The sequence below is a fragment of the Hylobates moloch genome, unplaced genomic scaffold (assembly GCF_009828535.3).
Source record: "Hylobates moloch isolate HMO894 unplaced genomic scaffold, HMol_V3 SCAFFOLD_9, whole genome shotgun sequence".
In the NCBI taxonomy this organism is placed as follows: domain Eukaryota; kingdom Metazoa; phylum Chordata; class Mammalia; order Primates; family Hylobatidae; genus Hylobates; species Hylobates moloch.
Genome location: NW_026652284.1, coordinates 111,733,822 through 111,805,910, shown reverse-complemented (window position 1 = coordinate 111,805,910; position 72,089 = coordinate 111,733,822).

Here is a 72,089-nt window from a genome sequence, read left to right as displayed (position 1 = left end):
TGGAGACATCTTTATTATATTACATTTTATGTTAATATTATATATATTTATATATGTTTATATATAATATAATATATTGTAATTAATACATTATGTTACTATAATTATATATTAATTATGCATAATTAATAGATTTAATCATATTAATTATGATAGCATTAATGATACAGCTAACAATTATATATTGATATATTCAATTAATATATAATCCAGCCCTTGGCAGAAAACCTTGCCAAACTTGTTAAATATTCATGACAAAATTATGAAATTTTTCTCTGTACGTTTTTCCACTTCTTAAGTGGGGATAATTGCAGTGCATATCCCATAAGGTTAAATAACTTAATAAACATAAATACTTTGGAACCATATTTGGCATTTTTACTAACATAATAAATATTAGCTATTGTGATGATAAGTAATCACACCCTTCTCCTTTATGGAATCTGAAATAATTGAGAAAAAAATGCTGAAGTGTTTTGTACATTTAGCTTATTTAAATATACTGCATAGAACATACCTTGTGTTTAGCACTCTTCTAAGCAGTTTACAAATGTTAATTTACTTCATCTTCATAATGACTCTTTGATAATAGTAGTAGTAGTAATAGTTACTATTACTACTGCAATTTTATAGATGGAGAAACCGAGGCACAGCAAGATTTTTTTTTTTTTTTTTATTGTTGTTGTTGCTTTTGTTGTAACTTGCCTGAGGTCACATAGCTAGTCGGTGAAGGAGTCACTAGAAGCCTCCTGATGCTTGAATGGGACTCCCCTGAGCATTTGACCATGCCCCTATTGAATTAGTCTAATTTTCCCACTAGGTGGCAGATGAAGAAACTTCATCTGGTGGGCAGAGACTTGAGATCTGCGGAGGGGAACTCAAGATCCTGCAGGAGCAGAACCTTTGTCCCAGGCACCACAATCAGGTACCTACTCCCCCTCTCCAAGGGCTGAGTGTGTCAGATTGGTGAGAATACAGCGTCAATTCATATTGTTCTGTCCTACAGGGAGGAATGGGAGTCTTCTCCCCTCACTCCAAGCTGGAGGCATTTGAGTAAGGGCTTCCCTCTATGGGAAGCAGTACTTGCTTCTAGAGGAGGCTTCCCTGCACTCACTCACGACATGCTGAAAATGCTTTATTTCCATAAAGTGGCAGATTCTAGCAATCTCTTGTTTAGGGAGGATTGGTGGTGAGTCACTGCTGATAACTACAGAGAGAGGCAGAACTGCTGTCTTGAATCAGAAAGCAATAAAAGTAACAAGATCTAACATGTATTGAGCAAATGCTACATTACCTCTAACCATCACAGTCGCCCTGTGTGGGGGTGTCTTTATGCCTATTTTATAGATAATTTAGAGTCACAGAGAGTCAGTAATTTCCCCAAAGTCACATGGTAGATAAATGACCGTGACATAATTTGAACCAAGATAGGTCTGAATGCAAAACCAACCCTCTTAACACCTGGCCTAGATGCTAGACAATGTCTTAAGCTGATTATTACACACATCTCCCAGTGCCTGAGAGTGGGAAGGAGTTTATGCCATGACCTCCTGGAGGGATGGGACAGGTCTTATTAATATTGGTGGCCCCAAGCCTATCGCAGTGCTTACCATATGATAAGTGTTCCCCCCAGGAGGGCTGACATTTGGACCCTACATTCCCACAATTCAACTTGGAGATTCTGACTATTTGGGAAGGCTATAGGTGCCAAAATTAAATGCACAGAATGTGCAATGAGCAGATTGTGGTCCAATCCCTAGGACCTCCCCTTACATTTTCCTTACTTAGTAGATGGCCATGTCTCCTGGGTGTGCTGTGAGAATTTCCTGAGCACTGGTAAGTGAAATTCCCACTTCAAAATGCAAGCCCAAATAAGTCATGCCTATTCACCATCCCTACTACTACTGCTACTACTACTGGGACCCCAGTGTCTTCTCTCGTAATATGGTATGTTTGTGCAAATAGTCTTTAAGGCATCCTTCAACTTTCAGTTTCTAGGATCCCGAGACCCTGCTTATTTACTGAGCAGGACCTCTCGAACTCTCAGAGACTTTAGTAATTCATTTGAAAATGACTACTGACCAAAGCTTTACTCCAGATTTTTTCTTCTATAAGGATTTTTTAAAATTCTTACATTTAAAGTTTAGAGTTGTCTGCTATAAGGTTCCAACAGTTAACCTAACCTGTACTGGAGCCTAATGTGGCTAATGACTGTTTTGTGTATGTGGTAGCAATTTTCTTCCTTTCTGTCATGACTTGCATTGCCCCTCTCCCTGGAATAATGCCCCCAAACTCAAACATACACATGTTTGCATTCTTTCATGATTAGATCAATGCCATACTTTTTATGTCCTCCTAGTATTTTTATCTGTACTATCCATAGCACTCCATATCATTTATGATGATTACTTATAGCTATGTCCTAAACTTATATTCTAAATGAGAGATACTTGAGGGCAGAAGTTATGTCCTATTCATTCTTTCCTCTTTGCGTAATGTCTTGCACTCAGTAATTATAGAGCAATATTTTTGGAATGAAGAAAAAAAGAGGAAGGAAGACAGAAAGAATTTGTTTGGTCGTATTAATTTTCTATTAATAAACTAATAATTGGGTAGTGTTTTAATCCATGGCATTTGTGGCGATTGTTGCACAGATTACCACAAATGCAGTGGATCGAAATACTACCCAATTATTAGTTTACAGTTCTGTAGTTCAGAAGTCCATCATGGAATGACTAGGCCATCTTCATGAACCTGAAATCAAGGTATCAAAATGCTGAGTTCTCTTCTGGACACACTGGGGAAAAGTCTGCTTCCAAGCTTCTTTTGTTTGATGGCAAAATTTAGCTCCTTGTGCTTATAGGACTTGAGGTCACCGCTTTCCTGCTGGATGTAAGGTGGGGGCTACTTTCAGCAAGTAGAGGCCACCCACATTCCTCTATTTTCCATCTTCAAGCTAGGGTCAAGAGGTCTAAATCTCTGATTTTGTCTCTGACCTCTAGACCCAGACTTAAAAGGCTTCTGTGATTAGGTCAGATTCACCCAGATAATCTCCGTATTTTAAGGATATGATAATCTCCATATCAGCTGATTTGAGACCTTAAATGCATCTTCAAAATCCCTTTACAATAGCACCCACATCAGTGTTTGCTTATATAACTGGGAGATGTGTGTACATCAAGAAGTCAAGGATTTGGGAAACAACTTAAAATGTCCGCCTGATACACTGATCAGTTACTTCGTTGAGTTAAATTATTTTGGACTTTTATTACTAGGAGAACCTTTATGAGTAAAAAATCTGGGATCCACATACATAATTTACATCTTAGCCTGCTCAATTATGATAATATAATAAAATGGAAATGCTTCTAGGTTCGGAGTCACTAGACCCTATCAGGATCCTGTTTTACCACTTACACCATCTGACTTCCACTCAGGTCTCTTAAATGTTGAATGAAGACATTGTAATTAACTCATGGAATTTCTGGGCCATTAACTTCATTTAAGAGCTTCCCAGCACCTAAGAACAGGTGTGTCTGGCAGCTTGTATTTAGGTTCAGACACAGGTCTTCTGGCCTCACTTGTCTCCAGGGCCCTTGCCACTTCTTCCACATCATGCACCTCTTTGGGCACAGGATCTGCATGTGCTACCAGCTCTTATACTCTGTGGCTTTCAAATAGGCACTGCAGCATCCACCTCATCTCACAGGCTGACCTGGCCCACATGTGGCTATTGCCCCCTGCTCTCTAGTTCCGTGGCATGACTTGAATCAGCGTCACCCAGAGGGTGACCCTTTGGGCTTCCTCAGAATCTGCTGAAGGGGCCAGGTAATAATCTGGAAGTGCAAAAGTGTTAAGTCCTCTGGGATGAAAGTTGGCCAGTAGCAGACAAGAGGAAATAATCTGAAAATTTTCCTATCTCTCCAATTCCCTAAAACCAAGACTGTTCCAATGAACAACAGCCTCATATTCTCTGAGTTTGTCTCAGAAGAATAGTAAGCAGCTTATTAGTAATATGTATTCAGCTGTACTATGGTGTAGACAAGAAGGCTAAATACAAACAATTGATGTTTAACTGGTGCGAAGCAATCAATTTTATTGCATTTTAAAACTACCTGGGTACTGGAACCCATGGCTTAGAAGGCCTCTCTCTGGCTCTTCTCTAGCTACTTTTTGCCCATGTAATATGTTTTCAGTGCCAATGGATTTCCCCACCTGGGTCGCACTGTAGTTGAAATTTCTGCATGTGACACTCTCTTCCTCTTGCTTTATTTTTCCCTATCTCCTACCCCATATTTGCATGCAAATTATTCATAAATATGTTTGTCTATATTCACTGTCAGATATGAAATTCTGAGCTCATGACTGCTCTTATATATATATAGTTAATTACACATGTAATACTTCATATACATTCTCCCAACAAACTTGAAAGAACATGCTATTTTTATCTCTATTTCATAAGTGAGAAAACTGAGAAGCAGTGTACTAAAGACATTAACTATCTAGATTCCATAGCTAGGCAATAGTGCAATGAGGGTTTTTAACCACTGTATTGTGCAAAAGCAACATCATAGAGGGTCATGTAAGCCATGGGAAGGAACAAGATAACTGGGAAGGTTCATAAAGTAGGAATTTACCCAATCTGGGACTGGGCCTGAGAAGCCCCATTACATAGATGAGTTAGGATAAGGTGGTTGCAGAGGTCACTGAGAAAGAATGGCCTCAGAGGCAGGAGGAAAACCAAGTATTTGTGTCACAGATGTCAAGGGAAGACTGTGTTTCCTTTAGCTTTCCCTGGACTGATTCCATGTGTTCTCGTTGTCATTTCTATGGATGATAATAGGTTCTGCTTTCACAAATGATCCAAGAAGGGTCCAGAGTCACTATCACTGGAAGTCAATGGCCTCCTCTCCACTCACCTTGGCCTGATCTGCAATCAGACCCATGCATACCCTACAAGGGTACCTCTCTCTGCAGCTTTTCAAAGGACGAAAAAATCAGAGAGCTGTTTTTCACAAGTTATATGTACCTATGCATTCATTTCCTAGGGCTGCCATAACAAAACAAAACAAAACAAAACAAAACAAAAAACACAAACTGAGTGACCCAAATGATAGAAATTTATTCTGGAGTTTAGAAGTCTGAGAGCAAGGTGTCTTCAGGGCCATGTTCATGCTGAAGTTTCAAAGGAAGACCCTATCCCAGGCCTTTCTCTTACATTCTAGTAGTTCCTTGGCTTATGGCACCATAATCCTTGTATTTACACATCATTCTTTCCATGTATGTGTCTGTCCCCAAATTTCCCCTTTTTATAAGAACACTAGTCGTATTGGATTAGGGGCCCATGCTACTCTCGTATGACCTTGTCTTAACTAATTACATTTGCAATGACGTCATTTTGAAATAAGGTTACATTCTGAGGTAATTGTGGTTAAAACTTCAACATATATTTTTTTGTAGGGGGACACAATTCAACCCATAACAGCATATATACTATTTCTGTTTCGGCATCCTTATTTCCTTCTGATCACTGATGTCAGCCTTGGAAGCCATATGACATCACAGCTAAGATGAAGGGCTCTGGGTTCTGTTTGCTATTTACCAGCTGTGTGATTTTGAGCAAGCTATTTTGCCTCTCTATTTTCAGCTTCCTTATTTGTAAACTTGGAATAACAATGGTTCCTATTCTTCTGAGTTGTTATGAGGAGCCAAAGAATTAGAATGCATGAAGCATTTATCATGGCACCTGGAATCTAGTGTGTACGAGACACATTTACTTGTTTATTACTATAAATCTATGACATTGCATTTAGGTGGAGTTTGAATTCATAAAGCAGGTTTCCACATCTAACATCATTTGATCAACATAGAACCTTGTAGATTATGCCAGAATTTTGATCTTCATGTCCAAGACATGAAGATGTAGAGGTACAGAGAATGAGTCACTCATTACACAAGGAGGTAATGAAAAATAGAATTAGAACCCAAGGGATGGGATTACCAGGCCCATTGTCTTTAATCTACACCAGGCTGTGTGGCTGATAAGATTAAATTCAAACATAAAGATTTGATTTTCAAAAATCTTTCAATCGACCATGACATGAAGGAAATGCTTAAGTATGGTCAAACTTTAAGCAAAGAGAATACCATGACAGTATTATGATTTATAGATGTGTACCATTTCATTTTTTCTTTGGAAATCCAATTTGCTGTTTTAGGTTCTGTGGCAGTTCTATTACATTTGTCTCTAATATGTTATTCCTGAAATCTTTAGAAAGGGAATGATTGGAAATCATGTAGATTGCTCAGGCCTTCTGAAAATTATGGGAGGAAAGAGTGATGGCATTATGTTAGCCGCTGAAAATCACCCAGAAATGAAATGACTCCTCATTTTAAAACCTTTCTAAGGCTTTCAACATGGACCACAGGAGTAACTAATTTTGAAATTGCTTTGCATTTACAATTAGAACTCCTGTGGTGTCCAAGGAATCCAATTATGGCTGGGAAGTCACATAATAGTATGGGAACCTATTCTGATCAAAATGAGATTTTACTAAGTTCGTTGAAGATTAAGACTGAATAATGCTGAAGTGTGAAATCCTCAATTATGCATCCAGCTCCAAAGAAAGAGGTGCCTTTTTACCAGATATTTGTGATTTTTCTTACCCTAGAAATATTGATTATGAACTTTCTCAGATTTTTTGAAAATGCCATTCTAAACATGAATAAACAAGGCAGAATAAAAAGTGATGTAGGGCAGTGGAGGAGAATGACTGACCCAGGAAACCTGGCTTTAGTCCTTGCTCTGCTTCTCTTTTATTACCATCTAACTCTGAGCATAAAACTCCACCTCTCCGTGCCTCAGTTCCCCTCTCTGTTAATGGCATGATAGCACTATGAGATCATCAACAGTTCCTTAGCTTCATGATTGAATTGTTCTGTAGTTCTTGGCATGAAATAGTAATATTATTACTCAGGGATTTTCCATATGGGATTTCTTAATCAATACAAATTAAACAATAAACATACAAAAAGTCTAACAAACGACTTTCAGCTTTTGCTTTTTCAAAGTAAAGTAACTTTTTAAAATAATTTCATCTTAAAAAAATCCCATAATTATATTATATATATAATTATAAAAGAAACAACAATTTAGCATCAAAACTAAAAAAGCAGGAAAGATCATCTCTAATACAAATAAGACCACTGACAAATTTGTAGCAACTATAGGGCATGCACATTCATCCACATACACACCCACAATGGTTCAGTTTCTTTTTGCATGGTCTAATGAGAATTTTATTATGCACTAGAATTTGTAAACCTTTGAGGGTAAAATGAATATAAGTAAAATAGACAATTTATTAGAAAGTTCATATTTTAATAGTATTTCAGAAAAATGTTGACAACAAATTTGTTTTGTACACACAACTAGAAAAGAACAAAATACATGGGCAGGAATAAATTAGATGAGCAGTTCAACATCCGTGGGTGTCTATATTATAGAACACTAAGTAGCACCTGGATATATGCAAAATTTTAATTATAGAAAAGTTATAATTTTAGAAAATTTTGGAAGGAAGTCAACCAGGAAGGAAAGATAATGCAGTTGCAAAATGAAACAATGAGTCTATGATGCTCAGTCCTTGATACGGTTTGGCTGTGTCCCCACCCAAATCTTGAATTGTAGCTCCCATAATTCCCGTGTGTCATGAGAGAGACTCAGCGGGAGGTAACTGAACCATGAGGGTGGGTCTTTTCTATGCTGTTCTTGTGATAGTGAATAAGTCTAACGCGATCTGATGGTTTTATAAACGGAAGTTCCCCTGCACATGCTCTCTCTTGCCTGCCACCATGTCAGATTTACCTTTGCTCTTCCTTTGCCTTCCACTGTGATTGTGAGGCCTCCCCAGCCACGTGGAACTGTGATTCCATTGAGCCTCTTTCCTTTATAAATCACCCAGTCTTGGCTATGTCTTTATTAGCAGTGTGAGAACAAACTAATACAGTCTGCATTCTTCCAATATGATCTTTTATTTGTCAGCAAGACTGGGCTAAAAAATGCCCAGATAGCTGGTAAAAAACTATTTTTTGGTATGTCTGCGAAAGTGTTTCCAGAATAAATTAGCATTTGAACTTGTAGCCTGAGTAAAGAAGTTTTCCTTCAGCAATGTGGTTGGGCGTCATCCAGTAAGTTGAGTCTCTGAATACGATAAAATAGCAGAGGAAGGGCAAATTTGCTCTCTTTACTTGAGCTGGGACATCCATCTTCTTCTGTCCTGGGACATCAGCACTCCTGGTTCTCAGGCCTTTGGACTCAGACTGGGACTTATGCAAGCAGGCTCCCTGACTCTCAGGCATTTGGGCTTGAATTGGAACACACCACTGGCTTTCCAGGACCTCTTCTAGCTTGTATATGGCAGATTATGGGACACACAAAATGTTCAAACAATCAGAATAGCCAATACCATTATGTTTAGGAAGAGGCAAATCTTTGAAATGTTTACAGTAGAATTCTATAATTATGTACTAAAGCTCTACTGAAGTATATAGGAATCCTTATTTCTACATTCAATGATTTCAGAACGCTACTCTTTTTCAATTGGTCCATCTGTTTCTTTCCCTGTTTGGAATTTCTCTGTTTCCTGATTTTAGTGTGCTTCTTTAGGGGCAATTTCTTCATTTGTTTCACTTTCTTTAATCTATTAAAGAAATAGTGACCTATTTGCAAAATAAGCAAATAAGAGTCAGTAGGCTCAGAGTGATGCTGGCCAATAGAATAGGAAAGGCAGCTGGTGATGAGCTGCACCTTTGAACTTTTAAAAGCTAGTTTTCAATTCCAACATCTTATTAATTATGCTCTGTCATCACTCACATGGCCTTTATTTCATTAAATGTAATTATGTTTAAAGCAATGTCTTCAATGAAACAGGAAGTTGCAAATGCTTTGAGAATCGCAGAGGCCCTGTTTCAGCAATTAGGTCAAGTAATTGTCCCTCTTCAACGATTCTGAGTGCCTTTTGGTAGTTTTTTAAATTCCCCCTGCTTGTTTACTGCCTATAATATCTTATGAGCTCACTATGTGTAGTGTGAAATTTCTAAATATCCCATTGAGTCTGACTCTGTGCCAGTCACTTCCTGTTTTAATGCGTGAAGAATATCATCTAGTTATTATACTTGGTTTTACTTACTGGGGGACTAGGAACTCCTTTGAGAATATCATGCTAGTAGTAAACCCTTTCTTTCTCCAGCAAAACTGCTTGTTGTATTGCTATCCATGGGTCCATAGATCTCTGAGACCCAATCATGACATTCTTAACACCTGTGGATTCCAATTAACTATCCTGATTTAAAAGAATCCTTTGTTCCTCATATCAGCAATCTGGTTCCATGCTGGAAAGGACCATTTTGCTGACACCTGGTTCCCCCAAACGGCCTGAGGCCTCTCTCCCAGCTCTGATCAGGTGCCTTCCCCAAGGATATCCCTCTAGCTGCTATGTGAGGTCCTGCTCCTAGTGCCCTTATTCCTGGAATCAAGAATCCAGGCTGATTCTCAAGGTAATGCTGTGAGACAGAATATTTCATGTGTATTTGAGTGTATGGAACTTCTGTGCCAGACCTTCCAGAATAACATATCTATCATAAATAGAGTAACACTAGCTCCTGACCCCTTTAATACTGTTCTCCACAAGAATATAAATTCTGCCATAATGAGGATACTTTCTGTCTTGGTTCAGCCACCATCAAACGGGGTGAGCTAAAATTCTTACTTTGCACAGGAGAAGGAAGAGACGAGAGTTAGAGTAAAGTCAGGCAACAAATAGCAGAGAAAATGCAAGAAAAGACAAATAAGATCTTCACATCCCTAATACCTCTAATAGCCCCCTGGTGGTTCATGTCTTTCTGGATTGGATCAATCTCCCTGTCTCCAGCCAGGAGATTTTTGGAATAAGATTTTTTTTGTCCTTCAAGATCCGGTGGGCCACAGAAGCATAATCACAATAATCCCCTCAACAGTCAAGCTGAAGTAGACCACATCCTGTTGGCCCCAAACTAAACAGAAACACAGAAATAATTGGAGGGCACAGAAGGCCATGCAGAACTCCTGACTAGCTGTCTGCCCACGCTTGCCTCGATCCTTGCCTTAACATCTCCATAATACAACCATATGTTAAGTTTAAATTTTGATATCTGTATTTTGCCTTGTGATAGGGTTTCCTTATATTGCTGCTACCAGTGAATACCCCTTTGACAATGATGATTCCATGGTATTTACAAGGCTCTTAACTGGTTCATCCATTTGTTTCAGATTTCACCATCCTCATTTCTTGGTCTAGAATCTAGATGAATAAGCTGAGACTTTGAAGGTTGTCCAAGGCTACAGAGTCAGGTAGTAGCAGATCTGTGATTTGAACAGAGATTGGTCTTTTTTCCAAACTCCATAACCCACTGGTCTTTTCTATTCTCAAAATTATGTGCATTTCACCAGCTATAATTTTTTGCTTTTTGTTTTGTTTTTAAGGCAAGAAATAACCCTCTCTCAGAGTCCTCATTCCTCACCCTGTAGTATGTACTCAATAAACATTGCTTGAACTAAATTTGAGTTTTAAAATTAGAACACTAGCTTCTTAAATGGGCTGCAGGCAAAAACCTCACACCTGGAAATAGTAGCTACGTACACTTTATTTCTCTCCCTTAATAAATGCTCAGAGAGTTTCCTCCCAGGCTTTCTAGGAGACTGATCTCAGGAAAAGCCTAGAGCATGGTCACTTTTACAAGGGCTCTGCAGCCTTCAAAATCCTGGAAAAACTGTGCAGGGCTAAATTTTGCCATTGAAGGAGGTAATCTTGAGCTCTGAGGGACTAATTACTTATGCAAAAACAAAAGAGCAGTTTAATAGGATAATTGCCAATGAAAGAAAATTAAATAAAATCAAAAGAAAAATTGAATCCACAATATTCTTTTGCCTGCTGGAGGAACAAAGCTAATTGTTTTCCATCTGAAGTTCCCTTTTGGATGTTTCCTCCCAGCTAATTTTTCATGTTATTTGTATTTCACTGAAGATTCTCATTTTAACTTGTAGGAAGTGAGGATTCTTTAATTCTAGTTTTTGGAATTGATTTGTTTAACTTGAGTGCAGTGCTTTGGATTGTAAAAGTTGACATCAGAAGTTATACGATAAAATAAAGGGACTCTATGAATGACGGTAATGAGCTCAACTCCTTTGTAATAAACCAGTTTGATAGTGCTGCCAGAAACCTTTGTAATCATAGTTTTATTTAGGGAAATTGTATTTAGAACAAGGAAGGCATAAATCAGTCCTACTCTGCATCAGCCATTTTGCACTTACTACCATAATTAGTTACAAACAGCCAACATTTTGAGAAACACTAGCAAATTGGAATGGCTCCCCAGGACAAATAGGTGACAGTTTTCGCACTGTTTCAAAAGAGAAAATTATAATACCCAGTGTTAGTGTGGTTGTAGGGGAAAGTCCTTCTTATGCACTGTTGAAATGAAAATTGACTGCTACAGTATTTCTAGATGTATCTTGGAAGCACACACAAGAACTTTAAAAACTGTATGTGCTGATGTGCTGTAACACAACTCTCACACTCCTAGAAATTTATTCAAAATAAGAACAAGTGCAGCAAAGACAGCATTGAAAAATTGCTGGGTTTTTTTTTTGTTTTGTTTTGTTTTTGCATTTTGAGCTATTGGAAATTCAATAAATTCTTAAAATGGCGATTAGTTGAATACATTATAGTGTTCACAAGGGTATAATATGTAGCCATAAAATGAAATTTTAAATTGCTATTTACTGATGCAGGAAGTTTATAATATAGAGTGTATTGTATAAACTTGAACGAATATTTGTTTAGAAATTATCACATGTATACACATAAGCATAAGAAAAAGTATGGGAGATTATATCATATGTTAATATTGGTTATATATAAAATTGTTTTCTCCAGAAGTTTATTTCCTATGATTTCTATAGTTTTATTTCTATGAGTTTTTAAACTATAAAATAAAAATAAAAGAATAGCTAAAATTCAGGGATGATTTAGCTGGGTTAATATTTGATACTGTAAAGATTTATGCTGCTCTTGAAAAGTGAAATAAATGAATAGAATAAAATTGTACACTTATTCACGATAACTTCAAACAGATGCCAGAATGAAAGAGAGGATGCTTTAGAGGGCATGTGGACCACATATGAGGAAAATCTACACAGCAATGGAATGAGTGACTTTAGGGGTAGCAGGCACTCTAAATAGAAATATAGGTCAATGCTGGATAATTATTTATTATGTAAATGCTAACTAAATATGTTTTGAGTGAATGAATAATTCATAATATTTTTGTATATTTTGAAGCAACACAGAGATTCTATGTAAGAAAATAACATAATAAAATCAAATAATCTATTTATTGAACAATATTCAACTGGCACAGGCAACCAAAACAAAAATGGACACTTAGGATCACAACAAGTTAAAAAGCTTCTACATAGCAAAGGAAACAATCAACAAAGTGGAGAGACAACCCACAGAATGGGAGAAAATATTTGCCACTTACCTATCTGACAGGGGATTAATAACCAAAATATATAAGGAGCTCAAACAACTTTGTAGAAAAAAATCTAATAATCTGATTAAAAAATGGACAAAAGATCAGAATAGACATTTCTCAAAAGAAGACATACAAGTGACAAACAGTTATATGAAAAGGTGCTCAACATCACTGATCATAGGGGAAATGCAAATCAAATCCACAATATTATCTTACACCAATTAAAATGGCTTTCATCCAAAAGACAGGCAATAATGAACGCTGGCAAGCATGCAGAGGAAAGGGAACCCTCATACAGTATTTGTGGGAATGTAACTTAGAACAACAACTATGGAGAACAGTTTGAAGGTTTCTCAAAAACACTAAAAATAGAGCTACTATGTGATCCAGCAATCCCACTACTGGGTATAAACCCAAAAGACAGGGAATCAGTATATTGAAGATACATCTGCACTCTTTGTTGCAGCACTGTTCACAATAGCTAAGCTTTGGAAGCAATGTAAGTGTCCATCAACAGATGACTAGATAGAGAAAATATGGTGTATATACACAATGGAGTACTATTCAGCCATTAAAAAGAATGAGATCTGTCATTTGCAAAAACAGGAATGGAACTGGAGACCATTATGTTCACTGAAATAGGCACAGAAATACAAACATCACATGATCTCACTTATTTGTGTGATGTAAAAATCAGAACAATTGAACTTATGGACATAGAAAGAAGGTGGATTACCAGAGGGTGAAAAAGGGTAGTGGGGGAATGGGGAGAGGAGGGGATGGTTAATGATTATAAAAAAATAGAAAGAATGAATAAGTCCTACTATTTGATAGCACAACAGGGTAACTATAGTCAATAACTTAATTGTTCATTTTTAAATAATGAAAAGAGTGTAATTGGATTGTTTGTAACACAAAGGATAAAGGCTGAGGAGATGGAAACCCCATTCTCCATGACATAAGTATTTCACATTATAGGCCTGCATCAAAACATCACATGTGCCCCATAAATACATACACTTACAATGTAGCACAAAAATTAAAAATTAAAAAATATTAGAAATCAAATAATCTTGTCTAGCCTGCTCGCTAATGAGAATATGTACTTCTTATTCCAAGCAAAAATAGAATATTGACTCTACATCTCAGAAGTTATATAAGACTTTGCTTGGTTTTGGTAGAAATATTTTTTATAGATGTAATTCAAATTTTTAAAATATTTTCCTAGATCTGTAGAAAATCTAGATGAATTAGAACAGGGCACTCAACAGTTCAAAGAATAATTTCTGTTTCTGTTAATCAGTTAACAAATTAGAGAATATTAATGTGAAAATTCTTTTTCTACCCTGAAACTGTAGTTTATTCAGCTCATTAAAAAGACAGGGTGGTGCAGTAAGCTCCAGGAGCAGAGAAACTCTGTGTCTTGTTCACAATCTATACCAGTTGTAAGTCTGGAGAGTAACACATAGTAGGCAGTCAGTAAAATTATGTTGAGTGAATAAAATGAATGTGAATTAAGCTTAGAAATTAATTGTTGGGCAAATGACTTTTTAAGCTTCCATTTATTTATTGATAAAAGAATGCTATCTTTCTGGAGGGCTGCTTGGAGAATTAAACATAATATATACAACTGTCATATTGCAGTGCCTAACACTCAGTAAAAGGTATTTGTTATTATCATAATATTGTTGCTAATTTGTGATTACTATTTTCCCATTTCGATCTAGGCAAAATAACATGTATGTACTGTTTTCTCTTTCTTAGCTTACCTCAACTGCCAGTGGGCTTTTGACTTTGTATAATAAGGGACTCCAAATCATTGAGTTTATGAAAGTCAATATAGGCACAAGCTATTAATATGTTAGGCATCAATATATAAGTGACTATACCTGTGGTTAAAATTGTTTTGCCAAAAGTAGAATTTTCTTGTTTTCTCCACAAATCCAAATTCTACTCATTCTTTCTTTTGCTTCAGTCTTCTTTTTCTCATAAAGCCTTTCCTCCTTTCAACGCTTCTGCCTACTGTGCTATATTTTCCTTCGTGCAATAGATCCTTTTCTTTGAAAAAGGGTCTAGGTATCTGACCAGACCTATTAGTCCATGGATGAGCATGTGATGCAAGTTGAGCCAATCAGAATTATCTTGACTGATTTAAGAAAATTTCTCCCTTTATTCAATGTGCTAAGCTGAACTTATTTACGTCTGGAGTTGCTTTAGGCGATGTTCTCTTCCAGTCAGTGGAGGAAAGCCCACATCCAGGAAAGAGGGGACTATAACTGAGAAAGGAAGCTTTGAAAAAATTGGTTCCTAGATCTGGCCTGCCAGTAGAATCACCGTTGTATTTCACTAGTTTTCATATGCTTAAAATAGAATGAGTTTGATTTCTGTCTTGCAACCAAGTGAGTCTGTTACATATTGAAATGTAACCTAAATTCAATTTGTCACTGAAATTTAATGGACTCATTGATGAATTTTCAACCAGAAACAATCTTCTTTCTGATCATCCATTGTGCCAGGGTCTATGTTTCCAAGAAAAAAACCAACTTCCACTTACAGAGCGCCAAATAATGCGCTCAGCTTTGTGTTCAGTGTGCTATGTCTATCATCTCAATTACTCTCCCAGTAATCCTGTGAGGTAGATGCTGTGATCACTCTGATTTTATACATGAGAAAAATTGGCCCCAAGAAGCTAACCGGGCTGACTAGGTGGAAGATTAGCTCTACACTTCATTCTCTAGAGATTATGGCACTACTGCATTACTTCCAGATTTGGTAAGCTTGGCACAAAGGAGGGCTGAAGATATTGTTATTAAGACCAATGCCTGGGCAACTCTTCAGTGACCCACTGGTTATTAATCTCAAGCCCGGTTCAAATAAACCAGAAATTATTATAATATGGATACCAGGCAGTGAACATCTGATATATATTAAGACTTCATATGCATTAGCTGTAGTCCTGATAAAATTCTATAGAGAAAACATGACAAATAAGTTCACATCTGGCATGGATTCTGGTCTGGTTATGGCCACCTTGAGCGTGTTTTAAAAAGAAATATTGGGCTTCAGTTGGGTTCAGTTAAAAAAAATTATGCCTGTAACATAAACCAAGAGCAGAAAACGGAAGAAAGTACATGGTAAATTCTCTACTCCTTCTTCAGGATTATCTTAATTATTCTCATCTTGTAGATGAATTAACTGATGTTTGAGAAGTTAACTAACTTGTCCTCAGTCATGCTGTTACGGAACTGTGATTTGAACCTGGGTTTATCTGAATCCAAACCCCCTACTCTTTCTATTTTATGTGATTCTCTCTTACTGTGGCAACTTATGCTGTTAGTTCTTTAGTGACATTCGACTGAAATAAAAGGTAAGTCTTCAGTTTTGTTTCTAAGGATCTATTGTGACACTCAATGTAGATGGTAATTGACATAAAATGTAAATACGTGAAGATGATCTGAAGATTTAATTGTTCCCGTATACCTAAAAGCCATGTGTGCATTTCAGCCTAGTATTGAAAATTACATACCCGTAAGGGAGATATATTTGCTAGTAGACACTGATTTATGTCATAAATTAGATGCATGTAAAGAAGGTAAAATAGGAGTTTATACAAAGAAAATCATGTCTTTTACCCATCAATTTATTCATTTATTCATTCCTCATGAATGCACTCATCAAACAGTAATACTATTCTACAGGCACTGGACTGATTTAGGAACACAAATTTGTGGGGAGTTAACTCAATTCTTGTCTTCATAGGTTTAAAACCATGTGAGAGATTACTGAGGTATACCATGATAATGTTGAATTTAACCCTAACTCTGTGACCCTAGATAAAAGTGACAAATAAATCCACACCCCCACCCCTTTGTGTTTCACAGATGACCTTCTGCAAGGCACTGTCCTCTCTCTGTGGTTTGAATAAGATTCACCGATGCGTCCTTGTTTACTGGTGACAAATCCTATCATGGTCATGGTTTATTTGGAATATCAGGAAATAAATTTCCTTGTTATGATATATGATGAGTAAGGATTTTGCACAAAGGGCAAAACCTTGATAAGAATGTTAGAATCTCTTAATGACTCCCTCATAGAGTTATTAAGTTATGAGAGAAATTAACTTAAGTGGAGATTATGGAAATTTGGCTTATAAAATAAGTGTGTATGCACCTTTTTCTAAATTGTACTTGGGCCACAATGTTGCTTAACTAGTGCTAATGCTGGATACCACCTGCCAAGATATTTCTCTTAGAATTATGTTGGTTGTGATGCAGGCACACACCAAATTTGGGCTTAGTCCAAAAGTGTTCTTGGCTTCACTCAGGAAAGAATTCAAGGGTAACTGAGCAGTGAAAATAAGCAAGCTTATTAGAGTAAGAGTGGACAGCAAAATGTCTGCTCCCACAGCATGGGAGCAGCAGCCACAGCATGGATTGCTGGCTGGCTATAGTTATATCCACTTTTGATTATATGCTAATTAAAGGGAGGATTATTCAGAATTTTCTAGAAAAGAAGCGAGGAGTTCCTGGAACCATATGAGGTAACTTCTAGGTGGTTGCCATGGCATTTGTAAACTGTCATAGTACCAGTGGGAGTGTCTTTAATAATGATCGGTGAGGACGGCCTGGTGCAGTAGCTCACTGCCTGTAATCCCAGCACTTTGGGAGGCCGAGGAGGGCGGATCACAAGGTCAGGAGATAGAGACCATCCTGTCTAACAAGGTGAAACCCTGTCTCTACTAAAAAATACAGAAAATTAGCTGGGCTTGGTGGCGGGCATCTGTAGTCCCAGCTACTTGGGAGGCTGAGGCAGGAGAATGGCGTGAACCCGGGAGGTGGAGCTTGCAGTGAGCCGAGATCGCACCACTGAGCTCTACCCTGGGAGACACAGCAAGACTCTGTCTCAAATAAATAAATAAATATTTAAAAAAATAAAAAATAAAAAATAATTATCAGTGAGGGCAACCAGAGGTTGCTTTCGTCACCATCTGCTGGTTTCAGCCAATTTCCTTACTGCATCCTGTTTTTGATCAGCAGTCTCCTTACTGGTGCTCAGCTGATCTCCTCCCTCAGCTGGTCTTTAAATTATCCAAGATAATTTCCTGCCCAAAGGGCCCCAACGACTTAGAGAATGTATCATAGTATCAATAACAATTTTTACATATTTGTTTTAGGGGATTGTAAGTTTTCCAAATGAGGTAAAATTCAGAATGCTAAATGAAATTCAAAAGAGAATTTGGGAATTGATAAATAGGTAATAAAATAGAGCTGTGAGTGTGGATGAGATAGCATAAGAAGTACACAGAGTGAGAAAGGGAGAGGGCCTGGAACAGAAGCCCAAGGTCACTTATGTGAAGGGTAGACATTGGAATAACAGCCAGCAAAGTCTACTGAATAGAACACATTTGTGATGTGCAAAGGCACAAAGCTAGAACTAAGAAAAGAGACATTTCAAGTAGGAAGAGAGGAGCGAAACTCTTGAGAGCTTGAGAATTCAGGTAAGAGGAGGACTAAAAAGCACTTGTTATCCCTAACCACTGAGACTACAGATAACCTAGGTAAGGACATTTCAGGGCAGCATGAAGGAGGAGGCCAAATTAAAATGAATTCAGAATAATAATGTGAGATGATCCAGTCGGTGTAAACAATTCTCTCAAGAAGTTGATCCTGCAGAAAAGGGGATAAAGAAGTAGCTGAAGGGAAAAGAGGAGCTGCTGGATGTTGTTCGCCCCACCCCTTTTTTCCTTGTTTAACAAAAGGAGATTTTAAGATGATTAAATGCTGTTGGAAAAAGCCAGTTTATAAGGGGAAAGGGGTATAATGGAGTGTGTCCCTAGCAGTGGGAGGGTATGAACCATGATGTACAAGTGCAACGACCACCCTTAGGGGAAAGAAAAGACTTGCTTTCCTCCGTATACAAATGGGGGATTCGGAAAGAATGTGCCACTGTAGGGCAGTGCAGAAGGTTTGGTGCCATGGAAGAAATGAGACAATTGAATTAGGGAAGGACAGTGGCTGAAGGATAATGCCGATGGCACAGGAAAGACTACGCACTATGATTTCTAAAGGCACTAGTCTGAGAGGTTGTATAATTTTCCTGTAATCATTCAGTGTACTAGGTGGAGAGAACAAGAACACAGATTCATTCTCTGCCCAGTGAAGTTAAATAGTTAAGCCAGTATCACACAGTGAGTTACTTCCATACATTTATTCCCCTGGATGTGGATATCCAGTTTTCCCAACACCATTTATTGAAGAAATTGTCCTTTCCCCACATGTGTTCTCATATTCTTCAACAAATATTTATCACACATTATGAGTCAGGCAAAGTATTTTAAGCACTTGTGAACAAATAGACTTTTTAGTCTATTAAAGTTTTAGTTATGGAGCTTACATTTTAGTGAACTCAATTTTAGAATCAGATCCAGAGATGTGTAAGTTCAAAATGTTTCCATCTCCTAACGATGAATCTCTTTGCCTGCCTTTGGAGAAAAATAAAGCCCTAAACTTTCTGAATGAAAACATATAATGTTAGTAGAACTAATGTTTATGTTTTGTACTTACAGCATAAATGCCACACTGAGGAGAATACAGTCTTACTTAGACTCTAAAGAGCAAGTAGTACTTTATTTCTTTATTTTTTCAATAATGAATAAAACTTATGGTACTAGAGTTATTTCCACTAGACTCTATGCTCTTTGAATTTCAGGAATGTTTCTTATTCATGTTTATATTTCCTATACCTAGCATAATACCTCACACATATTATGTCTCAATAAAGAGTTGTTGAACTAATGAGTGAATTAATTCAAACATGACACCATTAAATAAATGGAAACAGTTATTTATAATAAGAAATAGGATATTGCATCAAAGAGAAATATGATGTCTCAGGATTCTTTTCCATCAGCTTCAATACCAGGCATACACAGGGCTCATTAACAATGTCAGATGCATGCCTCATTACCACTCACTAAAAACAAAACCAACAACAAAAACTCTCTATGGTGGTCATAAGATATGTGGAAAATATGGAAGACAAATTTTAACCCTAATATTAATTTCAGCAATTTTCATTCAAGCTGTAAGTTTCAGGGTGTTTTATTGCTAGACTTTGATAACCTTCAAATTCTTGCCATGAATTACAATAGATTTTGAGTAGAAGATCCACTTAGCTGTGAAAAATAGTCATGGCCTTGATGTATTCTGGGTAATTTGGGGCCATAAATCTACGGGAAACACAAGAAACAAAATTGTTTGTGGTAGTTGCTTTCCTGAAAATAAAGAACAAAAATTGGAGTCATGGAAGGGACCTCATCTTCACAGATTTCTTGTTGGGTTACCCATGCAGATAATTTAAATTCACTAAAGCTCTGTTTGATTACCTATAAAATGGGCATTATAATAATAACTGGAATATAGTAGTTGTTTAATAAATGTGTGTTTGGGCAGATGTTCTGCAAAGAGAACAATTTTTGGAGTACACAGAACTGAGTTCAAATCCTAGCTCTGTCACTAATATGTATGTGTTTGTGTGTGTGTGTGTGTCTTCTAGTCATGGTCATTATGCTATTTAATACAAATTACAAACTGATGAGGCAAGTACTATGATTCTTCCATTCTACAGATAAAAAGTACAAGTACAGATGAAGAGATTAAAGAACTTTCCCAAGAGCTAGGAATTTACAAAGCCAATACTCTATCCCAGAAATTCTGACTCTAAGTCTGTGTTTTAGGATATATTAGATATAAATGACATTCAGACAAAAAATATTGGCATCAGGAGCAGAATGAAAATATGTTAACTAATTAATTTATTCATGCAGAATATTTATTGAGAACCTACTATATGCCCCACACTCTGCTGGTGCTGTGAATACGGTGGTGATTCACAATAGAAACAGACATCATTCCTGGTCTCATAGAGCTAACAATACACAGAAGGAAGATGAACCATATCATGCCATAAAGAAATAAATATAGATGGCAAGGCTTTAAAATGAAGATGTGTTTGCATATGTGGTCTTTTTTTCTTTTAGACTGGTCTCCAAAAGCATAAGGAAAGTGCCAGCTACTGGATAGAGGCTCAATAAATAAACCTTGAATGAAAATCAAAGACCTAAAGACAGATAACACCATTTGACCCAGCAATCCATTGCTGGGTATATACCCAAAGGAATATAAATCACTCTATTATAAATACACATGCATGTACATGTTCATTGCAGTACTATTCACAATAGCAAAAACATGGAATCAACCTAAATGCCCATCAATGATAGACTGGATAAAGAAAATGTAGTACATATACACCATGGAACACTATGCAGCCATAAAAAAAAAAACAAGATTACATCCTTTGTAGGGTCATGGATTGATATGGAGGCCATTTTCCTCAGCAAACTAACGCAGAAACAGAAAACCAAATACTGCATGTTCTCACTTATAGGTGGCAGATAAATGATGAGAACACATGGACACATAGAGGGGGACAACACGCTGGGGCCTATTGAAGGATAGAGGGTGGGTGGAGGGTTGGAGGAGAAGGAGAACCAGGAAAAATAGCTAATGAGCACTAGGCTTAATACTCAGGTGATGAAATAATCTGTACAACAAACCCCTATGATGCAAGTTTGCCTACTTAACAAACCTGCACATATACCACTGAACTTAAAAGTTAAAAAAAAAAAGAAAATCATACAGATGTTAAATCATGTTAAAAAAATGCTGTTTTGAGAAAGCAGAAAATATATATTTCAAAATGTTTCAAAATCAATTAGATATAGAATATATGATATTAGAGCAAGGTTTGTAAACATAAAAAATTCTTAGCTTTAGCTTCTAGTAATGTTAATTTATGTGGATAGTCTTAATTTCTCACAATGTAAGATAAATGAAGTATTATGCATGTCGTTCTCCTCTGTCTTAAATATCTCTATGATAAAACATAAAAAATAAATGTGGTATTTGGAGCCAAATAATGGAAATATGTGATTTCATAAATATAAATGGACAAAGATTCAAAGGTATGAGCCTTGTACTGTGAATAAAGCAAGCATCATAGCCTAATTGTCTTCAGGATAAAGGCCCAGCTAAGTTTGTTTGTTTTAAAGGATCTCCTCAATCCTTCATTTGATCACCCCTCTACTCTAGACTTCTGGAACTTCTTACATAAATCTTCAGTGCTGCAGTCTGTCAGTCTGGGCCTCTCTCTCCCAATGGTCCATGTGTTTGGCATCGTTATTAACCATGCTTTACTGCCTTACTCATCCATTAAGGCCAAACTCAAGCTCTACCTCTTCTTGGCTTACTTCTGTCATGGAACTCAATGACTTCTCCCTTGATGTGTTAGTTTGTTTTGGTTTGTTTTTTTAATAGGTATCTCATCACATCCCTCTATGTATTTAGCATATACTCCCAATATAGAATGATAAACCTGTAAATGATGGTAATGTCCCTTTGGCTCTATTGTGGAATAAGCCTGTTCCCAACACAGAATCTAAGTTACATGTTAACATGTGTGGCAGAGAGCAGCTGAATGTACCAGTCCTGTTTCTTCTTCCTAGCCACAACAAAAAAAGACTACATTCCCCACTTTATCACAAAAAGTTTGGGCTTTGAGATGAAATTATGGTCAGGGCAAGATAAACAATAACAGCAAAAACTATGCTTTTCCTCTGCTCTTTACTGCAGCTGGAAGCAAAGGATTCCATGACATCAGAACCACATGAAGGAAGGAATCGGAATCCCTCAGCTGTTGCTCTCCTGGAGGGCAGCCACCATGAGAGCCCCAGAGCTATATAGAACTGTGACACAGACTGGAAACAAACTTCAATGATGTTAAACCACTAAGATTTAAGGCAATTGGCTAGTGTAAATTATTCAGACTAATTTTAAAAATAAATTAATTAAAAAAAATTCTTGCACAGCTAGGGAAATAATCAATGAAATGAAAAGGCAACCTATGGAATAGAAGAAAACATTTACAACCCAAGTATCTGATAAGGGGTTAATTTCCAAAATATATAAGGAAATCATATAACTCAATAGCAAAAATAAACAAAAAACTCGATTAAAAATTGTGAAAGGATCTCAATAGATATTTTTCCAACGAAAATATACAAATGGCCAATAGATTCACGAAATGGTGCTCAACATCACTAACCATCAGGGAAATACAAATCAAAGCCACAGGATATGACGTCACACCTGTTAGAATGGCTATTACCGAAAAGACAAGTGGTAACAAGTGCTGACAAGGATGTGGATAAAGGGATTCCCTGTGAACCGTTGGAAGGAATGTAAATTGTACTGCCATTGTGGAAAACAATAAGAAGGTTTGTCAAAAAATTAATCAAGTTAATCAATTTATTTGTTCCCGTAATCTCACTTCTGGGTATATATTCATAGGAAATGAAATCAACATTTGAAAGAGATATCTGCACTCCCACGTTCATTGCAGTGTTATTCACAATAGGCAAGATGTGGAAATAATAGTGTTCATCAACAGATAAATGTATCAATAAGTAAATAAATTATATATACATATATATGCCACAATTTCTCTCTCTCACACACACACACACACATACCACACACACACACACACACACACACACATTCATACACAATGGAATATAATTCTACCTTAAAAATGAAGGGGCTGGGTGTGGTGGCTCACGACTGTAACTCCAGCACTTTGGGAGGCAGAGGGGGGCAGATCACAAGGTCAGGAAATCGAGACCATCCTGGCTAACATGGTGAAACCCTGTCTCTACTAAAAAATACAAAAAAATTAGCCGGGCGTGGTGGCCAGTGCCTGTAGTCCCAGCTACGCGGGAGGCTGAGGCCTGAGAATGGCGTGAACCCGGGAGGCGGAGCTTGCAGTGAGCTGAGATGAGATCCTGCCACTGCACTCCAGCCTGCAGAGCGAGACTCCGTTTCAAAAACAAAAAGAAGAAACTTGTGCCTGGGAAATAGCCCCTTCCTTCATCTTCAAAGCTAGCAGAATAGCATCTTCAAATCTCTCTCTTTTTTCATGTAAGGTAACATATTGAGAGGCCTTGGAAATTTGGAACTGAACGTCTTTGGGATACCACTATTCTTTGATCACAAAGAGGATCATTCCATGTCCTTTTTTTTTAAGATGGAGTTTTGCTCTTGTGGCCCGGGCTGGAGGGCAGTGGTGCGATCTCAGCTCACTACAACCTCCGCCTCCTGGATTCAAGCGATTCTCCTGCCTCAGCCTCCCAAGTAGCTGGGATTAGGCACCTGCCACCAGGCCCAGCTAACTTATGTATTTTTAGGAGAGAGGGTTTCACCATGTTGGCCAGGCTGGTCTTGAACTCCTGACCTCAAGTGATCCACTCATCTTGGCCTCCCAAGTGCTGGGATTACAGGCGTAAGCTGCCGCCCCCAGCCCATTCCATGTCATTTGACTAAGCCTGACATTCGTAGAATAGGAAAATATAATACCCCCAGCAAAGAGCAGCAACTTCTCTGAATTAATCTATTATAAATTAATAAAATTTTGCACTCATATTTTGATGCCAGAGAAAACCTCCTAAAATTGGCTGTAACAATCCAGTGTAATGCCAGCAGCTCTAACAATACAAATGCACACCAAGTAAGAAGTCAGTAAAAGAAAAAATTGATTGCAGCCTGGCAAGGTAGAGGGAAAAATGAAGGTGAAAAAGGGGAGACATAATTAGTAGTTTTGTTAATGTAACTGGAATGTTTCTGGCTGCAAGTAACAGAAGGTTCAAACACTGGTGTTTTGAATCGTAAAGACAGTTATTATTTATTTAATGAGAAATATGGAAGCAAGCTATCCCAGGGTTCCTTCACAGATCAATGATGCCACAAAGACATGGACTTTTGGCATCCTTCCCTTCCGTGATGCTCAACATGTTAGGTTTCTTATTTTCATACTTACTGCCTCAGATACGAGATGGTTATATCAGCTCTAGGCATTATATCCTGACATTCACTTCCTCAGCAATAAGAAATAGCAATGTGCAGTCCCAATTAGTTCCAGAAAGTCAAATATATTTCCCAGAAGCCTCCAGTAGATATCCCTTCACTTTATTTATTTGTTAATTTGTTTACTTATATTTTGGTGAGAACATTGTCTTAGGACTAGACTCCATTAATTGCAATTGGAGCTAGAAATATGGTTGTTGAGTGCAGAGAAACAGGACTGTCATGGGTGGCATGGTTGCTCCTGTTACGATTCAGTGCCTGGGCTTATGACAGCCTTGAACAAAGCTTGGGTTCTATGGTTGGAAATGATGGCTTTATGGCCAAATAAGAATATTAGCCACACAGCACACTAGTGGCAAAAAATCAGCCCTGAAAGGAATGTCTCCTGATTTCTATCTCCACAAACTTCACTTCTTGTCATGAATTTACTGCTTCTTTGAATTCTGCTGGGCTAAATGTGTGTTCCCACAACTCCTCGGTGAATGTGCTGTTGCGTGTGTCCTTCCTGGGAGAAAGTGGACATTACAGTTGCCCCGGTCTTATCCTCGAGAGATACATTCCAAGATCCCCAGTGGATGCCCCAGACCTAGGATAGTAGGGAACCTGTTGGTCATCAATTGGAGGGCATTTCTGTGCGTATCTTCCACCCACAAATTTAATGCCTTTTTTCATCTTAAGCCCTTATCATGCACTGTGGCTGTGACTTTGTAGTTTGAAGTGCAACAGCAAAACTAGCACAAATTTCTTTTTCCTTCTTCACAACTTTATAGATAGACGATTCCATCTTACACAGATCTCAGCAACCCCAGCATAGGATTTTTTTTTTCTTTCCATTAAGTTGAGAACTTTTGCCTTTTGTCTTAAAGGGAGCACTTAAGGCTTCTCTTTGGCATATTTGAGTTGCCAGTATCACTATTCTGTGCTTTCAGGGAAGTGTTATGGAAAATAAAAGTTACTTGAACACAAGCACTGTGATGCCAGGATAGTGGTACCATGGAGGGTTGATAACATGGGGGGCTATTAAGTGACTCACTCACTGTCAGGTAGCATATACAGCATGGATATGCTGGACAAAGGGATGATTCACTTCACAGGCAGGATGGAGAGGGACAGTGCAAGATTTCATCATGCTACTCAGAATGGCATGTAATTTATGAATTGTTTATTTCTGGAATTTATCACTGGATATTTTCTGACCACAGTTGACCTTGGGTAACTGAAACCACTGCAAGTAAAACCCTGGATAAGGAGGGACTACCATTTATTGTACTAAGGAGAAAATCTAAGTCATTTTTTTCCATGCAGCAGATTTACGATAATCATCAAACCAGCCTGAAGAAAGTTAAACATGACCCTATCTTCTATTGACAGAAAGGAATACTAAATGTTTCTGAGTTGTGAACAAGAGTTTTTGAAAATGCAGAGGTTCCTCATCCAGACACAGGCAAGCATTTGTGAAACGTGTCACTGTATGGGGATGCTATTATAGAGGATAAACACCCAAATACACACTCTGCCTTTTTCAATGAATCAGTTTTCTCTTACTTGAATCTAGGTTAGAGCTTTTAAAATCTCCAATCATATGCATTCAAAGTTCAAAGAAAAAAAGACTGGTTCAAATTCTGAACATTACAGTCTTTTATTTTCTTCCATAAATAGCATGTTGCCAACTGAAATCAGGCATTAACTAAACTATGACTCAGTAATGTGCAGTATTCAAATACTGTGAGTAAAAGTAGCAATTATTCTACATGAGGTAACCAATTTATTAAAAGAGACATAAATGAATTCAATTTTTTCTTGTCGGCCATAAATATTTAGCATTTCTGAGCACAACCCGTTTAGACTGGTAAGTAGCAGTAATTCGATTTATTTATCAACAATTTGGTTTATTTATCAAAATAAACTAGTCTTCCATCCTTGAGCTATTGGATTATTCACAAAATGCAATCACTTCAAAGTGGCTCCGTGAGTTTGGGCAGGTCCCTTTTTCCTGGACATTACATATAAAATGAGGACAGTTAGTGTAGGTGAGGTATAAAGTCCCTGCAAATCCAAATTGGATTAATTCTTCTACGAAAATGCAGAAAGCATTCAGTTGGAGCGTTGGGCCCAAGTTCTAATCTAGTTTTTACCAACTTTAATTAAAGAACGTGTTTTTATTCCCTGTGGTTCAGAGTTTTATTGCATGTATATTATATTGCATATTGCATGTATATTATATGTATTTTATACATAATATACTATATACTATATAATATATAATATACTATATACTATATAATATTATATAGTATATAGTATATTGTATATTATATATATTATACAATATAATTCCTACCACTTCAAGTGGAAGTAACAATCAAACATATGAAAAACTATTTGTTAAGTTGATGGGCTAAGGCAGGTCCCCAAATGTGAGTGGAAACTCAACTTCAGCTGGTGTCCAGGGTCTTGACACCATCCCAAGAAGGAATTCAAGGACAAGTCATAAAATAGCAAAAGTATGGAGATTTATTGCAAAATGAAAGTACACTCTCAGGAAAGGGGAGTGTGAGTGTACTCAACAGAGTGAGTTGTGCCCCGTGGGGTTTGGAACGTCTATCTCTATGGGTTTATTTAACCAAGGGGAGTCATATTCATGAAGATTTCTTGAAAAAGATAAAGATTTCATGGAACTATGGTGCCACCCATTTTTATACCAAATATCAGTGTTCCTGAAACTGTCATAGCACTGATGGGTGTGTAATTTAGTATGGTAATGGGAGTATAATGAGGTTTTAGGTAAAACTTAGGTCAAATCTAGCTCCATGTTGGGTCCAATTGGTCTCAGCCAGCTTGGCCCCCATTCTGTTTTTCAGGGTCTTATCATTGCCTAGTGTATGCAACTATTTCAACTGTTTCCTTTTTGCTAGTCATGTGAGACTGCTGCCTGGAATTTTCTATTCTCCTGTGACCACCCTGTATTATTCATATATTAAAGTGAAAAGTTATCTATAAATGCCCTGTAAAATAGTCATTGAAAAGTTTTCTGCATGCCATGTACTACGGCAATTTCTACAAATACAAGGGTGACAATTAGAGGCTCCCACAAATAATGCTCATTGTGGGACAGTAGTTAATAGATAATGTGCTAAGAATAAATAAAGTTTGTTAACCAGTTGTTATGTATAGGCTGTGTGCTAACCACTTTCTTTTATTTATTCCTTTAAAAATATTTACTGGGAACATATTCATACCAGGCACTGCTTTATCACTTAAATTATGTTTTCTTCTTGCATAAATCTTCGCAACTAGGTTATGAGACACGTTATATTACAGTGCTCCTTTCAAGGAGAAGGATACCAAACCTCAGAAAATTTTGACAACTTTAACCAATCTCAAAAGCTAATAATTAGTAAAATTGAGTTAGAGAGTTAAGTTTTTCTGAATTTAACATCTGTATTAAATTTTAACCTAGAATTTAACTGACCTGGCAAGGAGGCCATTAGGGAAGCCCTCGAGGGGTGAAGAGTGGAGAGGGAATCTTGTTATAGGAGATCTCCCAGTAGACAAGGGTTTGGGGAGATATTTTTAAGACAAAGAATTCAGGGCAGGTGCAGTGGCTCACGCCTGTAATTCCAGCACATTGGGAGGCCGAGGCGGGCGTATCACCTGAGGTTGGGAGTTCGAGGCCAGCTTGACCAACATGGAGAAACCCAGTCTCTACTAAAAATACAAAATTAGCTGGGCGTGGTGGTGCATGCCTGTAATCCCAGCTACTTGGGAGGCTGAGGCAGGAGAATCGCTTGAACCTGGGAGGCAGAGGTGAGCCGAGATCGCGCCATTGCACTCCAGCCTGGGTAATAAGAGCCAGACTCCGTCTCAAAAAAAAAAACAAAACAAAAAAAAGACAAAGCATTCAGCAAATGTAAAAACATGGAAGCAGGAAACAGCAAGATACCTTGGGGAAACTAAATGGCACTAAATAGCAGGGCTTTAAGGAGCCTATTGTGCAGTTATTATTATGCAAAACTGACATAATTGGCCAGGTTCAGGGAATTTTCCATCCTAATTACTTTGTTCAGGTAGCTTCACTTCTTCTTCCATCAACTTATTGTTTAAAATGAGATACTAAAGAAAAATCAGTTGGCCATTCTTAGAGCTGGTTGAAGTGATTTTTCAGAGGATCTGGACAGCAGCCTGCATTGGTTTCAGCTCAGAAAATACATACTACCAAAAATAAATGCATCTCTGTCTACAGTTCTGCAGCTGGAGGAAACAAAGCAGATGGCTGTGAAACCAAGAGCAGCCTCCACAGAACACCTTGAAACAGTACAGCCAGCGAGGGTAGGCTCCAAGAGCCCAAAAGGGAAAGTTTGGGTGGTGGGTGCGTGCGTGTGTGTGTGTGTGTGTGCGTGTGCACACACGCGCAGCCTTCAAACTGTCTGCAGGAAAGCACATCAGAAACCTTATGCTGGAAGGAACACCCACTCCAACTTCCCACATCTTCGGTACATGTTATGGACAGTAATTACGGAGGTCATAAGGTGTGAACAGAGCTCTGGAGCCAGGCTCCTCGATTTTTATCCTAATTCTGCCACTTCTTATCTTTATGACCTTGGGCAAAATACTTTATTACTCAGTGCCACAATTTTATCTTCTTCAAAATGAGGGTGATAATAGCACTTATCTCCTAGCATTATTGTAAGAAATAAATGTGATTGTGTGTCCAGTGCATGGCAAGTGCTCATGAAATGATAGCCTTTTGTTGGTTGTTTCTGGTGGTGTTGTTATTATTTTATGGAGCACCATGTATTTCTTATTTCTAATCTTATAAACTACTCCATAATGGGCATAGCATTTTTTTCCTCTTTATTATTAAGGAATGGGAGGTCAAGACAGTTAGAATGGTTTGTCCAAGCTCATTCAGCAGGTAAAAGAACTAGAATTTGAGCCCCAATTTATCAGATGTTAAAATTCATGCTCTTTCTGCAATATACAATTGTGTCACACAGAATAAAATATATATCCATTGATAGCAGGACGAGGACTAGAAGCCTAAGCAGACAGCAGTCCCAGGGTATCAACTGTGATATAATGGAGAATATCAAGTGTAGAACAGTCCTGGCTTTGAATACAAGCTCTGTTGCTTACTGTAGGGGCTCAGAAAATCATTTAACTTCCCTGACCCTGCCTCAGTGTTCTCATTTTTAAAAAGGAGTTTTATAGGAGTTTAAAATGGACTTCATAGGGATTTTGCTAAGATTATCTCAGCACAATTTTTAATATCCCCAGGAATCCATTGACCCCATGACTAAATCAACTCTGTTGTTACAGACATTTATCACAGTAGGCAACTCTCCCTGTAGTATCTATTACATTGGCAACTTCCATTCCCCCTTTTGTTCATTGTTTTACGTTTTCCTACCATGCCTGAGTGTAAACCTCTATAAGAGCTGAGCTCCTCATTGTAGCACCCAGTTCAGGGCCTTCTGGCACACACAGTAGGAGAGAGCTCCATAAAATGTTAATATTCTAATTTTTTCACTTCTTGGCTCCTAGTTCATTGTTCCATCCACTGCTGCTTAGGGAGAACCCCTGTATCCCAAAAACTCAAGCAGTGAATTTATGAACCAGAATGTGAAGGAAGCAACTAACTGATTTTCAAGGCTAGATTAAGCGATATTTTTCAGCATTCAAAATGAGTGACCAAAAGTTTCCTCTGTTAAGTCAGAGGTTTAGTTGAGATGATGTCCGAAGGCTTTTTTTAGGAGTAAGAAGTGACAGTTGCATCTTGGTCAGAAAATCGAAGGCTATGAAACTTAGAAAGACTCTGTGAAGTCATTTAGCCAGATATTCATTTTGTGTGTAAATTGTTCTCCTGCACAACAGGATGAAGCTAACCCATCCTGCTGTTCTCTGAACGTTGTTCTGAAGGATACAATTCTATTTTGTAACTATAAACACATTGCTGAAGAGATGGTGAAAATTCAATCCCTATTGCATCAGCAATTAAAAGGCAATCTTTGGAGGTGTTTTAAAACACAAGATGGTGCAGCTAATTTGCATATGATAGAGTTTGCAAGTGTGTCAACCACAGTGTGTTTTCCCTTTTCAAGGCAACATATCATGCATTAGCATGGGCTTGAGTTTTGTGGATCAGAGATAAGCTCAAATTCTGATCCTTTCATTTATCATTTTTTATTACTGTGAGAGCCTGGTGTCTCCTTTCATCATCTGTATGAAAGTGATTATACTGCAGAAATGATGGTGATGATGATGATGAACTGTGATTGTCAACTCTTGAAAGTAGAGATGAAAATACGACTAACTTATTCAAAGAATCACGCCTTTTTCAGCAACATAGAGGGATCCAGAGGCCATAACTCAGAAACAGAAAGCCAAATACTCCATGTTCTCATTTATAAGTAAGTGCTAAATAATGTATAAACATGGACATAGAGAGTGGAGTAATAGAATCTGGAGACTTGGAAAGGCGAGTGGATGCAACTGGAGTGAGAGATGATGGATTACCTAAGGGGCACAGTGTATACTATTTGAGTGACGGTTACACCCAAGTAAAACTGCAGACTTCACCAATATGCAGGATATTCATGTAATAAAACCACACTTTACCCCCTAAGTCTATAAAAATAATAAAATGAAAAAACAGAGATACAATTTCAACCTCTTTATTTTTTTTTTAATTTTTTTTTTACAGACAGGGCCTTGCTAAATTGGCCAAGCTAATCTTAAACTCCTGGCCTCAAGCAGTCCTCCCAGCTCAGCCTCTTAAGCTATTACAGGATTACAGGAGTAACTGCACCTTACTAGTTGTTTCTTTATTTTATTTTTTTTTTCCTTCTCAGAAAAAAACAAGAGTAAGTGTATTTGACAGTTCAAAATTCACAGCAAGTACATATTTTATTTAAATTGTTTCATGACTTTAAATAATTTAAATATATCCCTATAATAGTCAACAAGTTTCAGGCAGAGGAAAATTTTGCTGTATTAAATTTGTCACTCTAGGTAATATAAGGTACTAATTGCCAAGATAAAATAAATTATGTTCTATTTCTTCTATTTGAGTTTATATGGAAACAAGCCAAAGAAAGTTAAATGTCATCCCCCGACTCTATTTCCTGATGTAACTAACGTGAGGAGAAAAACCACTGAGCAGCAGAACCAAAAAGAGTCTGCTTTGATGGAAAGGATCGTCAGTGGAAATCAAGAAGAACTCATCTCTGGCCACAGACAAGGTCCACCCTTGAGACCCAGCCCTATTCCTCCTGGATGTTAAAAATAGGCTCCCTCATGGAGATGCTGTGGCCCCAGGAAAAGCCTGCATTTCCAGTGGGTCAGATTCATCCTGCGGGAGCCTTGCATATGTCTCATCATCTCTACATTAGTCTGCTAGGGCAGTCATAATAAAGTAGGACAAGCTGAATGGCTTAAACAACTGAAATGTATTTCTCTCAGTTGTAGAGGCTGGAAGTCCAAGGTCAAAGTGTTGGCAGGGTTGGTTTCTTCTAAGTCCTCTCTCCTTGGCTTGCAGATGATGGTCTACTCCCTTTGTCTTCACAGGGTCTTCCCCATGTGCCTGTCTGTGGCCAAATCTTCTCTTCTTATAAGAATGCCAGTCATGTTGGATTAGCACCCACACTAATGACTTTTTTAACTTAGTTATCTCTTTAAAGGCTGTGCCTTTAAATATGGCCACATTCTAAGGTACAAATGAGTTTTATCAGGGATGCAACTGAACCCTTAACAAGCTTCAACCCTCAGTCCACTGTTTGGAGAATGGAATTGGGTGATTGGTGCTGTGTCTTTTTTTGTTTTTTTCTTTTGATTCACACAAACCATCATTGGACTTCTCTAAGTGTCCCGTGTAAATGAGTACTTGATTCAATCAAATAAGATGGATACACTTGAAAGAATTGAAATTGGTTCGAAATTGTGAAAATTAGTTCCTGAAAATATAAATAAATAGCTGATTTTATTTGAAGCTACCTAAGTTTCAGGCATTCTTTTTGTACCAGGTTCAAAGAATTAAAAGGAAAGGACATCTCACTCACCCTTGTGGAGTCTAGGGTATAAAGCGGAAAAGAGTAAAGCAAAAAACAAGCAACTAAAATTGAGGTCAATGCTATGAAGGAGAAGGAGGTGATGCAGGAGTGTTTTATAATCCTGAACAGTGACTTTGAATTTTTCAGATACAAAGGTTAGGGAGAGAAGGGGTATGCTATTTCAGACAGTGGAAAGTCTTTGAAGAAATAACTAACATGACTCCTTTGGAAAACCTCACCATGCTAGTGTGGTTGGAGACCCAAGTGGGAAGGGGCCAGGGTGCCGAGAGACCAGGTTTCAAATTGGCAAGAAAAATATCACAGAGAGATTTGCTGAACCAAAACTCAGCTCAGCCTACTCGCCAATTTTGCCATTTTTGTTATTTTATGCTGGTGCTATTTTTATTCACAGTTGTTCTTTTTTCTGACTAGAGATGGAATTAAGTCCAGGATTCATTTCTGTACTCTCTTTATAGTGTTCTGTCTTATGTATTTTTCCCTGAGAAGAACCAGAGGATGTGGTCCCCTTTACAAAACTTTGCAGTGGGCGTCCTCATCCCCAGCATCCTTCCATACATCCCTCTGTCCCTATCCTCACAGTACCCTCAGGTTGCTCAGTGTTTGTTTGCCTCCAGAAGAGGAGGGGAGATTGGGAAGAATGAACTAGGCTAGAACTTCCTCCTGATGTTAGAAATGCAAGTTTGTGCAGCTTGAATTTCTGCAACCTGGAAGGGACTAATCCTGGAGCTGCCAGAGGCTTTGGGGAACCTCATCAAGGTAGAGAGTAATGGGTAGTCTCTGATTCTTTCTACCAGTGGACCAGCACCTTCAACTCAATTCAGAAACATCAGTAAATCATTGTCCAGGCTAATAATACACAAAGTGTGCTTACCCACATGTATTAGGTATGAAACATTACTTAGTACATACAATATGTAATCATTACCTATTTTCATAAACAAATGCTACTCAGGCCCGAAGTATCATTCTAGTTAACTCCCCCGCTCTCACACTATGCATTTTCCATGAAAGAAGCATCAAACCACTCTCAAGCCCTCAGAACAGCCCCTATTTATAAAATACTGGGTCCACTATATTTCATTCATTCATTCCTTCGTTTATGTGACAAACAGTTTTTGAGGAGGTATTAATAATGCCAAGCATTATTCTTGGTGATACAGAAGTGAACAAGGAATGGTTATTATTAATGGCTTCTTTTCTAGCATTAAATTCTAAGACCACTCATGTACTTTTCTTAGTAAGTCAGCACCCTCATTGACTTCATTTTTTTTCCAAGTGATAAAGGATGTTAGATCAGAAGGGAACTACCTGCTGAAAGTTAAAACTCAGTGATGATTGACAACCAGGAAAAGACAGAAAAACTTTCAACCAGAAAATCATAGATATCTAACCCATAATCTCTAGAGATATCTCCAAAGTAAGTGTAATTTACTGATATGCATAATGACAAGTGATACATTGAGAAAAAAGCTTATTTTTTCTCACTCGTTTCCTCAATTAAATTTACGATCAATTCCTATCAATTACACCTCTTTATCATTTTCTATATTAATACCTTCCTCTTCATTTTCTCTGCTACCATCTTGAATCACACCCATGTTTTCTTTTTCCTGAATTATTGTACTAATTTTCTACCTGTCATATCATATCTCCTTCCAGCATCTCATGACTCCAGTATATTCCCTCCAAAGCCAAGCTGATCACTCTGAGGTGGAACTGTTAATGAGCACTGTTCTTAAATAAAACTCTTTAGTGACTCTGTATTTCCAATGGCATGTATTTTAAAATGTCATAAAAAGTCCTTCACAATTTGGCCCCTGCAACCCTGTCCAATCTCCTTCTAGGCATATGGAACGGACTGTGGTTTGGCTCTAGATCTCAACTCCCTCTTTTCACTGCCCAAGATTCCTTCTTTCCAATGTACATCTGGCAAAACCATAATCACTTTTCAAGAATTAGCACAGTTGTTACTTCCTCTTGCTGTCCCTTGCCTACTCCAGCTTTGTACCCCTCCCCTCACTGTGTGTGCACTTCTCCAAAGATACAGCATATGGTGTCTCTTTCTGACATCTGCTCTATGCATCCCCAGATGTTCAGCCACCTTAGGGCCAGAGCCTGTCTTAATTATTCATTTCTATGTTCCCAAACCTTCAACAGAACCTGTTGTGTAGTATTTGTCCAGTGAATTTGTGTCAATGAATTTAAATACAGAATTAACACATAAATAGTGAATAAATGCACAGTGTCCTCAGTGTAATTAGATAGAAAAAATGAGTAATGATTTAAAAAGGTTTCTATCACCAGTTGTTACAGAATTTTTTAAATGTTTTAAATGTTTGAGCAGAGAATTGTCAATATTCAAGAGGATTCATAAGGTACTTGGTTGAGAACACCCCAAATTAGAGCTGCTAGTATTCTGTACTATTGTTGACCATTTATACATGTATTTCCCCAGATAGATAGATGATAGTCTTCTTGAAATAACTGGTCACACCTTCTCTATTACTGTATCCCCATCATACATAAAAATAAATATGCTTCGTAAATATTGAGGTTTTTAAATTTGTTTTTTTAAATTGTGATAAAATATATATAACATAAAATGTTACAATTTTAACCATTTTTAAGTATACAGTCTGGTGGCATTAAATACATTCTCACTGTTGTGCAACCGTCACCACTGTCCATCTCAAAATCTTTTTCATCATCCCAAGCTGAAATTCTGCACCCATGAAGCACTAACTCTACATTATTTGATCCCTCTAAGGCTTGTAACATCTATTCTACTTTGTATCTCCATGAATTTGACTATTCTATGTATCTTATATAAGTGGAAACATACAATATTTGTCATTTTGCTACAGACTTATCTAATTTATCATAATGTCTTCAAGATTCATCTATGATGATATGATATAGTTTGTGAAATTCTTTAAACAATTTTATTCCTTTTTAAGGCTGCATAATATTCCATTGTATGTATATAGCACCTGTTTTCATCTGTTCATCTGTCAACAGGCATTTGGGTTGTTTTCATCCTTTGGCTATTGTGAATAACACTGCCATAACCATCAGTGTATAAAGATTTGTGTCCCTGCTTTCATTTATTGTGCACATATATCCAAAAGTAAAATTTCTGCATTATATAGTAATTCTATGTCTAAATTTTTGAAAAACTGCTAACTTGCCTTCTGTAATGGCTACACAGTTTAACATTCGCATAAGAAATGCACAAGTCTTCCAGTTTCTTCATATCTTCACCGACATTTATTTTCTTTTTTTTTTTCAGAGTAGTCATCCTAATGGGTATGGCCTCATAAATATTTATGCATAAATGAAAAAGCAAACATGATCTACTGAGCTTCTTCATGAGGAAGACCCAGCAAGCAGGTTAATAATAAATAAATGTAGGTACAAGGACAGTGGTCACTTATTTAAAGCACAGTTTTGGGGAGTAGGCTTTTGGTTCTTCCATTTACCAGTTTAGTAAACGAGGGAGAAATCAGTTTTTTCCAGTTTCTCCATCTGTAAAATGGGTTTAATGACATCAAGTGCACAATGTTATTTTGTCAAACAAATAATGCCAATAAAGGCACTCCTGAAAGCATTACTCCAAAGATACCCGTTAATAGTGTGATTATTACAGTTTCAACAAATCAAGTGCCAGTGAGGCTTGTGAGACATTTTCTTTCAACCCACCCTTCTCCTAAACATTCAAATAACAATAGCACTGTTTCTTTCCATTTCCTTGGGAGTGAGGGGGGACACTGGCTGAGAGTCAAAGTCTGCAGTCTGCATCCTGTTCCTCTTATGAGCCAGTGACCTTTCATAAGGTACTTCACATATGTGAGCTTCTGTTTTCTTCACCTGAAAATAGTGAACAGGATAACCACCTCCAAGCATGGTGGTGAGTAGCAAATGAGATAATGTCTAGAAAAAAGTGTCAAAAGACCTGAAATAAATAATAGCCATATTTGAGTCTAAATCTCTGCTCTCTGCAGAATGAAAATAGGCATGAATTGTTCAATCAGAGAAGCTAATCTGGGCTTTCATGCAAACCATCCATGTGTTCCCCTTTTCCCTACCTGCCATGGAGGATCAATGAGATAATACATGTGTATAATTCCCTTGAAAGTGCTTTGGAAAGTATAAAGTACTATAAAATGCAGGCTGTCATTACAATTCTTATTAGGGGTTTCATTCAATGCTATTAAAATTCTACAGCAGGTGGAATAGAAAAGTCAGGCAGATTTCCAAACAGATAATAACTTTTATCAGCATCAGACTGAATCCAAAGTAAGCATGTACTTTTATTCAGCAATGAAAATAGCAGCAATTAATTTAATAACCAAGCAAAGCAATTAATTAATGGGAAGTCATTTTCTAATGAATATTTTTCCCAATGAGTAGAAAAAAATGACTGAAATAATTAAGCAAATGTATTGGTCATGCTGATTTGGAAGCTGGTATCAGGACAAACTTCATTTGTGCATATACCATGGTCACCTCTTTGTATACATGTAAATGGGAAGATGAAAGTATGACCTGATACAGAGAGAGTAAACATTGTTGGGAGGTCACCAAATAACATGAAGTCAACCAGTCATAGTATATAGGTAGGAAAACTGAAGATCAGAAGTGAAATGACATGTCTTAGGCCACCCATTTAGTAAGAAAAGCCAGGCCTAGAATTCATGTCTCCTAAATGTCATACCAATAAGATTAAATGAGTAAGAACCTCAATTCAGAAGATTTTGGTTTGAGTCCAGACTTTGTTACTTTTAAGAGTATGACCTCAGTGAAAAGTTGTTATTTGTCTGCTTCATTCAAGCCTTTTAGAAGTGTAAGACAAGCATTCCAGTGCCTTTTTTGTTGCGTTTTGCACATTTGACCTAAAATTGCTTGGTCAAAACCTTAATCGGTTACTAAGTATGGACAATTTCCTCATTAGCCTCATCTAGAATCTACACTGAACATAGAACAATGTTTCTTAAACTGGAACATGCAACCCAATCACCTGATTCTGATTCACATTGGTGCGGTTGGTTCCTGAGGTTCTGCATTTCTGACAGGCTCCTATGTGATGTGGATGCTGCTAGTGCATGCACCATCCTCTGAGAACCAAGGACAGAAACAATGCGGAGACCATCTCCCACACAGACCCTTGGAATACTTTACCTTAATTATGTCTACCAGTGATATAGTTTGGATATTTGTCCCCACCCAAATCTCATGATGAATTGTAATCCCCAGTGCTGGAAGCGGGGCCTGGTGGGAGGTATTTGGACTATGGGAGTGGATCCTTCGTGGCTTGGTGCTGTTTTCGTCATAGTGAGTTCTCATGAAATCTGGTCATTTTAAAGTGTGTGGCACCTCCCCACTCCTTCTTGTTCCTGCTTTTGCCACATAACATACCTGTTTCCCCTTTGCCTTCTGCCATTATTGGAAGCTTCCTGAGGGGTCTCCAGAAGCAGATGTCACTATGCTTCCTATACAGCCTGCAGAACCATGAGCCAATTAAATCTCTTTTCTCATAAGTTACCCAGTCTCAGGTATTTCTTTATAGCAATGCAAAAATGGACTAATACAACCAGCGTCATGGAAATATGCTGTGCTATGCTTCAAACCCACATTATAGATGGATAAATGTTGATATAAATTAAGACTACTTCTTCATTACAAGATCTTTCTCATTATAATGCTCTTCAATCTTAGTCATCTTTCTATCACCAGAGCAACTGGCATTACACAATAAACAGCCTGATCTGTTTTGAGGAGAAGTAACCCAGACAAATCTGTGAATTCAACTTTGTTCCTAGTTAGAGGCACTGCTTTAATCATTTTGGGGCAACAGTGTCTCTCCTCATTAACAGTGGACAATTTCCTAACTATCCAGGGATCTTCTGATCTTTGAATTTCAAAATAAATGTAGATTCATGTATGTCCTCCTTCATAGCTCACTCAATGGCATTTTAGAATCTCCTTCCATCTCAAACTGAAAAGAGAGGAAAGCCACTGAGTTTATAATGCTACTGCTTCTGCTGCTAATGATGATGATGATAGCAATCATTTATTAAGTACTTACAATGCACAAGGTATTGTTTTAGCCATTTTACTATGTGAATTTGTACACTATAATGACACTAGATAGGTACTATTATTAGTTGTTATTAGTAGTCAACCTACTCAAGATTGCACATCTAATAAGTGGCAAATTAAGACATAAATCTAGCTGATTTGAGTCCTGGGTCAACATATCTGACATTTACACTGTTAATGGAAAAACCGAACTCTGTAAAATATTTCAGAAGGATTTATTCTGAGCCAATACAGATAGCCACAGCCAGGAAAATCACAGTCTCAAGGAGTCCTAAGAAAGTGCACTCGAGGCAGTCAGATTACAGTTTGGTTTTGCACATTTTAGGGATGTGGGAGATAACAGGCAAAGACATAAACCAATACAAGGAAGATATATGTTGTTCTGCCCAAAAAGGCAGAATATACTGAAGCAGGAGCTTACAGGTAATAGGTAGATTCAGAGATGCTTTAATGTACAATTTGTAAAGGAGTAAGATTCTGTCTAAAACTTGGAGTCAGCAGAAAGGAATGTTTTAAGTTAAGATAAGGATGCCTATGTAGCAAGACTGATGCCCTGTGCACATGATTTAACTCTTGCCTTGCACAGCCTTAAGTCTTTTTTATAATTTATAACCTTATTGCCAGAAAGAATCTGTTTTGTCACTCTCATTATCTCTATTTTAACATTAATGCTGGTCAATTGTTGTGGCTAAACTCCAAAAGGGAGGGTGTATAACGAGGCCTGTTTAACCTCCCTTCCCATTAAAGCCAGGTACTCTTTGTTAAAGGTTTCTCTGGGGTCTCCTTGGTCAAATGGGGTCTATTCAGTCATTGGGGACCTTAGGATTTCATTTTTACTTTACAATATTATAAAAATAAAGTTCAAATTCCTATCATACAAAATCTGCCATGACATTGTCTCCAAAGAACTTTCCCATCATAAATTCAGCCCTCTCTCCCTTGTTCTTCATCCTACCTGTCAAAATGCAACTCATGGCCGGGCATGGTGGCTCACACCTGTAATCTTAGCATTTTGGGAGGCCGAGGCGGGCAGATCACTTGAGGTCAGGAGTTCAAGACCAGCCTGGCCAACATAGTGCAAGCCCGTCACTACTAAAAATACAAAAATTAGCCGGGCGTGGTGGTGGGTGCCTGTAATCCTAGCTACTCAGGGGTCTGAGGCAGGAGAATCACTTGAACCGAGGAGGAAGAGGTTGCAGTGAGCCGAGATCGCGCAACTGCAGTCTAGCCTGGGCGACACAGCGACTCTGTCTCAAAAAAAAAAAAAACAAAAAAGAGTAACTCATCTCTTTAACTCTCAACTTAAGTGAAATTTCCAGAAAACTCTCTTCGTAATCCCTAGGTTGGTAGAAATGCTTTTCTTTTGGCCTCAGTGAAACCTCAAGCGTCTCTCGACATTTTATTTTTCAGAATCACCTTTAAAATATCATTTACTCAACTCTTATTTTACAGTTCTTACACTCAAATAGGATGTGTTTTATTACCTTGTCAAAATGAAATGATTTTCCTTAAATGCTTCACTCTCATTCTCTAGTACTTAATGCATCTTGTAGAAAGTATTCTGTTTGCATATTTGTCTCCTCATTGATCTAACAAGGTATGGATCAGATCTACTTTATCTCAGTATTCCAAAGTCCTACCATTTACTGATGGCTCAACAAATACCTATAGGCTGAACCCTACTGCAGTGTAGAGATGAGAAAACAGAGGCCCTTATCATCCAGTGAGACCACCCAGTGAGGGTCAGATCCAGGTCTTAATCTTTGGTTGCATGACTCAAGAACTGCTGACTATTCCTCTGATTCTGCATATAACTATGGACAGGTATACCATGCCCACACTTCAAGAAATTTATACTGAGAGAATTGCAGAATATTAATTCAGTGTGTCATGAATGAGAATGTTACTATTGAAAGAGACCAAGAGGGAGTATTTGAGAGAAATTACATTTTGACAACATATTAAAAAGCTACCTGACCTTATTCAAGTGGAATGAATAGGAGGAACTGTACCAGAAGATGCTCAGAAAAGCCATTGCCCATTCTTATCCAAATAGGCCCTCTGAGTCTTCTTTCATTTCCATTCAGAGCCATTATTTGGGACCTAAATTGCTAAAGGGCAATTGCTTCCTTTTCTAATGCTTTTGAATGTGTGAGGCCATTATCTGTGGCTTAAAGTATAGGATATAAAATTCACATATCAAGTATCATTTGAGGCTCACACACACCATAGAATCATCCTTAAGAAAAATAATTGGATTTGGTGAACATCTTCTCTTCACTATAGAATAATATCTTTGGGAAAAAGCACATTTGTACATTTATTCGTCATTCAATTATCCATTCAAAAAACCAACAAACATCTATTTATTCATTCAACACATTCATTCAAAAATATGTCTTTTGAGCTTCTTTTATAGAAGGCACTAGAATTTGACTAGAATATAGAATGATGATTGAAATAGATGAGATTCCTGTCCTCTCTGTGTTTCTAGTCCAGGGCCTGGGAATATAAGATAATTATTCTTGCTCTTACAAAACCTGTAAATCATTAATTCATTTTAAAATTGATTCTAGGCTGGATGTGGTGGCTCATGCCTGTAATCCCAGCACTAAGGGAGGCCGAGGCAGGTGGATCACCTGAGGTCAGGAGTTGGAGACCAGCCTGGACAACATAGCGAAACCCAGTCTCTACTAAAAATACAAAAATTAGCCAGGCATGCTGGCATGTGCTACTTAGAAGGCTGAGGCAGGATAATCGCTTGAACCCAAGAGGCAGAGGTTGCAGTGCGCCAAGATTGCGCCATCGCACTCCAGCCTGGGCAACAGAGCAAGACTCTGTCTCAAATAAATAAATAAATAAATAAATAAATAAATCAAAATTATTTCTGCAAGTGCATATTGAGAAATTACATTTCAGTTTCTGCTTGCTTGTGGCTATAATTGGTTTGAAGAACAAAATTGAATTGACATGCACATTTTCTTGTACACATATGGCTCATCACCATATAGTTTTTACCAATGTAGAATTTATAAGGAACTCAGGACAGCTTAACTGATGTCTCCAGCATGATACAGCAGAAAAGGAAAGAAAAAATGAATTAGAAATCAGGGCTAGCACCCTACATCTACTCCGCACCTTTTCCACTATATCACCTGAGTCAGGATGTGGCATTTTTCATATATTTAGTACAAAATTAATATGATAGTGACCATCATCTGTTAAATTACTAGATGTTTATTAGGTACTTTTGTCCAGTGTTTTCATACATTCTAAGAGCTTGCATTCAGAGGTGATGACTCAGGTACTGTCAGTGAGGAGCTAGCACTTGCACCTATTCTAAAGACATCCCCACGTCTTTTAATTTCATGTGATTTCTCTATCTGGGCATGGTTCAGTCCTACTAATTAGTTGCCCTCTCTCATAACTTCTGGCCACTACCTCTTGTCTGAGTCCTGATGTCTTTGGACATTTGCTTGTCCTGTTTTGGTTTCAGCAACAGTGATAAGATGAACTACAATGATATTCTTCTGTTTGGCAATTATGTTTTTTTTCTCTCCCGGAATAAAATGGAGGTGGGCAAGGAAAAAACCAAGTGAGACATATTGGGGTCATAGTAAATCCATCTTAATGAGGAATGCTGTGGTAGAGTGGTATTGAGCTTGCCCAAGTACCGAGTACCAAATCTGGGATGTAAGGTAGGTTTCTGGCAATGTGACCTACCCAGTCTCCATCAATACACTTATTTTGGGCATATTTTATGCCCTCTATGTCATGCTTTGTCCCAACTCATTGCTCTGGCCCTTGCTATGGCAACCATCTGTATGGAGGTGTATCCTCAGAGACATCACTCTGTTTCAGCCATGTGGGACATCTGATATGAGCTGCTCAACTATCCTGGGCATATACATACTTAAAAATGTCAAAGAATTAACACCCTCTGAAGTTATAGGCCTAAAACTGCTCAGCAAATCTGGCCTCTCTAGTGCTTTGAGGGAAAAGTCTGAGGTGCATTTTACAGGTCCCCAAGAAATCCTCAGTAAGATTGAACTCTACATGCCCAGAGCTTTAACCAGCTTCAAAAACACATAGTAAAACTGGCCTTCTTGGCTTTCCTTTTACTCCCCCTAGACCCTCCACTCTCATCCCCTGAGGTCACTACCTAAAGCAAATTACCTGAACAAAATCCTTTCTCTCAGGTTCTATTTTCTACATCAGAAGAATCTTTCAGGAACAAACACAATAGTCTAGAGAACATTCTATTCTAAGAAATTTTCACTGTTTTGATCACATCACAAGCTAAAGCACCATGTAAGAGTGTTTTGTAATCTTTTTAAATGCATATGTTTGAATGGTTAATTTTATGTGTCAGCGTGACAGGATTAAGAGATGCTTAGGTAGCTGGTAAAACATTACTTAAGGGTATGTCTATGAGGGTGTTTCCGGAGGACATTAGCCTTTGAATCAGTGGACTGAGTAAAGAAGATGTACCCTCACCAGTGTGAGTGGGCCTCATCGAATCCATTGAGAGCCTGCCTGAATAGAATAAAAAGGTAAAGGAAAGGCGAATTCTCTCTCTCTCTCTCTTTCTCTTCTTAATCAGAACCATCTATCCTCATCTGCACTACCGCCATTGGAGCTATAGATTCTCGGGCCTTTGGATTACAGGTTTGGTGCCAGAAGACCCCTCTCCCAGTTCTCAGGCTTTTGACTTTGGGCTGGAAGTTATAGCATAGGCTTTCCTGGTTCTTAGGCGCTCATACTTGGGCTGAGTGACACCACTATCTTTCCTGAGTTTCCAGCTTGTGGACCAGGTATCATGGGACTCCTCAGCTTCCACAATTGTTGGAGCCAATTCCCATAATAAATCTCTTATCTATCATCTATCATCTATTATCTATCATCTATCTATCTATCTATCTATCTATCTATCTATCTATCTATCTATCTATCTATCTATCTATCTATCTATCTATCTATCTATCTATCTATCTATCTATCTAGCTGTCTGTCTGTCTGTCTATCTATCTATCTATCATCTGTCTATCCTATATTCTTATATCCTATTGGTTCTGTTTCTCTGGGGAACTCTAACACAACATGTGACATGACATAAAGAAAGGAAAAGTATTTATAGGCCAAAACATGTAAAAAAAAAAAAAAACGAAAACATGCCTTCAGAGAGGTGAGCAAGTACCCAAGACAGGAGCTGCCTTGGGGATATCGACAGAATTTTGGCAGTCTGAAGCTTTGGTTTTAAAGAGATGCACAGGGACAAGAGATAAAATTTAGACTTAATTCATTGGAAAATATGGATTTGAGACTCCCACATAAAACATAAAATATGGCACCTTCAGAGAGTAGACTAAAATACAAGTACCCAGATAAAAGAGGTAATATGAACACTTAATCGTTTTCTTTTTTCTTGGCCCATTTAGGGTAAAAGAAAGTAAACTTGTCTCCTTGAGGATTTACAATTATATTACAGTGACTATGAGATTTTAGAGCTTGAATTAGGGTCTCGTTGAAGATTCCTAAGTGAAGATTTTAATTTAAAAGGGTCCTAGATTTGTAGAACCGAGGTCTTTGCATAATTCTAGATCATTCCTATAATCTGCTCTTTATCTTTAACCTTTCCTTCCACTTTTGCACAGTGATTATTCCAAGCTTTGTTCATTCTACTTAAAACCTGAACTGCATACACATTTTAAAAGCTATATTATGAAATTCAGGTATGACTTTGTAGACTGTGAGAGCCACGAAAGTCTTTACGTAATGTGATTAAATCAGTTGACATTTTATCAGAACATAATACAGACTATTGTGTTTGTTCCTGAAAGATTCTTCTGATATTTTGTGGTGATTTGATTATAGTAGAACAATGTTCCATAGGCTGAAAAAACATTGAATGAATAACAAGCAATATACTTGAAATTACTGTAAAAGTAGATTCTTACTAGCTCCAAATACAATCTATATTGATTTTTTTTTTAAAAACAATGTCTTACAAAGAAAGGTAATAATCATCTCGTTTCAGTGAAAAATTAAATATTTTAGCCTGTTCCAAAAATGATCAAGGGCAAGCCATTGTCTGTAAATATTCTCACAAATAGGGTGCTTCCTTTGGCAGAGCTGGGCAATAAACCAGTGACTTGGTAAGTGTGACTAAAATTTATGGAAGATCTATATCATGGTATTGGTGGGTAACAGAATTCCACCTTGGACTTTGTATTTTACCCTGATGGATCTGTCTCCAAAATTCAGTACTAGCAGTTGCTTTAAGATGCTGTCTGAGTGAGAGTCAATGTATGCCTTCTGCAAAAGGTATCAGGAGAACCGAGAACATATTATTGTATTTTACTCTTCATTTACCCATTCCAATTCCCCACCTGGCTTCACTTCTGGACTCACAACTTGAAACTCTCTTGCAGAATAGAAGTTTTTGTTCTTTGAAAGAGTAAATTTTATTGTGTAAGCTACTGTCCACCCTGATAAGGCCTCTTATAGCTTATGACAAGTCAGAAGACCTGTATCACCTACTCACATTTTTTTTGGCCTGACATCTGTTCCATTAGTATGAGTGTTTCATTTATGCTTGAGAGTAATGAATATCCTGATTATAGAGCATAAGGTTCTGAATTTGTCCATTATCTTGAAATTACTAATGTATTGTTCAAATCATCTATATGCTATGACCGTTTCATTTATTCCTCTATCAGTTACTGAGAATACTATCAAATACTGAGAGTATTCAATCTCCCACTGTATTGATGGGTTTTTCATTTTCAGCTTCTAATACTTTTGATTTGAAGAATTGTTATGGCTGGGTGCAGTGGCTCATACCTGTAATCCCAGTAATTTGGGAGGCCGAGGCAGGCAGATCATCTGAGGTCAGGAGTTAGAGAACAGCCTGGCCAACTTGGTGAAACTCTGTCTCTACTAAAAATACAAAAATTAACCAAGTGTGGTGGTGGGCACCTGTAATCCTAGCTATTCAGGAGGCTGAGGCAAGAGAATCGCTTTAACCCAGGAGGCAGAGGTTGCAGTGAGCCAAGATCGTACCACTGTACTCTAGCCTGGGTGACAGAGCGAGACTCCATCTCAAAAAAAAAAAAAAAAGAAAAAAAAAAGAAGAATTGTTATATCTGTTGGTAGTTTATTTTGCTGTACATACAGAAGCTCTTTAGTTTAATTAGGTCCCACCTGTCAATTTTTTGGGTGACAATTGCTTTTGAGGACTCAGTCACAAATTATTTGGAAAGGCTGATGTATAAAAGGTTATTTACGGCCAGGCGCGGTGGCTCACGCTTGTAATCCCAGCACTTTGGGAGGCTGAGGCGGGCGGATCACTAGGTCAGGAGATTGACACCACGGTGAAACCCTGTCTCTACTAAAAATACAAAAAATTAGCCGGGCGTGGTGGCGGGCGCCTGTAGTCCCAGCTACTCAGAGAAGCTGAGGCAGGAGAATGGCGTGAACCCAGGAGGCGGAGCTTGCAGTGAGCTGAGATTGCGCCACTGCACTCCAGCCTGGGCGACAGAGTGAGATTCCGTCTCAAAAAAAAAAAAAAAACAAAACAAACAAAAAAAACGTGCCAGTACCTTGATCTTGGACTTGCCAGCATCCAGAACTGTGGGAAATAAATGTCTTTTGTTCAGGCCACCCAGTCTGGGATTTTGTTATAGCAGCCCAAGCTGACTGCACTCCAGCCTGGACGACAGAGCGAGACTCCATCTCAAAAAAAAAAAAAAAAAAAAAAAAAAAAAAAAAAAAAAAAAAAGGTTATTTACCAGATTATCTTTTAGGATTTTTTTTTTTTTTTTTTTTTTTACAGTCAGAGGTCTTTTGTTTAAGTGTTCAATTCATCTTCAGTTAATTTTCACAAATGGTGATAGGTAAGGGTTCAGTTTTATTCTTCTGCATATGGCTAACCAGCTTCCCCAGTACCACTATTGAGTGGGAAGTCTCTCCATTGCTTATTTCTGTTGACTTTGTCAAAGATCATTTGTTTGTAGGTGTGTGATTTTATTTCTAGGTTCTATTAGGTTCCACTGGTCCATGTGTTTATTTTTGTACCAGTACCATGCTGTTTTGGTTAGTAGCCTTGTAGTATAGTTGGAGATCAGGTAATGTGATGCCTCATGCTTTGTCTTTGTGCTTAGCATTGCTTTGGCTATTCAGACTCCTTTGATCCCATATGAACATTAGAAAAGTTTTTTCTAATTCTGTGAAAAATGCCGTTAGTAGTTTGATAAGAATGGCATTGAATCTATAGATTGCTATTGACATAGGGACATTTTCATGATATGGATTCTTCCAATCCATGAGCCTAAAATGTTTTTTCATTTGTTTGTGTTATCTATGATCTCTTTCAGCAATGTTTTATAGTTAATCTTACACAGCTCTTTCACTTTCTTGTATTCCTGGATATATCATTTTTCTCAGTTATTGTAAATGGAATTGTATTCTTGATTTGTCTCTCAGCATAAACATTATTGGTGTATAAAAATGCTACCAGTTTTTGTACATTAATTTTGTATCCTGAAAGTTTACTGAAGTCGTTTTGTAATTCCACAAGCCTTTTGTTAGGGTCTTCAGGGTTTTCTAGGTATAGAATTGTATCATCAGTGAAGAGGGATAATTTGATTTCCTCTTTCCCTGTTTGTGTGCCTTTTATTTCTTTCTCTTGCCTGATTGATCTGACTAGGACTTCTAGTACTATGTTCAATAGAAGTGGTGAGAGGGGACATCTTTGTATTGTTCTAGTTCTTAAGGGGAATGCTTCCAGGTTTTGCCCATTCAGCATAATCTTGACTGTGGGTTTGTCATAGATGGCTTTCATTATTTTGAGGTATGTTCCTTTGATGCCTAGTTTGTTGAGGTTTTTTGTTATGAATGGATGTTGGATTTCATTGAAAGCTTTTTTTGGCATCTAATGAGATGATCATATGATTTTTGTTCTTAATTCTGTTCATATGGTAAATCATGTTTATTAATTTTTGTGTGTTGAACCAACCTTGCATCCCAGGAATAAAGCATACTTGATTGTGGTGGATTAACTTTTTAACATGCTGGTGGATTTGCAGCAGAGTAAACAGACTATCTACAGAATGGGAGAAGATATTTACAAACTCTGCATCCAAAAAAACCACTATTATCCAGAATCTATAAATACCTTGAACAAAACAAAAAGAAAAAAATAAACTCCATTAAAACATGGGAAAAGGACATAAACAAGTACTTCTCAAAAGAAGACATACAAAGTGGTCAAGAAACATATGAAGAAATACCCAACATATCTAATCATCAGCGAAATACAAATCAAAACCACAATGAGACACAATCAAAACCACATCTCACACTAGTCAGAATGGTTATTACTAAAAAAAAAAACAAAAAACAGGTGTTGGTGATGCTGTGGGAAAGGGGAATACTTACACATTGCCGGTGGGAATGTAAAATAGTTCAATCACTGTGGAAAGCAGTTTGGAGATTTCTCAAATAACTGAAAATGGAACTACCAATTGATCCAGCAATCCCATAACTGGGTATATATCCAAACAAAAATTAATAATTCTACCAAAAAGACACATACACTTGCATGTTCACTGTAGCACTATTCATAATAGCAAAGACATGGAATCTACCTAGGTGCCCATCAATGGTGGATTGGATATAGAAAATGTGGTGCATATACATGATGGAATACCACACAGCCATAAAAAAGAATAAAATCACGTCCTTTGCAGCCTCATAGGTTCAGCTGGAGGCCATTATCCTAAGCAAATTGACACAGAAATAAGACTGTATGTTTTCACTTACAGGTAGGAGCTAAATATTAGTTACACCTGGACACAAACATGGGACCAAGAGACACTAGAGACTAAAAAAAAAAAAGGGAAGTAAAGAGGGAAGCAAGGACTGAAAAACTTCCTGTTATGTATTATGTTCACTACCTGGGTAACAGGATCAATAGAAGCCCAAACTTTAGCATCATGAAATATACTCTTGTAAGAAGCCTGCACATGTACCCCTTGAATCCAGAATAAAACTTGAAATTGAAGGTTGGGTGTGGTGGCTCATGCTTATAATCCCAGCACTTTGGGAGGCTGAGGTATGAGGATCACTTGATCCCAGGAGTTAGAGCAGCCTGGGCAACATAGTGAGAACCCATCTCTACCAAAAAGAAAAAAAATAAAATAACCATGCATGGTGGTGTATGCCTCTAGCTACTCAGGAGGCTGAGGTGGAGCTTGGCCCCTAAAAGTTGGGGCTGCAGTGAACTCTGATTGTGCCACTACACCCCAGTCTGGATGACAGAGCCAAACCCTGTCTCAAAGTAAATAAATAATTAAAAGTTAAAAAAGACCCTCTGAAGGAAGTGGACTGCTCCTGCAGGACCCGGGAGACACCTCAAATACTGTGAGTGCCCCAACTGTGGAAGTGGGAAAGGGAGACCATCCTCTCCTGAACACACACCCCCTACTGGAGAAGCTGAAGCAGCCACAGCAAGACCTGCCCAAGGAGAGTCTGAGCTCAGACATGCCTAGTCCTGCCCCCACCTGATGGTCCTTCCCTATCCATCCCGGTAGTGGAAGACAAAAGGCATATAATCTTGAGAGTTCTAGGGCTCTGCCCACTGCCGGTCCATCTATATATTACTACAGCTGATACTTTCTGAAAAGTGCCACCTCCTTGCAAGAGACCAACAAGCACAAAAATAGAGTGTTAAACCACCAAGTCTAAGAACCCTCATGGAATCCATTGCACCCCCCACCCCCAACACTTCCACTGGAACAGGCACTGGTATCCACAGCTGAGGGACCCATAGATAGTTCACATCACAGGACTCTGTGCAGACAATCCTTTGTACCAGCCAGGAGCCAGGTAGACTCACTGAGCTGCTAGACCCACAAGAGAGAAAACAATCACTGCAGTTTGGCTCGCAGGAAGCCACATCCATTGGAAAAGGGAGAGAGTACTTCATCAAGAGAACACCCCACGGGACAAAATAATCTGAAAAACAGCCTTCAGCTCTAGACCTTCCCTCTGACAGAGCCTACCCAAATAAGAAGGAACCAGAAAACCAACCCTGGTAATATGACAAAACAAGGATCGTCAGCAACCCCCCAAAAATCACACTAGTTCACCAGCAATGGATTCAAACCAAGAAGAAATCCCTGATTTACCTGAAAAAGAATTCAGGAGGTTAGTTATTAAGCTAATCAGGGAGGGGCCAGAGAAAGGCAAAGCCCAATGCAAGGAAATCCAAAAAATAATACAAGAACTGAAGGGAGAAATATTCAAGGAAATAGGCAGCTTAAAGAAAAAAAAATCAAAAATTTAGGAAACTTTGGACACACTTTTAGAAATGCAAAATGCTCTGGAAAGTCTCAGCAATAGAATTAACAAGTAGAAGAAAGAGATTCAGAGCTCTAAGACAAGGTCTTCAAATTGACCCAATCCAGCAAAGACCAAGAAAAAAGAGTAAGAAAGTATGAACAAAGTCTCCGAGAAGTCTGGGATTATGTTAAGTGAAAAAACTTAAGAATTATTGGTGTTTCTGAGGAAAAAAGAGAATTCTAAAAGCTTGGAAAACATATTCAGGAGAATAATTGAGGAAAACTTCCCTGGCCTTGCTAGAGACCTAGACATCCAAATACAAGAAGCACAAAGAACACTTGGAAAATTCATCGCAAAAGATCTTTACCTAGGTGCATTGTCATCAGCTTATCCAAAGTTAAGACAAAGGAAAGAATCTTCAGAGCTGTGAGATAGAAGCAGCCAGTAACTTATAAAGGAAAATCTATCAGATTAACAGCAGATTTCTCAGCAGAAACCCTATGAGCTAGAAGGTACTGGGGCCCTATCTTCAGCCTTCTCAAACAAAACAATTATCAGTCAAGAATTTTGTATCCAGTGAAACTAAGCATATATGAAGGAAGGATACAGTCATTTTCAGACAAACAAATGCTGAGAGAATTCGCCATTACCAAGCCACCACTACAAAAACTGCTAAAAGGAGCTCTAAATCTTGAAACAAATCCTATAAACACGTCAAAACAGAATCTCTTTAAAGCATAAATCACACAGGACCTATAAAACAAAAATACATGTTAAAAAGCAAAAACAAAGAACAAAAACACCAAAGTACACAGGCAAAGAGCATGATGAATGCAACGGTACCTCACATATCAATACTAACCTTGACTGTAAATGGCCTAAATGCTCCACTTAAAAGATACAGAACCTCAGAATGGATAAGAATTCATGAACCGACTATCTGCAGCCTTCAGGAAACTCACCTAACATATAAGGATTCACAAAAACTTAAAGTAAAGGGATGGAAAAAGGCATTTCATGCAAATGGACACCAAAAGTGAGCAGGTATAGCTATTCTTATATCAGACAAAACAAATTTTAAAGCAACAGCACTTAAAAGAGACAAAGAGTGACATTATATAATGGTAAAAGACCTTGTCCAACAGGAAAATGTCACAATCCTAAGCATATATACACCTAACACTGGAGCTCCCAGATTTATAAAACAATTACTAATAGACCTGTCTAAGAAATGAGATAGCAACACAATAATAGTGGGGGACTTCAGTACTCCACTGACAGCACTAGACAGGTCATTAAGGCAGAAAGTCAACAAAGAAACATTGGATTTAAACTATACACTGGAACAAATGGGCTTAACAGACATCCACAGAACATTTCATCCAACAATCATGGAATACACATTCTATTCAACAGCCCATGGAACTTTCTCCATGATAGATCATATGACAGTCCATAAAATAAGCCTCAATAAATTTAAGAAAATTGAAATTATATCAAGCACTCTCTCAGACCACAGTGGAATGCAACTGGAAATCAGCTCCAAAAGAAACCTTAAGAACCATGCAAATACATGGAAATTAAATAACCTGCTCCTGAATGAGCAATGGGTCAAAAACGAAATCAAGATAGAAATTCAAAAATTCTTTGAACTGTATGACAATAATGACAACCTATCAAAACCTCTGGGATACAGCTAAGGCGGTGCTAAGAGGAAAGTTCATAGCCCTAAGTGCCTATATCAAAAAGACTGAAAGTGCACAAACTGACATTCTAAGGTCATACCTCAAGGAAGTAGAGAAACAAGAACAAACCAAACCCAAACCTGGCAGAAGAAAGGAAATTACCAAGATCAGAGCAGAACTAAACAAAATAGAAACAACAACAACAACAAAAAGACACAAAAGATAAAGGAAACAAAAAGCTGGTTCTTTGCAAAGATAAATAAAATTGATAGATCATAAGCAAGATTAACCAAGAAAAGAAGAGAGAAAATCCAAATAAACTTACTAAGAAATGAAACAGGAGATATTACAACTGACACCACTGAAATACAAAAGATCATTCATGGCTGCTGTGAACACTTTTATATACATAAATTAGAAAACCTAGAAGAGATGGATAAATTTCTGGAACTACAACCCTCCTAGCTTATATCAGGAAGAATTAGATACCCTGAACAGACCAATAACAAGCAGTGAAATTGAAATGGTAATTAAAAAATTACCAATAAAAAGAAGTCCAGGACCAGACAGATTCACAGCAGAATTCTAGCAGATGTTCAAAGAAGAATTGGTACCAATCCTTTTGACACTATTCCACAAGATAGAGAATGAAGGAACCCTCCTCAATTAATTCTGTGGAGCCAGCATCACCCTAATGCCAAAAGCAGGAAAGGACACAACCAAAAAAAAAAAAAAAAAGAAAGAAAGAAAGAAAAAAACTACAGACTGATATCCTTGATGAACATTGATGCTAAAATCCTTAATAAAATACTAGTTAACCAAATCCAACAACATATCAAAAAGATAATCCACTATGATCAAGCGGGTTTCATACCAGGGATGCAGTGATGGTTTAACATAGGCAAGTCAATAAATGTGATACACCACATAAACAGAATTAAAAACAAAAATCACATGATCATCTCAATAGATGCGGAAAAAGAATTTCACACAACACAGCATCACTTTATGATTAAAACTCTCAGCAAAATTGGCATACAGGGATATACCTTAATGAAATAAAAGCCATCTATGACAAGCCCACAGCCAACATAATACTGAATGGGAAAAAGTTGAAAGCATTCCCTCTGAGAACTGGAACAAGACAAGGATGCCCACTCTCACCATTCCTTTTCAACATGGTACTCGAAGTCCTAGCCAGAGTGATCAGAGAAGAAAAATAAATAAAGGGCATCCAAATCAGTAAAGAGGAAGTCAAACTGTCACTGTTTGCTGACGATATGATCGTTCACCTTGAAAACCCTAAGGACTTCTCCAGACAGCTCCTAGAACTGATAAAAGAATTCAGAGAAGTTTCTGGATACAAGATTAATGTACACAAATCAGTAGCTCTTCTATACACCAACAGTGACCAAGCAGAGAATGAAATAAAGAACTCAACCCCTTTTACAATAACTGCAAAAAAAAAAAATACTTAGGAATATACCTAACCAAGGAGTCAAAAGACCTCTACAAGGAAAACTACAAAACACTGCTGAAAGAAATCATAAATGACACAAACAAATGGAAACACATCCCATGCTCATGGATGGGTAGAATCAATATTGTGAAAACAACTATAATGACAAAAGCAATCTACAAATTCCCATCAAAATACCATCATCATTCTTCACAGGATTAGAAAAAAACAATTCTAACATTTATATGGAACCAAAAAAGAACCCACAAGGCCAAAGCAAGACTAAGCGAAAATAACAAATCTGGAGGCATCACACTACCTGATTTCAAACTATACTACAAAGTCATAGTCACCAAAACAGCATGGTACTGGTATAGAAATGGGCACATAGATCAATGGGACAGAATAGAGAACCCAGAAATAAACCCAAATACTTAAGCCAACTGATCTTTGACAATGCAAACAAAAACATAAAGTGGGGAAAGGACATCATTTTCAACAAATGGTGCCAGGATAATTGGCTAGCCACATATAGGAGAATGAAACTGGATCCTCATCTCTCACCTTATGCAAAAATCAACTCAAGATGGATAAAGAACTTAAACCTAAGACCTGAAACTATAAAAATTCTAGAAGATAACGTTGGAAAAACTCTTCCAGACATTGGCTTAGGCAAAGATTTAATGACCAAGAACCCAAAAGCAAATGCAATAAAAACAAAGATAAGTAGCAGGTACCTAATTAAATTAAAGAGCTTTTGCATGGCAAAAGGAACAGTCAGCAGAGTAAGCAGACAACCCACAGAGTGAGAGAAAATCTTCACAATCTATACATCTAACAAAGGATTAATACCCAGAATCCACATTGAACTCAAACAAATCAGTAAGGAAAAAAAAATCTCATCAAAAAGTGGGCTAAGGACATGAATAGACAATTCTCAAAAGAAGATATACAAATGGCCAGCAAACATGAAAAAATGCTCAGCATCAATAACGATCAGGGAAATGCAAATCAAAATCACAATGCAATACCACCTTACACCTGGAAGAATGGCCATAATCAAAAAATCAAAACACAGTAGATGTTGGCATGGATGTAGTGAACAGGGAACACTTCTACACTGCTGGTGGGAATGTAAACTAGTAAAGCAACTATGGAAAACAGTGTGGAGATTCCTTAACGAACTTAAAGTAGAACTACCCATTTGATCCAGCAATCCCACTGCTGGGTATCTACTCAGAGGAAAAGAAGTCATTATTCGAAAAAGATACTTGCACACTCATGTTTATAGCAGCACAATTCACCATAGCAAAATCATGGAACCAACCCAAATGCCCATTAATCAATGAGTGAATAAAGAAACTGTGGTATATACACAAGATGGAATACTATGCAGCCATAAAATGGAATGAATTAACAGCATTTGCAATTACCTGGATGAGATTGGAGACTATTATTCTAAGTACAGTAACTCAGGAATGGAAAACCAACATTGAATGTTCTCACTGATATGTGGGAGCTAAGCCATGAGGATGCAAAGATGTAAGAATGATAAAATGGACTTTGGGGACTTGTGGGGAAGAGTGGAAGGGAGGCAAGGGATAAAAGACCACAAATATGGTGCAATGTATACTGCTTGGGTGATGAATGCACCAAAATCTCACAAATCACTACCATAGAACTTACTCATGTAACCAAATACCACCTGTACCCCAATAACTTATGGAAGAAATAAATAAATTTTAAAAAATAAAAGTAAAACAAAATCATTGAAAAAAATTGTTATATCTTTATATTGAGTGATAATCTTCACAAGGTGAAGGTTTCATTTCTAATAAATTTTTCCTTAAAATCTATTTGTTTGCTCTCGTCCTTAGCGCCATTTTCTTGGAAGCCTCTGCACCATGAGAGCCAAGTGGAGGAAGAAGCGAATGAGCAGTCTGAAGTGCAAAAGAAGAAAGATGAGGCAGAGGTCCAAGTAAACCGCTAGCTTGTTGCACCATGGAGGCCACAGTAGCAGAAATATGGAATGCCAGACGCTGGGGATGCTGGTACAAGTTGTGGGACTGCGTGCTACTGTCTAGAGCTTGTCTCAATGGATCTAGAACTTCATCACCCTCTGATCGCCAATCACCTCTGAGACCCACCTTGCTCATAAACAAAACTGCCCATGTTCGTCCTCTGCTCTGGACATGTGACATTCTGGACTATTTCTGTGTTTATTTGTGGCCGAGTGTAACAACCATATAATAAATCACGTCCTCCGCTGTTTTAGCTGAAGAATAAGAAAAAAATATCTATTTGCTTGATTTCAATATTGCTGCACCAGTGTTTTTTGCATAGTGTTTGTCTATCACTTTTTCTACTCTTAATATCAGTCTTTCTGACTACTTGCACTGTTTTAGACAGTATGAAGTTGAATAGTCCAAATTTTGATCTTTTACTAAGTCTCTGTCTTTCTTATGACCTATGCTGCTAATTGCAGATATTTTTGATCTATCTTAGCATATTGTTTTGTGTGTTCTATATACCCTGCTTTAGTAAGCTTTTTCAACTGCCTTCCTGGTTTCTTTTGAGTGACCATATATTTGTTTTCATTCATTTTCCTTCTATTTGTTCAAGATTATAGACTCCGTCTCTTCTCTAAGGTACTTTGCCTGTGTATGTACATACCTTTGATATGATTTGGACGTGTGTCCCCTCAAATCGCATGTTAAAATGTGATTCCCAACGTTGGGGGTAGGGTCTGGTGCAAAGCAATTAGATTGCTGCAGGGATCCCTAATGAATGGCTTAGTACCATCTCCTTGGTGATGAGTGGATTCTTGTTCAGTTAGTTCATGCAAGATTTGCTTGTTTTAAATAGTCTGGAACTCCTCCCTTCTCCTCCCACCTCACCATGCCTGCTCCTCCTTCACCTTCCATCATGATTGAAAGTTTCCTGAGGCCCTCAATGGGAATAGATGCCAGCACTATGCTTCCTGTCCAGTCTGCAGAATTGTGAGTCAATTAAACCTCATTTCTTTATAAATTACTCATCCTCAGGAATTTCTTTATAGCAATGCAAGAATGGAATAACACGCCATTCTTTGTTGACTTTAGTCTTGCCCTTTAAATTTAATTTCCTTCTATTTGAAATGTATCTTTTAGAATAAGCTTATTAACTGAGGGTTCGTGGGTAGTAAACTCAGGCAGTGCAACATATTGGTTAAGAATGCAAATACTAGAGGAAAATTGGATTAAAACCTATCTTTTCCAATTACCAAATATGGGACTAATCACCCTGTGCCTCAGTTTCTTCATTTGTAAAATGAGAACATTTAAGGGTATCTGCCTTATAGGGTTGTTGAGATAATTATATTATGTATTCACAAACATAAAGCAGTTTTTAGTACAAATCAAACATACAATATTATTTTAAAGGATTTGGACAGAATGATTATTTAATAAATAGTCAATGGTCACTGTTTATTACTTCAAGGCAAAAAACAAATATTTCAACTAAAAAGAAGTGTGTGTTTGAATCCTGATCTTGGGCAAGCAGCTCTCTCCTTGGTTCCTCCATTTTATCATCTTTCACAGCAGATTCAGTGAATTCTGCTTACTTCATGGATGCAGCCATGTTGGCCATGGGGACTTCACTGACCACTCTGGGTTGGGTATGTTTCCTCTGGGCTCCCATGGCATTCCTCCATTTGGTAGTATTCACCATACATTGTGGAAAGTATATCTGTTCTTGCCTGGCTTGTCCATCAGTTCCTTAGAGATAGCAAGAGGCAGAGATTCCAAACTTTTTTCTGATTTTACTGGGGAAGGACCTCTTCTTTCCCTTAACCCCTTTCCTGACTTTTTTCAGAAGTGGTAGGTTTGCCAATCAGAACCAAGGACTTTTATCAATACATGTCTTACAAAAGTAGACTACTATTGCTTAAATGTCAGAACCCTTATGGCAGAATGAATTACATACTTTCTTTTTTCTTCCTGAACTCCAGTTGCTATTTGACAAAATGTGTTTAGTGAATAAGTAAATAAATGATTTGTCAAAATACTGTATTGACTTTGGAGGTTGACTTTTGAGGTTTGAACAAATCCCAGCTATACGTAAAAACATAAAACATTAGGCATATGTTGTTGAAATTTCACAACCTTTCCTAGGGCTTCATCTGTTTTTTTTTTTTTTTTTTTTCTTGATGTAATCCATTTTGATGTTCTTCCCTATGCAAAGACATTTATCCCCCTAGCACATTTCCTGCAGACATTATTAAAAACCATTATCCTATCAAACCACAGTCAAACCTGCTTATATCTGCACAAACAGCAGCCCCTTAGGGCCACTGAGCATGTATCTGTAGTTACCAGATAACTACACTTCTCATAGTGTTATCCCTCCAAACTCATCTGACCCTGCTGTTTAGATAATGCAGAGTATCATATATTTTTCTCATTTATTTTCCTTCTATTTGTTCAAGATTATAGACTCTGTCTCTTCTCTTAGGTTATGCTTTGCCTGTTTGTTTACATACTTTTGATATGATTTGTTCCCTCAAATCACATGTTAAAATGTGATTCCCAATGTTGGGGGTAGGGCCTGATGGGGGGGTGATTGAATCGTTGCAGGGATCCCTGATGAATGGCTTGGTGATTCTTGTTCAGTTAGCTCATGTGAGATTTAGTTGTTTAAAATAGTCTAGGACTCCTCCCTTCTCCCTCCTCCTGTCACTCTCACCGTGTGATATGCCTGCTCCTCCTTCACCTTCCACCATGATTGAAAGTTTCCTGAGGCCCTCACTAGGAGCAGATGCTAGCACTGTGCTTCGTGTACAGCCTGCAGAGCTGTGAGTGAATTAAACCTCATTTCTTTATAAATTACCCACCTTCAGGAATTGCTTTATAGCAATGCAAGAACGGACTAACACACCATTCTTTGTGGACCTTAGTCTCACTCTTTAAATTTGATTTCCTTCTATTTGAAATGTATCTTTTAGAATAAGATAATTAACTGAGGGTTTGTGGGTGGTAAACTCAGGCAGTACAACATACTGGTTAAGAATGCAAATGCTAGAGGAAAACTGGATTAAAACCTAGTTTTTCCAATTACTAAATGTGGCACTAATCCCTCTGTGCCTCAGTTTCTTCATTTGTAAAATGAGAACATTTAAGTGTATCTGCCTCATAGGGTTGTTGAAAGAAGTATGTTATTCACATGTATAAAACAGTTTGGTACAAATCAAACATCCAATATTATTTTAAAGAATTTGGGCAGAATGATTATTAAATAAATAATCAATAGTCACTGTTTATTATTACTAGGCATATGGACCTGGAAAATACCCATGAAGTGCTGTTATGTAAAATAGCAAGTTTCATAGTAATATGTAATAAATGATTCTTTTTTTTTTTTTTTTTTTTTTAAAAAAGAAAAGAAATAAAATCCTATATTTATGTATGTGCAATATTTCAGCAAGCAATCCATTATGATCCATTATCTTAGGTCACTAAGAAAGATAAAAAATTACCTGTTTTAACTGTGAGATACTACATTTTCAGTCGATGTTCAAATGTTGGAAGAGGGGTGCACATCAGAATTAATGACATATGACATATTCAGTAAATATTTATCGAGCAGCTATTATACATCAGACACTGTCTCTAGAGACTGGAGATAAAATAGTGAACAAAACGGACAAAAAAAAAGTCTGCCTTCAAGGATTTTTTTTCTATGTAACCCATGGTCAATGATTTAAGAACATAATGAAAAGTATGTAGAAACACAAATCACAAATCAAAAAATTAACATCATTATCTCAGGTAAGTGAATCCAAGTGGTTTTATGTTACCACAAAAATGTATTACCATTGTAATTTAAAAAATCTAATAAAAATACATTAAAATAGGTTTATTTATTCATAAGCATTAGACTGCAGGAATTTTTTCATTCTATGCTGACAGTATCTAGAATTGGAATTTTCACTTACCTGGCTCCCTGTGACTCTGGAAGAGAATCCACCTCCTATCATCCACCCCATACCTCTTTCACTGTAAATGGGAGAATTAGATTCCTACAGCCTGACCACCACCTAATTTAGAAGACAGCACCATAAATCCACAAAGGACTGAGTTTAATTTCATAGCTGTGAGGCTCCTGCATAGCATTTGCAGAGCTGGGCCGCTGGCTTGTCTTTTATGGATTCTCTTTCTGTCACACCTTACCACTCGATAATGGCTCTCCAGTGCAGGGCTATTTCACCTTTCTCAAAGCCAGTCATTCATTTCCTGAATGCCCAGGTCTCTTCAGAAGTGCCACGTGTCATCCAGAGAAATTAAGACTGCGATACAGGCAGGACGGCAGCTGTTGTAGAAATCACAAGCAGACTGGCCTCTGTACAGCTTCTCAGCACAATCTTTTAATAGCATTTTACATGCTGGTGGGAAAAATATAAAGTGCATTCAGATCTTCTTTGGAGGACATCCATAGTTTTAACTCTTCCGCAGGCTTTAGATCATTACAGTGGTTGAGTTGATGAGAGACTGGGCATCCTGACAATGACCTGGGGGAAAGGATTCGGAAGCTGTGGGGACAAGGGATGATGGTGGCTTCTAGTTATGCCTTTTTACTAGATCGTTCATTATTCACTTTGCATATTTTCTTTTTTCCAGCTTTATTGAGATATAATTGACAAATAAAAATCATATATATTTAATGTATACAATGTGATTTTTTATAAATGTATACATTGTGAAATAACCATTGCAACTATCAATTAACTCAGTTACCATTTGTGTGTGTGTGTGTGTATATATATATATATATGTGTGTGTGTGTGTGTGTGTGGTAAGAACACTTAAGACTTGCCTTCTTAGTAAATTCTAAGTATGCCATACAGTATTAATGATAATTACATTGCCATGCATTAGATTTCCAGAACTCATTTATCTTGCGTAACTGAAAATTTGTACTCTTTGTCCCAAATCTTCCCATTTCCCTCATCTCCCAGTCCCTGGGAGCTGTCATTCTACTCTCTGATTTCAGGAGTTTGACTGTTTCAGATTCCACATATAGGTGAGAACATGCATTATTTGTTTTTCTGTATCTATCTTACTTAATCTAGCATAATCTCCTCCAAGTTCATCCATGTTGTTGCAAATGGTAGGATTTTCTTCCTTTTAAAGGCTGGATATCACTTGTCTTTTTGATACTAGCCATCCTCACAGGTGTGAGGTGATCCCATACTGTGGTTTTGATTTGCATTTCTCTAATGATTACTAATGCTAATCACAGTTTCATGTTCTTATTGGCCATTTGTATGGCTTCTTTGAAAAAATGTTTCTTGAGACCCTTAGCCCATTTTTAATTGAATTATTAAATTGTTTTGCTATTGAGTTTTATGAGTTCCTTGTATATTTTGGCTATTAACCTCTCATCAAATATATGGTTTAAAAACATCTTTATCCCATTCTAAGTTTACTTTTTCACTCTGTTGTGGTTTTCTTTGCTGTGCAGAAGCTTCTTAGTTTGATTCAATCCCATTTGTCCATTTGTCTATTTTTGCTTTTGCGGTCTGTGCTTTCGGTGTCATGCAAGAAATCATTGCCCAGATCAATGTCAGGAAGATTTTCCTCTATATTTCCTCTAGTAGTTTTACCATTTCGGGTCTTATGTTTAAGTCTTTAATCAATGTTGAGTTGATTTTTATGTATAGTGTGAGATAAGGGTACAGTTTCTTTCTTTTGCATGTGGATATCCAATTTTCCCAACATTTATTGGAGAGACTGTCCTTTTTCCGTACTGTGTTCATGGCGATCTTGTCAAAGATTAGTTGAGAGTAGATGTGTGGATTTATTTGTGAGCTCTCCATTCTGCCTCATTGGTCTATATTCTGTTTTCATACCAGTCTTATACTGCTTTTATTACTATAATTCTGTAATCTATTCTGAAATCATGCTATAGCTGATGCAATACATTTTGTAATGTATTTGAAAAACAAAACAGATTTATTCTTCTTGTTCAAAATTGTTTTCGCTATTTGTGATCTTTTGTAGTTCCATACAAATTTTAGAATTGTTATTCTACTTCTATAAAGAATGCCATTTGTATTTTGTCAGGGATTTCATTGAATATGTAGATTACTATTTTAGTATGGACATTTTAACAACATTAATTCTTCTATGAACACAGCATCTTTTCACTTATCTGTGTTTTAAAAATATTCTTCATCAGTGTTTTATAAATTTCAGTTTGCAACTCTTTTACCTCCACAATTAAGTTTACTCCTAAATATTTCATGTTTCTTGTTGTTATCAATTAATGGGGTTAGTTTTTTAAATTTCCTTTTGGGATGGTTTTTGGTTTGTATGTAGGAACAGAAAAAATACTGAATGTTGATTCTGTATCCTTCAACTTTACTGAATTTGTTTATTAGCTCTAATAGCTTTTCACTGAGTGTTTAGGGTTTTCTACATGTACAATCATGTCATCTGAAAACAGAGATAGTATTACTTCTTCCTTTCCAATTTGGATGCCTTTTATGTCTTTTTCTTATCTAATTTCTCTTGCTAGGACTTATAGTACTTTGTTGAATAGAAGTGGTGAGACTGAGAATCTTTGCATTCTATTAGATTTTAGAGATATACTTTCAGTTTTTCCCCAAAGATTAAGATGTTAGCGATGGGTTTTTCATATGTAGCTTTTCTTGTATTGAGGTGTTCCTTTTATACCTATTTCTGAGAGTTGTTATCATGAAAGGAACTGTTTTTTCTGCACCTATTGAGATGATAATGTGAATTTTTTACTTTCATTCAATTAATGTGGTGTTTCACATTGATTGATTTGCATATCTGGAACAGTATTTGCATCGCAGAAGTCAATTCCACTTGGCCATTGTGTATGATTATTTTAATGTGCTGTTGAATTCAGTGTACCATTATTTTTATTGAGAATTTAAAAATTTATATTCATCAGATATATTGGTCTATAGTTTTGTTTTCTTGTGGTGTCTTTGCCTGGCTTTGGTATCAAGGTAATTCTGGCCTCATAAAATTACTTCAGGAAATGTTTCCTCTTCCATTTTTGGGGGAAGAGTTTAAGAAGAATTGTTATTAATTCTTCTTTGAATATTTGGTAGAACTCACCTGTAAAGCCATCTGGTCCTGGGCTTTTCTTTGCAGGGGGATTTTTGATGATTGATTCAATCCCCTTACCCATTATTGGTCTGTTCATATTTTCTATTTTTTCATGACTCAGTCTTGTTAGGTTGTATGTTTCTAGGGATTTATCTATTTTAACATGTTCTTGGCATACAGTTTTCAATTATAGTTCCTTGTGATTTTTTAAATATCTGAGGTATCTGTTATGATGTCTCCTCTTTCATTTCTAATTTTATTTATTTAAGTTGTCTCTATTTTTTTCTTAGTTATTCTAACCTGAGTTCATTGATTTTATCTTATCCAAAATTAATTCTTAGTTTTGTTCAGTTTTTTTCTATTTAAAAAATTCTCCAATTTATTTCTGCCCTTATTTTTAATTATTTTCTTCCTTCTGTTAACTTTGGGCTTAGTTTTTTTCTATTTTTACTTCTCTGAGGTGTAAAGTTAAGTTTTTTATTTGAGAACTTTCTTCTTTCTTAATGTAGGTGTTTATTGCTGTAAACTGTCTTCTTAGTACTGCTTCTGCTGCAGTACTTCAAGAGTGTGTGGTTTAGTTTCCATGTATCTGTAAATTTTCCTGTTTTCTTTCTGTCATTGATTTTTTATTTTATTCCACTGTGGTCAGAAAAGATACTTGGAATGACCATCTTAAATTTTTTAAGACTTGTTTTACAGTGCAACATGTGGTCTATCCAGGTGAATGCTCCATGTGCATTTCAGAAAAATGTATAGTCTTTGGTTGTTAGGTGCTATGAGATAGAAATGGTGTTGCTATTCATTTATAATAAATGAAGAACTGCTCTAAGGTTAATGACTAAAATCCAACTCTGTTGAATTCCTATTTTTTTCATGTATTGTTTTTTCTGATTTTGTTGAGGGCTCAAGCTCTCCTTAAGCTTCTTCAAAAAGCAATACTTTTGATTTTTTTGTTCAGGCAGCCTACAATTATGCCTTTTTCAGTGTCAGTTACTGAGAATATACTGGGTTTCTTTGGTGATTTCATGGGGTGCAGGTACTACGTGTGCAGTTGCAGGGGTGGCAGGAAGGGTTGCAGAGAGCCAGGTTCTTGAGGGAAGTGCATACAGTGGCACATCCAGCCCCAGGGGAGGGAGGCACAGTAGAGGCTCTAGTACCAGAAAGGGAGGTTGCAGCAATGAGGATTCCAGGCAGCTGTATCAGCTATAGTCAGTGTCAGCAAAGACTGTAGGGGTCCTAAGTGGCATTGGCCATGGGCATCTGCAGTGGTGGAGAGGGCTGCTGGAGTCCTTGCTGGAGAAGGCTGCTGGGGTTTTCCTGTTCCCTTTTCCCTTGTGGGAGGAAGTGAACCCCGAGGGGATTCTTCTTTGTACTGACTTGTGCTAACCTGAGTGAGGTGAGATAGATAAAATGTTTCCTACACTTTTCTATGAAGCCATCCTGAATTTTTGTGCTTCATTAGATTGCAGTAACACCCTAATTATACTCCGGAGCTCTTCCAGAGCTAGTTTCTTCCACAGATACTTGTTAAACTATGGTTTTTGATGGGGGGGATAAGAACTAGGACCTCACAATCTGCTGTTTTGCTAATGTCAGTCTCATTGCACATTCTTTTTGTTCTCTTCAAGAGATACTTAACATAGAGGTTAAGAGTAGGGCCTCAGATGCTACATTGCTTGGGTTTGAATCTTATTTCTGTCACCAAACAACTTTTAATTATGGGAAACATTTAATTTCTGTAATCCTCACCCTTCCATCTATATAATGTATTTAATAATTGTATATATCTCTAGGTTATAGCAAGGACAAAGCCAGATAATACATGCAAAGCACTTAGCACAGTGCTTTATGCATAAGTTCTCAATAGTTTTTAGTTGCTATATGCTAGTCACAGGAAAACCAGTCAAAAATAGAAAATTAAGCTGGAACCATGGATATAAATGTGTGGTCCAAATTTACTCTTTCAATATATGAATTCAAAGCTAAAATTATTTAGTGGAATAACTAGTGTGGAGCTGAAGAAACTTTAAAATATCTGCTGCAAATATGAGAGCATCGATAGACCTCTATAACTCGCAGCATTGTTACCTTTCAAAAGAAAAGAAAAACAAACCAATTACAAGAAGTGATAAAACCATGAACACTAAGAATAAGTGCCCAGCCCAATCAAAAGGAAAATTGGCAAAGCAAAAATTAGGAGGGTTAAAAAAAAAAACAATTATTTGTCAAGAACAGAAGATATAAAAAGGTTTTTTTTAAAATGAGAATTATATAGACAAATTCAATATTTAGTACACAAGTTAAAAAGTAAATTAGAACAGCTTAAGAGAGAATTCATGTAGTAAAGATCACCTATATTAGGAAAGAATTCCCCATGAATGTATCATATTTCACACATCTAACCATTAACAGCTCTTGTGTTCCAGTACTATCTTTTCAGACACGTTTATGTAGTTAGGAAGCCCTTGAATTATAGAGACAAAAACTTCTGGAGCACACTTCACTACATTATGGATAAGTAAAGGTAAAGAGAGTTGCTCCTTTTTTAGAGATATTGAGATGTCTCTCCAAGGAGATATTCGAAGATAATAAACCCAGAGATATTTTCCTCCTCTCCCCAGAGATATTTGGCTTCATGCAAGAGTGATAAAAATAATATATATTTTCAGGAGAAGAAGATGGGCAGGTTTGATAAGATGAGAGTTTCTAGAGCTTGGAGTTCCTCTCCTATAATGCATCCCCACTGCATATGTGGTATCACTTACCTCCCACTGTGCCACTCTTGGGTTACTGGAGCTCAGGGATGCAAAACTAATAGGCGAGTCTGGCTGTTGCTCTTTCTCCTACTAATAAACTGTCTTGTCTCTGACTCCGAGGTTTCTGTTTTCCTGCCAATATAAATACGAACCTGTGACAGGCTAACTTGATTCCTTGCAAATCAAGTCTTAGACTTTTCACAGTTCTTCAAGTTCTCATTGTATTTAGCCTGGATTCAGAACTTAGTGCAACTGAGGTGGCTCCACAGTTACACAGATTCACCTTTCCCCTTTGCTCTTGGTTACCTACAGAACTCACATTGCAGATGGCTCTCTCCACATGGAGGAAGTCCTGTTGGACCTCAGAAAAAAAAGAAAATCTTGGTGCACCTTTGCATTTTTGCACTCGCAGTCTTACACCATAAGGTAATGTTTACCTTCACTAACATCTCTGCACTTGTGTTTAGTCTTTACTGACAATAAACCCAGTCTAGGCCACATTTTAACCCATGAAGGAAAGCAGAGTCGGTGCCCAGATGTCATTTAAGGGAAATTTTACCTCCAGACTGCTTCCAGTTACAGAAGAATTACTCCATTCCTAGACTAATTTAATTCACCTATTCCTAAATGCCCCCGATACTACTTTGGTCCAAAGATCTAAATTAATAGAGATAGAGACCATGTTTATGGGTATGAAAAAAAAAAACTATCGTAAAGAAATCATTTTGTCCTAAGAACATGAATAAACATAATAAAATTTCAAACAAAATCCTAGTAGATTTGATGTGTGTACATGTGTAACTAAAATACCTGATTATGAACAAAGTACATACATAAAATAGTCAATAAATTTTGAAAATGGAGAATGAAAAAGGAGGATGATCTATTTAATCAGATATGAAGGCATTTTAAAGAAGCTGAAATTAAATGAGTTCAGTATATTATAGAAATAAGCAAATAATTACATGGAGCATAATTCTATATGTTCCATAGAAATAAGCAAGTAATTACATGGAGCTTAATTCTCTATGTTCCACGTATCATACAACATTGCAATCCCACTTCCAATCTTGGGACTCAAGAACCAAATGAGAAACAAAGAAGCTATACCTTGGACATATTGCTTAACCTTTCTGAGTCTAATTTCTCATCTCTAACATGGAGTTATGATGCCCACCTATTTGTATTATAGGAAAAATTATATAAGAACACAGCCAAGAGCTTAATAATTAGGTATATATATATATATATATATATTTTTTTTTTTTTTTTTTTGAGAGAGAAATCTTGCTCTTTTCCCCCAGGTTTGAGTGCAATGGCTTGATCTCAGCTCACTGAAACCTCTGCCTCCTGGGTTCAAACGATTCTCCTGTTTCTGCTTCCCAAATAGCTGGGATTAAGGCACCTGCCACCACGTCCAGCTAATTTTTGTATTTTTTAGTAGGGACGAGGTTTCACCATGTTGGCCAGGCTGATCTCGATCTCCTGACCTCAGGTGATCCGCCCGCCTTGGCTTCCCAAAGTGCTGGGATTACAGGCGTGAGCCACTGTGCCCGGCCATAATTAGATATATCTTTAAGTCATCCATCTTCCCCTTCCTCATACTCAGCAAAACATTTCCACTAGACCTAGTTATTAGAAAATAAATTAGCTGAGAGTATTGCAAATATATAAAACCCCCATTAGATAAGAAGCAGTAGGGTGTGGAGATCAATCACAATTTATTCACTGAAAATTAATCTAGTCTGAGGTCACAATTATTAAAAATTGAGATGGAACATGAAAGGTTTTAAAAAATAGGTATTTATTAACCCTTTATTTATTTTACCCATATATTTACCATTTCTAGTTCTTTAAATTCTTTTGGTGGATTCTATTTTTAATAACAATAGCATTTTTTATTATCAATTGACAAATAATATATGTACTTATACAACGAGATGTTTTGATATATGATCACAATGTGAATAACTCAAGCTACTTAATAAACCTATAACCTCACATGCCATTTTTTGAGTTGAAAACATTCTACTCTTTTAGCAATTTTCAAGTGTGTAATGCATTATTACTTATTCTGCTCACTGTTCTGTGCAATAGATCACTAAAGCTTATTCCTGTATTACCTTCTGATCAACATCTCCCTTTTTCCCATCCACCCCCACTCACACTCTTGAATTTTTCATCTTACTTCGTTTTCCTTCATTTTGAGAAACTTTCATATTTCTTGTAGTAAAGATCTGCTGGTGACAAATTCTTTCAGCCCATGTTTGTCTGTGAATATCTTTATTTTGCCTTTGGCTTTGAAGGATCTTTTTTTGACAAATACAATTCTAGGATACACATTTTATTTTTATTTTTGCACTTTAAAAATGCCATTCATGGGCCAGGCGTGGTGGCTCATGCCTGTAATCCCAGCACTTTAGGAGGCCGAGGTGGGCAGATCTCTAGGTCAGGAAATGGAGACCATCCTGACCAACATGATGAAACACTGTCTCTACTAAAATTACAAAAATTAGCTGGGCGTGGTGGCATGCACCTATAATCCCAGCTACTCAGGAGGCTGAGGCAGGAGAATCGCTTGAGCCTGGGAGGTGGAGATTGTGGTGAGCTGAGATCGTGCCACTGCACTCCAGCCTGGTGACAAAGCAAGACTGCATCTCAAAAAAAAAAAAAAAAAAGTCATTCGTTTCCATCATCTTCTGATTTGAATTCTTATTCTTGTTTCCCTAGATGCACCACGTGTTTTTTTTTTTTTTCTCCAGCTACTTTAGATTTTTTCTCTCCTGGTTGTTTTTCATCAATTTGATTACATGGTGTGCCATGGCTTGGGAGTATGGTAAAAACCTGAAAATATTATCCATTAAATGCAGAGGGAATGGTGAAATTGCAGATTCTGTGACATTCAGTACTCTCAGAAGTTAACAGGACAATCAAGAGAAAATGGAGCTAATCAAATGTTCTGCTGGACAAAGCACAATAATATAGAGCACGTTCAGATCGTTGTTTTTAAGGAACAAAAGACTATTTTTCCCCAAAAATGCTTTTTATTTTTCTCTAAGTCATAGTGGTAGAAAGGACCTTAGAGATCATCTAGCAAAAATTTTTGTGTTATATTGATAACAAAACTGAAGCCTAGGGTGACTAATCAGCCAAGTGAATGTAGCTAACTAGCAGTAGAGCTGAATTCAGTTCTGAATTCCTGACTCCTTATTATCAAAGTTTTCAATCTTGATTCATTCTTTTACTTTTTTTATTATTTATCACTCAGGGTAACAATGGAGTAGTGATTAATATTTTTTCTATAAATTTACTTTAAATCAGCTCACTTTTATTTGTATTGTGCTGAGTAATAATGTCCCTAAAATTATATATGTGTGACATATTGGTAACGTTTTTCTAATGCCCTTTAAAATAAATGTGTAACTATTAAATAAGTGTGTTTGAGGTCACGCTGTATATTATACTGTGCATGCTACATCACAATGGCCAACACCAGTCTGTCTCCTCTCCAAGTCTCCAGTCTGAGACCTCCTGAGACCAGGGAGAAAGTTGTTTTGGCCACTCTCTGTAATTTCACCAACCTCAGGTTACAATGTGGTTTCTAGATGGAGTTACCTTCCAGTTCTTTTTTCAGCACTAGTTTGTTTTTTTGGCTTTGTTCCATCTTTCTAAACATGATTTTCCTTCTGAACAAATTAAAGGTCATTCTAGCAAAAGTCTTTCAGATGCTATTTGGATCCTACTTTCTGAGAGTAAAATGTACACATTTACATTGTATGCAACGTTGCTAAAGGCAAACATTACTTGTACTATTAATCTGTGTGTCTATTTATTTTAATATTTAGCCTTCAAAAAGAATAGATATAGAAAACACTGTGCTAAAACAGGAACTCATAACTTAATGTCAAATGAGGAAATAAAAAATGCAAACTTGTATCTGTGCAACAGTTTCAATTATATAAAACCCTCGTATGCAGACAAAAAAGCATCATGAGCAAATGTAAATTATTCCTATATTTGAACATCTTTGAATGGCACCATTATCATTTGGATTTTAATAAACATTTGCATTTTTAGATTTTTATTGTTTGTTTTATCAATCTTTATTGTCCCTTAAAGACTGTTATACATTATAGATCTTCAACAAAACATTAGAAAGCCACCAATATACTAGTTCTTCAAAATATTTTTGTAACTTATTAACTTAATCAAGTTCAAGTTAATCAAGTGAAAGGAAAGTCTAAAAGCTAGATCTTTCAGGATTGGCACTAAAAACATTTCTCCACATGAAGAAGGACACCTATTCACCTTGGAGCCTGTGTGGTGATCTCTTACTAATTGCTGCTGTCACTGCTATTTTATCTCCAGGATTTAGGTGTAGAAGGAAGAAAAAGGGTCATTATTCCTCTTTTCATGCTTGTTACTGCCTTTATCCTGCCATAGTATGCTTTGAATCTTAGCTAAAGCAAAATTTGAGCACACAGAATTTCTTTTTCATGTTTTAGTAGATAATAAACAGTAAACTATGTGAAGCTAATTAGTTAGGTTTCCAAGAGAAATTGACCATTGATATTTTGAGACGCTCTCATTTCTTTGCCCCCAACCTGCCACCAGGGGCTGGATATCATTGTAGTATCCTTATCCGGTATTACAGCTTCACCACCCACCCACCATAATGTCTAGACACAAGAGATTGATATGCAGAAGACGGAGGGAAATCTCATTTCTCATATCACTAGGATTTGCCTTCTGAGCTCTCATTTTACTTTTCTAAGAACTTGATGGCCCTCAGGTAATTGATGGTGCAAAATTACAGTCCACTTTTGAATATTCCATATTACCCTAAAAGCCTTCAGAGAAGACGTCGGAGCAAGCCCAACATTCACATACACAGTCAGTTATGCATGACAGTGCTGTGGGGGTGGTCATAGGCCAACATAGACCATGGTACAATGAGGAGTTAAACCAAGGAAATCTAACTTTCAGGCAGTGGTAGTACTTTATTTTTCTTCCAAGTAGAAATTAGGGGAGATTCTCACGTCGTGAGATTCGAGATGGGTGTGGTAGTGTGAGTGTCTTTGGTTTACTGACAGCAAGAAATTGTGCTCACATTTAAGATACTGTGGACTGAGAGACAACAGACTATAGGAGTAGCCTTGGGAAAGACCAAGGACATGCTCCCAGGGAATTACTCCTTAGTCAGGCATAGGCTGCAGTGCTAGGAATCATCTTTCATCTGGATGGCATCTGGCATTGTGCTGTAACAGCATCCGGATTTCTGTTGGTTTCTGCAGTCTGAGAAGCAAGGTCATGGCCTTTGTTAAGGCAGGGTCCAGGTAGAGTTGGAGAAGAAATTACCTGCCGAGAGCAAGGGCTGTGACTATGAGAACTTTGGGACTGTTAGCATTATGGTCACTTTCCCATGTCTATGATTCTGTTACTCCATTCTGTGCTCCCACTTGGCTACCAGATGCCAGTGTTGTCTATTTAGAGAGCACTCCACCTTCTAGACTCAGACTCACTCCAGATGGCTGGTGTTGACACGCCATTAACTCAGGTCCCTGTGGTGTCATCCTTTGGCTCTTCTCAAAATTCTTTCCTTCACGTTTATTTTTATTTGCATTTTTGTTTTACCTTTTATGACATTTTATGTCCATTTTTCCAAAGTGCGGACACAAGTGCCTCATAATAAATGATAAGATGTTAATTACTGAAAAATCTGTATTATTTCTACATTTTATTATTTCCAAACTAAAATTTTGAAAAAATACATTATTCTTGGGAGTTTGCAAGCATTGCTACTATACAAAAAGCTACTTTTATTTTCTAATAATATATCGTTTTAAATGAATAAATCATTATCAGTGGATTTATTAACAAGTGCTTGATAAACAAAATCTGCTTGCATATTATTTTACAGCAGAAACTGGTTCGTTAAAATACACAACTGAATTCCTCTGAAGAAAAGTTTGATGGAAAGCTCCAGGGTTATATATAAATCACAGCTGAACTTTAAATTCTATTTTTATAGCAGTTGATATTTTTCCTTAAAAATGTCACTTTGTTATTTCTTATATGATTGTACATTTCAGAGCATTAGAGAATAGAAGTTTCCAAAGCAATACTCAATAGACACTGTTTCTGCCTTAAAATGCTTCTGTTTCTCACTATTCTATAGTCTCTCATGATACCAGTAAGCCTCTCTGAGCCTCAATTGCTATATTCATCAAATGGAATGATAGTACTTACCTCATTGTGAAAATGAAGTAGGATAATGGAGTGAAAAGACTTAATCATGAGCAATGATCATATACCCAGAAGATGACGTTATGAAAATTATCACTATGTTTGCTTTATTTTAATCTTGTTTCTAATCCAGAAGAACTGCAAAAATTACCATAATAGGACTTTAATTTACAGACAATTTTACAAAGATATAAATTATATATCTGCCTAATGTATTCACCATTAAGATAAATGTTGTGGAAATGTTTTTAAAAAATAGTTTTACCTCAAATGTTTGTCATCTAGTTATAGAGACAAAAACATAGTAAAATAAAGTGATTCAAAAACACTTTCTTGCCAAAGAGACAACGCTGAAAAAATAATTGACTTTGGAATCAGAATTTGAACGCCTGTCCAGTAGAGCCTAAATTAGAGTCAAATTGTGGTTCTTTCAATATACAAACATATGGCGTAGAAAATGGACCTCTAGTAGGGAAAGGGGAAAGCATAATATAAGAAAAGATACCAGAGGGGACTGGGGTAGGTGTTTTGTATAATTAACTAGAAAAATTATTCCAACTGAAACAATAATAAGGGTTAACATACATTCTATTTTCCTGGGATAATCCCACTTGTACATATTGCCCATGCATAATTTTTAGTAGCTCTGCATTTTATTCTTAGATATATATCAGGGTCACTTTAGAGAAGATACATAACTAAGAAGTGACAGGAATATAGTTGGATAGGTTGAAAGAGTCAAGTCATGGAATC